Raw genomic sequence first — 72,089 nt, 5'->3', positions numbered from 1 at the left:
CAAATCAAATCTCTTCAATCAAATCTTTTTCAAAATCAATTTCTTTCCTTTTTTCAAAGATACTTGCTAACAATTAATGATTTGATTGAACATTTCAAGTTTGTTGCCTTTTCTGTTGAGAAAGGTTTAATGTTTGAATCATATCTTTTCTTGTTAGGCAAGTCATTAATTTTTAAAATCAAATCTTTTTAAAATTGTTTTCAAATCATATCTTTTTAAAACCATGACTTTTCAATCAAATCTTTTTAATCACATCTTTTTCAAATTAGTTTTCAATCATATCTTTTTTATTTCTAATTTCAAAATCTTTTTCAAAAATCACTTGATTTCTTTTCCACTTTTAGTTTTCAAAAATTATCAATCAATTTTTCAAAATGTTTTTAAAATCTTTTTAATTAATTTTCGAAAATTCTCTTCCCCTCTTCTCACATCCTTCTATTTATGGAGTACCACTCCTTCTCAATGCACAATTCGAACTCTATTTGACTAAGTTCGAATTCTTCTACCTGTTCCTTCTAATTTTCTTTTCCTCTGACACCTCAAGGAATCTCTATACTGTAACATAGAGGATTCCATATTTTCTTGTTCTCTTCTCTTTCATATGAGCAGGAGCAAAGACAAAGGCATTCTTGTTGAAGCTGACCCTGAACCTGAAAGGACCTTGAAGCGAAAGCTAAAAGAAGCTAAGGCACAACTCTCTATAGAGGACCTAACAGAAATCTTCAAAGAAGAAGAACCATGGCAGCCGAAAACAACAACAATGCCAACAATGCAAGGAAGGTGCTGGGTGACTTTACTGCACCTACTCCCGACTTCTATGGGAGAAGCATCTCTATCCCTGCCATTGGAGCAAACAACTTTGAGCTTAAGCCTCAATTAGTTTCTCTAATGCAACAGAATTGCAAGTTCCATGGACTTCCATTGGAAGATCCTCATCAGTTCTTAGCTGAATTCTTGCAAATCTGTGACACTGTCAAGACTAATGGGGTTGACCCTGAAGTCTACAGACTTATGCTATTCCCTTTTGCTGTAAGAGACAGAGCTAGGATATGGTTGGACTCACAACCTAAAGAAAGCCTGGACTCATGGGAAAAGCTAGTCAATGCCTTTTTGGCAAAGTTCTTTCCACCTCAAAAATTGAGTAAGCTTAGAGTGGAAGTCCAAACCTTCAGACAGAAGGATGGAGAATCCCTCTATGAAGCTTGGGAAAGATACAAACAATTGATCAGAAAATGTCCTTCTGACATGCTTTCTGAATGGAGCATCATAGGTATTTTCTATAATGGTCTGTCTGAACTATGCAAGATGTCTTTGGATAGCTCTGCTGGAGGATCTCTTCATCTGAAGAAGACGCCTACAGAAGCTCAAGAGCTAATTGAAATGGTTGCAAATAACCAATTCATGTACACTTCTGAAAGGAATCCTGTGAACAATGGGACAAGTCAGAAGAAAGGAGTTCTTGAGATTGATACTCTGAATGCCATTCTGGCTCAGAACAAGATATTGACTCAACAAGTCAATTTGATTTCTCAAAGTCTGTCTGGAATGCAAAACGCACCAAGCAGTACTAAGGATGCTTCATCTGAAGAAGAAGCCTATGATCCTGAGAACCCTTCAATGGAAGAGGTGAATTACCTAGGAGAACCCTATGGAAACACCTATAATTCTTCATGGAGAAATCATCCAAATTTCTCATGGAAGGATCAACAGAGACCTTAACAAGGTTTCAACAACAATAATGGTGGAAGAAACAGGTTTAGCAATGGCAAGCCTTTTCCATCATCTTCTCAGCAACAGACACAGAATTCTAAGCAGAACCCCTCTGACTTAGCAACCATGGTCTCTGATCTAATCAAGACCACTCAAAGTTTCATGACTGAAACAAGGTCCTCCATTAGGAATTTGGAGGCACAAGTGGGACAGCTGAGCAAGAAAATTACTGAACTCCCTCCTAGTACTCTTCCAAGCAATACAGAAGAAAATCCAAAAGGAGAGTGCAAGGCCATCAACATGGCCGAATTTGGAGAGGAAGGAGAGGAAGTGAACGCCACTGAGGAAGACCTCAGTGGGCGTGCACTGACCTCCACTGAGTTCCCCAATGAGGAACCATGGGAATCTGAGGCTCAAAATGAGACCATAGAGATTCCATTGGACTTACTTCTGCCCTTCATGAGCTCTGATGAGTATTCTTCCTCTGAAGAGGATGAGTATGTCACTGAAGAGCAACTTGCTAAATACCTTGGAGCAATCATGAAGCTAAATGACAAGTTATTTGGAAATGAGACTTGGGAGGATGAACCCCCTTTGCTCACCAAAGAACTGGATGACTTGTCTAGGCAGAAATTACCTCAAAAGAGACAAGATCTTGGGAAGTTTTCAATACCTTGTACCATAGGCACCATGACCTTCAAGAAGGCTCTGTGTGACTTAGGGTCAAGTGTAAACCTCATGCCTCTCTCTGTAATGGAGAAGCTAGGGATCTTTGAGGTGCAAGCTGCAAGAATCTCATTAGAGATGGCAGACAACTCAAGAAAACAAGCTCATGGACTTGTAGAGGATGTTTTGGTGAAGATTGAAGACCACTACATCCCTGCTGATTTCATAGTCCTAGAGACTGGGAAGTGTATGGATGAAACCATCATCCTTGGCAGACCCTTCCTAGCCACAGCAAAGGCTGTAATTGATGTTGATGGAGGTGAACTGATCATTCAAGTGAATGAAGAATCTTTTGTGTTTAAGGCTCAAGGATGTCCCTCTGTCACCATGGAGAGGAAGCATGAAGAGCTTCTCTCAAATCAGAGTCAAACAGAGCCCCCACAGTCAAACTCTAAGTTTGGTGTTGGGAGGCCACAACCAAACTCTAAGTTTGGTGTTGAACCCCCACATTCAAACTCTAAGTTTGGTGTTGGGAGGTTCCAACATTGCTCTGAGAAAATGTGAGGCTCCATGAGAGCCCTCTGTCAAGCTACTGACATTAAAGAAGCGCTTGTTGGGAGGCAACCCAATGTTATATTTTATCTATTTTCTTTTGTTATTTTATGTTTTTTGTAGGTTGATGATCATGAGAAGTCACAAAATCAATTGAAAAAGCAAAAATAGAATGAAAAACAGGAAAAAAAACAACACACCCTGGAGGAAGAACTTACTGGCGTTTAAACGCCAGTAGGGCTAGCAGGTGGGCGTTTAACGCCCAGTCTGGCACCATTCTGGGCGTTTAACGCCAGAAAGGGGCACCAGACTGGCATTAAACGCCAGAAAAGGGCAAGAACCTGGCGTTAAACGCCAGAAATGGGCACCAGCCCGGCGTTTAACGCCAGAATTGGCTCAAAACGTGATTTTGCATGCCATTTGGTGAAGGGATGACTTTTCCTTGACACCACAGGATCTGTGGACCCCACAGGATCCCCACCAACCCCACCACTCTCTCTTCTTCTTCACCCATTCACCAATCACCTCAACACCTCTTCCCCAAAAACCCTTCACCTATCAAATCCCATCTTTCTCTTCACCACTCACATCCATCCTTCATAAAACCCCACCTACCTCACCCTTCAAATTCAAACCACTTTCCCTCCCAAACCCACCCATACATGACCGACCCATGAGCCCCCCTCTCCTATATAAACCCTTCTTCACCCCTTCATTTTCACACAACCTAAACACCACTTCTCCTCCTCTTTGGCCGAACACAAAGCCATTCCCTTCTTCCTCATTTCTTCTTCTTCTACTCTCTTCTTTCTTCTTTTGCTCGAGGACGAGTAAACCTTTTAAGTTTGGTGTGGTAAAAGCATTGCTTTTTGTTTTTCCATAACCATTTATGGCATCCAAGGCCGGAGAAACCTCTAGAAAGAGGAAAGGGAAGGCAAACGCTTCCACCTCCGAGTCATGGGAGATGGAGAGATTCATCTCAAGGGTGCATCAATACCACTTCTATGAAGTTGTGGCCTTGAAGAAGGTGATCCCCGAGGTCCCTTTTTCACTCAAAAAGAGTGAATATCCGGAGATCCGACATGAGATCCGAAGAAGAGGTTGGGAAGTTCTCACCAACCCCATTCAACAAGTCGGAATCTTGATGGTTCAAGAGTTCTATGCCAATGCATGGATCACCAAGAACCATGATCAAAGTGTGAACCCGGATCCAAAGAATTGGCTTACTATGGTTCGGGGGAAATACTTGGATTTTAGTCCGGAAAATGTAAGGTTAGCATTCAACTTGCCCATGATGCAAGGAGATGAACATCCTTACACTAGAAGGGTCAACTTTGATCAAAGGTTGGACCAAGTCCTCACTGACATTTGTGAAGAGGGCGCCCAATGGAAGAGAGATTCAAGAGGGAAGCCGGTTCAATTGAGAAGGCATGACCTCAAACCCGTGGCTAGAGAATGGTTGGAGTTTATCCAACGCTCAATCATTCCCACTAGCAACCGGTCCGAAGTTACTCTAGACCGGGCCATCATGATCCATAGCATCATGATTGGAGAAGAAGTGGAAGTTCATGAGGATATAGCCCAAGAACTCTATAAGGTGGCGGACAAGTCCTCTACCTTGGCAAGGTTAGCCTTTCCTCATCTCATTTGTCACCTCTGTTATTCAGTAGGAGTTGACATAGAAGGAGACATCCTCATTGATGAGGATAAGCCCATCACTAAGAAAAGGATGGAGCAAACAAGAGACCCCTCTCATCATGAGATCCCTGAGATACTTCAAGGGATGCACTTTCCTCCACAAGACTATTGGGAGCAACTGAACACCTCCCTAGGAGAATTGAGTTCCAACATGGGACAACTAAGGGTGGAGCACCAAGAACATTCCATCCTCCTCCATGAAATTAGAGAAGATCAAAGAATTATGAGAGAGGAGCAACAAAGGAGCTCAAGCACTCCATAAGACCTTCAAGAGGAAGAACAAGCCGCCATCATTAAGGTGGACCCGTTCTTTAATCTCCTTGTTCTTTATTTTCTTGTTTTTCGAATTTTAGTGCTTATGTTTATCTATGTTTGTGTCTTATGATCATTAGTGTCTTAGTGTCTATGCCTTAAAGTTATGAATGTCCTATGAATCCATCACCTTTCTTAAATAAACAATGTTCTTAATTGAAAAAGATAAGAATTGCATGAATTTTGAATTTTATAACAGTTTAATTATTTTGATGTGGTGGCAACACTTTTGTTTTCTGAATGTATGCTTAAATAGTGCATATGTCTTTTGAATTTATGGTTCATGAATGTTGGCTCTTGAAAGAATGATGAAAAAGGAGACATGTTACTGAGGATCTGAAAAATCATAAAAATGATTCTTGAAGCAAGAAAAAGCAGTGAATACAAAAAAAAGAGGCGAAAAAAAACGAAAGAAAAAGAAAAAAAAAGAAAAAGAAAGAAATAAAGTTGTGATCCAAGGCAAAAAGAGTGTGCTTAAGAACCCTGGACACCTCTAATTGGGGACTCTAGCAAAGCTGAGTCACAATCTGAAAAGGTTCACCCAATTATGTGTCTGTGGCATGTATGTATCCGGTGGTAATACTGGAAGACAGAGTGCTTTGGGCCACGGCCAAGACTCATGAAGTAGCTGTGTTCAAGAATCATCATACTTAACTAGGAGAATCAATAACACTATCTGGATTCTGAGTTCCTAAAGAAGCCAATCATTCTGAATTTCAAAGGATAAAGTGAGATGCCAAAACTATTCAGAGGCAAAAAGCTAAAAGCCCCGCTCATCTAATTAATACTTATCTTCATAGATGTTTTTGGAGTTCATTGCATATTCTCTTCTTTTTATCTTATTTGATTTTCAGTTGCTTGAGGACAAGCGACAATTTAAGTTTGGTGTTGTGATGAGCGGATAATTTGTACGCTTTTTGGCATTGTTTTTAGTATGTTTTTAGTAGTTTTAGTTGAGTTCTTAGTATATTTTTATTAGTTTTTAGTTAAAATTCACTTTTCTGGACTTTACTATGAGTTTGTGTGTTTTTCTGTGATTTCAGGTATTTTCTGGCTGAAATTGAGGGACCTGAGCAAAAATCTGATTCAGAGACTGAAAAGGACTGCAGATGCTGTTGGATTCTGACCTCCCTGCACTCGAAGTGGATTTTCTGGAGCTACAGAAGCCCAATTGGCGCGCTCTCAACGGCATTGGAAAGTAGACATCCTGGGCTTTCCAGCAATATATGATAGTTCATACTTTGCTCAAGATTTGATGGCCCAAACCGGCGTTCAAAGTCACCCTTAGAAATCCCAGCGTTAAACGCCGGAACTGGCACCAAAATGGGAGTTAAACGCCCAAACTGGCACAAAAGCTGGCGTTTAACTCCAAGAGAAGTCTCTACACGAAAATGCTTCATTGCTCAGCCCAAGCACACACCAAGTGGGCCCGGAAGTGGATTTTTATGTCATTTACTCATCTTTGTAATCCTTAGGCTACTAGTTTCCTATAAGTAGGACCTTTTACTATTGTATTTTCATCTTTGGATCTTAGATCACCTTTAGGTCTTTGAATCCTTTGATCATTGGGAGGCTGGCCATTCGGCCATGCCTAGACCTTGTTCTTATGTATTTTCAACGGTGGAGTTTCTACACACCATAGATTAAGGTGTGGAGCTCTGCTGTACCTCGAGTATTAATGCAATTACTATTGTTCTTCTATTCAATTCAGCTTGTTCTTATTCCAAGATATTCATTCGCACTCAAAAACTTGATGAATGTGATGATTATGTGACACTCATCATCATTCTCACTTATGAACAAGTGACTGACAACCACTATGTTCTACAAGCAACAAGGCTCTAATGTTTATCTCTTGGATTCCTGATACACGATGCATGGTTAATCGCCTGACAACCAAGTGCTCGCCTGACAAACGAGCCAGCCATTCCGTGAGATCAGAGTCTTCGTGGTATAGGCAAGAACTGATGGCGGCATTCAAGAGAATCCGGAAGGTCTAACCTTGTCTGTGGTATTCTGAGTAGGATTCAATGATTGAATGACTATGACGTGCTTCAAACTCCTGAAGGCGGGGCGTTAGTGACAGACGCAAAAGAATCAATGGATTCTATTCCGGCCTGATCGAGAACCGACAGATGGATAGCCGTGCCGTGACAGGGTGCGTTGAACATTTCCACTGAGAGGATGGGAGGTAGCCACTGACAACGGTGAAACCCTTGCATAAGCTTGCCATGGAAAGGAGTAAGAAGGATTGGATGAAGACAGTAGGAAAGCAGAGAGACGGAAGGGAAAGTATCTTCATACGCTTATCTGAAGCTCTCACCAATGATATACATAAGTATCTCTATCTTTATCTTTATGTTTTATTCATATATCATCTATACCCATTTGAGTCTGCCTGACTAAGATTTACAAGGTGACCATAGCTTGCTTCATACCAACAATCTCCGTGGGATCGCCCTTACTCGCGTAAGGTTTATTACTTGGACGACCCAGTGCACTTGCTGGTTAGTTGTGCAAAGTTGTGTTTATGCCATGGTATTGAGCACCAAGTCTTTGGGGCCATTACTAGGGATTATTCGAGTTGTGAAAAGTAGTGATCACAATTTCGCACACCAAACACCAAACTTAAGTTTGGTTGTGGCCTCCCAACACCAAACTTAGAGTTTGACTGTGGGGGCTCTGTTTGACTCTGTATTGAGAGAAGCTCTTCATGATTCCTTTCCATGGTTACAGAGGGATGTCCTTGAGCTTTAAACACAAAGGAATCTTCATTCACTTGAATGATCAATTCTCCTCTGTCAACATCAATCACAGCTTTTGCTGTGGCTAGGAAGGGTCTTCCAAGGATGATGGATTCATCCATACACTTCCCAGTTTCTAGGATTATGAAATCAGCAGGGATGTAATGGTCTTCAACCTTTACCAAGACATCCTCTACAAGTCCATAAGCCTGTTTCTTTGAATTGTCTGCCATCTCTAGTGAGATTCTAGCAGCTTGTACCTCAATGATAACTAGCTTCTCTATTACAGAGAGAGGCATGAGGTTTATGCTTGATCCTAGGTCACACATAGCCTTCTCAAAGGTCATGGTGCCTATGTTACAAGGGATTGAGAACTTTCCAGGGTTTTGTCTCTTTTGAGGTAATCTCTGCCTAGTCAAGTCATCCAGTTCTTTGATGAGAAATGGAGGTTTATCCTCCCAAGTCTCATTACCAAATAACTTGGCATTTAGCTTCATGGTTGCTCCAAGGTACTTAGCAACTTGCTCTTTAGTAACATCTTTATCCTCTTCAGAGCAGGAATACTCATCAGAGCTCATGAATGGCCGAAGTAAATTCAATGGAATCTCTATGGTCTCAGTGTGAGCCTCAAATTCCCATGGTTCCTCATAAGGGAACTCCAAGGAGGCCAGTGGACGTCCATTGAGGTCTTCCTCAGTGGGGATCACTGCCTCTTCCTTCTCTCCAGGTTCGGCTATGTGAGACGTGTTTACGGCCTTGCACTCTCTTTTTGGATTCTCTTCTGTATTACTTGGGAGAGTGCAAGGAGGGAGTTCAGTAATTTTCTTACTCAGCTGACCCACTTGTGCCTCCAAATTTCTAATGGAGGAATGACAAACCCCATTTTGACGGTTTATCTTGTATTGATTTTAAGGGATTTTATAACCTTTTACCCTCATTTATCCATTGAAATAGCATGGTTTTGTGATTGTCTCCTTATTTGTGCTTAGATGTGAAAACATGCTTTTAGACCCTTAATTTGATGGTTTTAATCTCCCTTTGATTCCACTAGATGCCTTGATATGTTTATTAGTGATTTCAGATTGAAAAGGGTAGGAATGGATCAAAGGAGTGAGGAGGAAAGCATGCAAAGTGGAGAAATCATGAAAAGTCAAAGAAGTTGAACTCGCCCATGGACGCGCACGCGCACCTGGCGCTTGCGCGCACCTGCGAATCACCCCACGGACGCGTACGCGTGCTGTGCGCGTACGCGTCGATGCTGGTTTATGATTTTTTAATAAAAACGTGACCAACGAATTCTCAAGGGTTGTGGGGCCCAATCCCAACCAACTTTGGCGCCTAAACTGCTATTTAAAGCCAAGGATTAAAGAGTAAGGGGGATTCCAACTCATTAGTTCATTACACACACATTAGGATTAGTTTTAGAAATAGTTTCTAGAGAGAGAAGCTCTCACTTCTCTCTAGAATTAGGATTAGGATTAGGTTTAGTTCTTAGATTTAGATTTTAATCTTTGCTTTCTTCTACTTCTACATTTCAATTCTTTGTTGTTAGATTCATCTTCTTCTACTCTTTTGTTGTAATTGCCTTTATGTTGTTCTTACATTTTGTTGTAGATCTAGTATTGTTCTCTCTACATTCTTTCAATTCAATAAAAGGTAATTCATAATAATTGTTCTTCTTTGCTTTTCCATTGTTAATCTCTTACCTTTGTAGTTAGATCTCTCTTTAATTCTTGCAATTTATGTTGTTTACTTTTATTGCACTCTATGTGTTTGTTAAAATGTCTCTTTTAGTTTTAGTGTAGATTTTGTTCCTCTTGGCCTAGGTAGAGTAATTAGTGACACTTGAGTTATCTAATTCCTTTGTTGATTGATAATTGGAGAGATTGCTAATTGGTTTGGAGTGCACTAAAGCTAGTCTTTTCTTGGGAGTTGGCTAGAACTTGTGGCTCAAGTCAATTCATCCACTTGACTTTCCTTTATCTAGTAAGGGTTAACTAAGTGGTAGCAATGAACAATTCTCATCACAATTGAGAAGGATAACTAGGATAGGACTTCTAATTTTCATACCTTGCCAAGAGCCTTTTATAGTTGTTAGTTTATTTTCATTGCCATTTACTTTCATGCCTCTTGTCCAAAACCCCAAAACAACTCAAACCAATAACAAGACACTTTATTGTAATTCCTAGGAAGAACGACCCGAGGTTTGAATACTTCGGTTTATAAAATTAGGGGTTTGTTACTTGTGACAAACAATCTTTTGTATGAAAGGATTATTGATTGGTTTAGAAACTATACTTGCAACGAGAATTCATTTGTAAAATTCTATACCATCAAAATTCATTCATCAAAATGGCGCCGTTGCCGGGGATTTGCAATGGTGTTGTGTTATTGGTTATTGTACATATGTGAATATTGTGAATAGGTTTATCTTTTGTTTGTTTCTTAATTTCTTGTTAGTTTTATTTTGTTCTCTCACTATGAATTCTCACTTTGGATTTGAGTTTAGTTCTAATTGTGTTGTAGGAAATGTGAACTTTAATGGCAATATGTACCATGGATGGAACCAACAAAGATGGGAGGAGCCTCAAGGAATTGATCACTCCTATTGGCAACAACCTCCGGATACTTATAGGTATAATTTTCATCTTAATGCATGCCAATTTAACGGCTATGATGACTCTTTTTGTGACACTCAACAACCACCATCATATGCCTATGAATCCTATCCTCAATATGAACCTCAACCATTCTCACAAGCCTTTCATTACCAAACACCGCCCTATGATCCATATCCTTCATATGACCCTAATCCATATCCATCCTACCAACAACTATATGAGCCATATGAACCACACATAGAGCTACCACCACCCCAACATCAACATTTTCAAGAGCCACCTCCTCCACATTATTACCAAGATGAACCACCTCCAATATACGAAAATTTTCAACCACAAGATGAATACTACTTTCCACCACAACCTCCCATGGAAGAATACTCATATCCATTGATCCAAGAGCCACATGATCCTAATCATATTATCCAAGAGGAACAAGAGTCAAAGGATCATCTCAAGGAAGCATTGGATCAATTTCAAGCAACCATGGAGTGTGTTGTGCAACAAGTGGAAAGAATGGAAAATATTGAACCACCACAACTCTACCAAGAAGAACCACCTTCCTACTATGAACCCTTCCCCCAAAATGATGAATCCTTCCAACCACCCCAATCTCTAATGGATGAAACCATTGATGTTCTTGTTCAAGGGCAAGAAGAAATAAAAAGGGATGTGCAAAATTTCATGGCCGCCTTGGATACGGTAACAAATCAATTAGCCTCCCAATGCTTGAACACTCAAGGAACTCCCACGGCTACATGTGGAGAATCAAATGAAGAACATAGCATGAAGGAGAGATTGGAAACTCCGGTGGGAAATGAAGGAAGTTGCTTTGTATTGGAACAATTGGAGGAAGCTTTAATTGTTGAAAACAATGAAGAAGTGGTAGAAGACTTAGGAGATGCGGAGCCTTCATGGGAACATAGAGTTGAAGAAAACCCCTCGAAGATGATTGAAATTGATGCTAGGGAGGAAAGTGCACACCTTCCAAGGCATATTCCATATGAAGACTTGGATGGGATAAAGAAAGAATTGAGTTCCCTTGGTGATGAAGATCAAGCATCAAGTCTTAGTGGTGAAGAATCCTTTGAGCATGAAGAACCTTCTCTGGTTGGATTTGAAAGCGTTGAGGAGGTAAATTTTTCTCACCCTCCCTATTATGATTTGAGTAAAGGAAAAGGTTTAGATAAAATTGTTGAACAAAATGATTGAGATTAAGAGATCTTGTGAAGAGGTGGAAGTCCCTAGAAATAGAAGAACGAGGGTTGGCTATGCTTTGTCAAGATCTTTGGAAGCATCTTTGCCTAGGTTGCCATCTATACCTTCATTTGAGTGGGTGAAATTCATTTCTATTAGCTTTATTATCCCACTTGAATATGGTTTGCTTGAAACGGATGGCCAACTTAGGGAAGTTTGTGGGATGAAGCGTAAGCGGAAAAAGTTTTGTGGTGGGCGTTGCTAATCAAGGCTCATTATGGTTGATGCATCAAACATGAGATATAAAGGTTGGAGTAGTGCTCAAATAGATGGGTCTAGGAGGATTGTTGGACACTTCATAGAGAATTCATCTTGCTTACCACCCAGATGGACTAATAATGATGATCAACTTCAAGATGGGTGTGAAGACAAAATATGGGATCCGGGAACACATGAGGATCAACATTGGGAGCCCATGGTTTGTGAAGAACTCCATCAAAGCTTGGAGATATTAATCTTGAATGATGGGACACAATGGAGAACCAAGCATTGGTGGGAGTTCCAAGATGAGTACAAGCACAAGCCACCTTGATGAGGAGCTCCCCATTAGTCCAACTTAAGGACAATAAACAAAAGTGCTAGGTGGGAGACACCCCACCATGGTAAACTCTTTCCATACTCTTTTAGTTTGTTAATAAGTGAATTGAGTTGCCATTATAGGTAGATTCTCATTTTCATTTTTATCTTTTGTAAATATTGGTAGAATTAGTTTAATTTCTTGTTTTTATTGTTTTATCAAGTTTAGTTAGTAGTATAGTATGTTGAATAAGGTTCTAGGGCGTTTTGGTAGCTGTTTGGAGGATTGAAAGGCTTGGATTGGTGTAAGAACTTAGAAAAATATTTTTTGAAAAACAGAACACCATCCGCGCGTGTGCGCACTTAACGCGTACGCGCACCTAAGCATTTTCGACCACCCACGCGGACGCGCACTGTACGCGTACGCGTGGATGCAAAATTTCACCTCCGGCCAAAAACCCGAGAGTTAGGCCTGCACTGCGCGAACATTGGGCCTAGGGCACAAGTCTATGCACGCGTGCGCGCACTTGGCGCGTACGCGCACATGATCTTAAATTGGCAATGCACGCACACGCACACTGTGCGCGCGCGCGTCGATTGCACAATTTGCACCCCGGTACTTGTACCCGAGAGTTGTGCCAGACTTGGGCCGACACTATGCCTCCGGCCTAACTCGACGCACGCGTGCGCGCACCTGGCGCGTACGCGTCCTTTGACCAATATACGCATCGACGCGTAAACGTGCATGACGCGCACGCGTCGGTAAAAAAAAAAGAGTTTTTTTTCTCATCATGCATTTTCTTTTGTTCACTGCATTCGCATACTTCTACTCTTTCCATTTTCATTTTGTATCTATAGCATGTTTTCGGTTTTTTTTCTATGTGTCATTTCAATAATGGTGTTGGACTCTTACACTCAATTGTTGAGAAATTCTTGCATTATTTTGGTGCTTCTTGACTTGTTTGATATTGTTGGGTGATGAAACTTTTAAATCAATGCTTCATCTTGTATGACTCTTATGTCTTTGTGCATTGATATGACCTCGTATTATCTTTAATGACCTACTTCTTCTTATCTGATCTTGATGCTCAATACACTCTTCATGCTTCGATTTTACTCTTGCATCAAGTATTAGTTAATATGCCATTAGCTTATATTGTTTTCTCACCTACATGCGTAGCTAACATGTAGTGAGAACCTTACTCTTATTTGGCTTTAACCCCCACCTATGTTCTATTTGCTTTGATATCTTTGTCATAGGCTTAATATTCCTTTCCTTTTCTATCCTTTTAGGTTGGCCACCAAGGAGGGAGAAAGGAAAAGCTTTTAAAGGGGGCAACAAACAAGTCATCCGCACAACCTTTTGAACAATTCTCATCAATTGTAGCAACCCGTCCACCCTGCTCTTCTTTGTATGCACCGAGGACGGTGCAAACTTTTAAGTGTGGGGAGGTCGTCCGACCGATCGGCGATTTTGGGTGACAAGTTTCTAATTCCAACACTTTTGCATTTCATTCTAGGATTTTAGGATTTTTACTTGCATTCTCTTAATTTTTGCATATGTATACACAATAAGCTTAGTCAAAATAATGAAGTTTTTCAAGATTTCTATCTATAGGGCACCAATTGATTTGAGTGAAAACTTTTCATAGAACTTGCTTGAATTATATATATTGTGGACCATGTTTTTGAGCTAAGAACACAAGCAAGTGAGATTTGAGCCTAATGGTGTGGTTATATCCTATAACCACTTATTTTTCCTTCTTGTGTGTATTATTCTCTTTCTATGATTGTAATCTTTGATTTGTTTGATTCTTTATGTCCATTATTTTGTGTATTCAGGCATTTATATGACTGAGGCCATCATTTCATTAGCTCACTTACCCAAATAGCCTTACCTTTTATCTTCCATTGTTAGCCATATTTGAGCCTACGCTTAACCCACTTGTTCTTATTTTTAGCACATTACAAGCCTTAAAGCGAAAAATAATAAATGTCCTTAATTTGGATCTTTGATTAGCTTAGGCTAGTGTGTGTGAGTATCATTCAAGTGTGGGAATCTTGGGACATTGGGGGGAATAAAATGGTAGTTTTGTATTTTTATCAAAATTATTGGGAATTGGGTACATGCTCATGTATTGATAAATTGTATAGACCTTATGCATTGATGTTCTTGTATATAATTTGAAAGAAAGAAAAAAAATGAAAGAAAAAGAAAAACAATATGAAAAAAAAATAGAAAAAGAAAGAAAAAAAAAGAAAAAAGAAAGAAAGAAATAAAAAGGGACAAAATGCCCCAAATCAAAGTATAATCCAATAAAATCAATGCATAGGTGTTGTGAAATTAAAAAGGAATACATGAGTATGTGAAAGAGTGAAAAATGGGTAGTTAGGTTGGAATTTAATTGTATAGGATGTCATAGGCTAGGTGGGAAGTTTAAGCTTATCAAAGATTCAAATTTCAAGCTCACTTGACCAAATATGCATCCTACCTTGACCCTAGCCCCATTACAACCGAAGAAAAGACCTCATGATACTTGTATGCATGCATGAAATATATGTCGATTGTTAGAAGAAAAACAAATCTTAGAAAGCATGATTAGGAGAGAATTGAGTAAATCAACCCTAAACACTTGAGCGAATAGAGTGCAAACACTACCGGTGAGGGTTTGATGCACAATTACATGTTTCCACCTATGATCATCTTTTCATGCAAGTTTGTAAAAATATTTAATAACTCAATTCAATTGTGGATTAGACTTGCTAGTCCTTAGCCCTTGTTCATATATGATTCTTGAGAATTGATTTATTTTGACCAAGCAATTGCATTCATTTAGATAGTTGCATGTAAGTAGATTGCATTTAGTTAGTTCCATTGAATAAATGCCATACCCTTTACTTCATTCTTGGTTTAAGCATGAGGACATGCTTGGTTTAAGTGTGGGGAGGTTGACAAACCCCATTTTGACGGTTTATCTTGTATTGATTTTAGGGGATTTTATAACCTTTTACCCTCATTTATCCATTGAAATAGCATGGTTTTGTGATTGTCTCCTTATTTGTGCTTAGATGTGAAAACATGCTTTTAGACCCTTAATTTGATGGTTTTAATCTCCCTTTGATTCCACTAGATGCCTTGATATGTTTATTAGTGATTTCAGATTGAAAAGGGTAGGAATAGATCAAAGGAGTGAGGAGGAAAGCATGCAAAGTGGAGAAATCATGAAAAGTCAAAGAAGTTGAACTCGCCCATGGACGCGCACGCGCACCTGGCGCTTGCGCGAACCTGCGAATCACCCCACGGACGCGTACGCGTGCTGTGCGCGTACGCGTCGGTGCTGGTTTATGATTTTTTAATGAAAACGTGACCAACGAATTCTCAAGGGTTGTGGGGCCCAATCCCAACCAACTTTGGCGCCTAAACTGCTATTTAAAGCCAAGGATTGAAGAGCAAGGGGGATTCCAACTCATTAGTTCATTACACACACATTAGGATTAGTTTTAGAAATAGTTTCTAGAGAGAGAAGCTCTCACTTCTCTCTAGAATTAGGATTAGGATTAGGTTTAGTTCTTAGATCTAGATTTTAATCTTTGCTTTCTTCTACTTCTACATTTCAATTCTTTGTTGTTAGATTCATCTTCTTCTACTCTTTTGTTCTAATTGCCTTTATGTTGTTCTTACATTTTGTTGTAGATCTAGTATTATTCCCTCTACATTCTTTCAATTCAATAAGAGGTAATTCATAATAATTGTTCTTCTTTGCTTTTCCATTGTTAATCTCTTGCCTTTGTAGTTAGATCTCTCTTTAATTCTTGCAATTTATGTTGTTTACTTTTATTGCACTCTATGTGTTTGTTAAAATGTCTCTTTTAGTTTTAGTGTAGATTTTGTTCCTCTTGGCCTAGGTAGAGTAATTAGTGACACTTGAGTTATCTAATTCCTTTGTTGATTGATAATTGGAGAGATTGCTAATTGGTTTGGAGTGCACTAAAGCTAGTCTTTCCTTGGGAGTTGGCTAGAACTTGTGGCTCAAGTCAATTCATCCACTTGACTTTCCTTTATCTAGTAAGGGTTAACTAAGTGGTAGCAATGAACAATTCTCATCACAATTGAGAAGGATAACTAGGATAGGACTTCTAATTTTCATACCTTGCCAAGAGCCTTTTATAGTTGTTAGTTTATTTTCATTGCCATTTACTTTCATGCCTCTTGTCCAAAACCCCAAAACAACTCAAACCAATAACAAGACACTTTATTGTAATTCCTAGGGAGAACGACCCGAGATTTGAATACTTCGGTTTATAAAATTAGGGGTTTGTTACTTGTGACAAACAATCTTTTGTATGAAAGGATTATTGATTGGTTTAGAAACTATACTTGCAACGAGAATTCATTTGTAAAATTCTATACCATCAAAATTCATTCATCAAAGACCTTATTTTAGTCATGAAACTTTGAGTGGTTTTAATTAGATCAGAGACTATAGTTGCTAAGTCAGAGGAGTTCTGCTTAGAATTCTATGTCTGTTGCTAAGAAGATGATGGAAAAGGCTTGCCATTGCTAAACCTGTTTCTTCCACCATTGTTGTTGTTGAAGCCTTGTTGAGGCCTCTGTTGGTCCTTCCATGAGAGATTTGGATGATTTCTCCATGAAGGATTATAGGTGTTTCCATAGGGTTCTCCCATGTAATTCACCTCTTCCATTGCAGGGTTCTCAGGATCATAAGCTTCTTCTTCAGATGAAGCTTCCTTTGCACTGCCTGTTGCTGCTTGCATTCCAGACAAACTCTGAAAAATCATATTGACTTGTTGAGTCAATATTTTATTCTGAGCAAATATGGCGTTCAGAGTATCAATCTCAAGAACTCATTTCTTCTGATTTGTCCCATTATTCACAGGATTCCTTTCAGAAGTGTACATGAATTGGTTATTTGCAACCATTTCAATGAGTTCCTGAGCTTCTGCAGGTGTCTTCTTCAGATGAAGAGATCCTCCAGCAGATTTGTCCAATGACATCTTGGACAGTTCAGACAGACCATCATAGAAGATACCTATGATGCTCCATTCAGAAAGCATGTCAGAAGGACACCTTCTGATCAATTGTTTATATCTTTCCCAAGCTTCATAGAGGGATTCACCTTCCTTCTGTCTGAAGGTTTGGACTTCCACTCTAAGCTTACTCAATTTTTGAGGTGGAAAGAACTTTGCCAAGAATGCATTGACTAGCTTTTCCCAAGAGTTCAGGCTTTCTTTAGGTTGTGAGTCCAACCATTTCCTAGCTCTGTCTCTTACAGCAAAAGGGAAGAGCATAAGTCTGTAGACCTCAGGGTCAACCCCATTGGTCTTGACAGTGTCACAGATTTGCAAGAACTCAGCTAAAAACTGATGAGGATCTTCCAATGGAAGTCCATGAAACTTGCAATTCTGTTGCATTAGAGAAACTAATTGAGGCTTAAGCTCAAAGTTGTTTGCTCTAATGGCAGGGATTGAGATGCTTCTCCCATAGAAGTCGGGAGTAGGTGCAGTAAAGTCACCAAGCACCTTCCTTCCATTGTTGGCATTATTGTTGTTTTCGGCTGCCATGGTTTCTTCTTCTTTGAAGAGCTCTGTTAGGCCCTCTAGAGAGAGTTGTGCTTTAGTTTCTCTTAGCTTTCTCTTCAAGGTCCTTTCAGGTTCAGGATTAGCTTCGATAAGAATGCTTTTATCTTTGCTCCTGCTCATATGAAAGAGAAGAGAACAAGAAAGTATGGAATCCTCTATGTCACAGTATAGAGATTTCTTGAAGTGTCAGAGGAAAAGAAGAATAGAAGGAGGAGGTAGAGATAGAAGAATTCGAACACATAAAGAAGAAGAGAGTTCAAATTGCACCTTGATGAGGAGTCTTAGTCCTTTAAATAGAAGGATGTGAGAAGAGGGGAAGAATTTTCCAAATTAAAGTAAAAGATTTTAAAAGAATTTTGAAAATTGATTGATGATTTTCGAAAACTAAGAGTGGGAAAGAAATTAAATGATTTTTGAAAAAGATTTTGAAATTAGAAATCAAAAAGATATGATTGAAAATTAATTTTGAAAAAGATGTGATTGAAAAGATATGATTGAGAAGATATGATTTGAAAAAGATTTGATTTTGAAAAATTATGAAAACTTGAAAAAAATTTGAATTAAAAACAAAATCTTCCCTCTAGTGTCATCCTGGTGTTAAACGCCCAAAATGGCATCCATTCTGGCATTTAACGCCCAAACCTCTACCTTTTTGGGCGTTAAACGCCCATCCAGGCACCCTGGCTGGCGTTTAAATGCCGGTTTTCCTTCTTCACTGGGCATTTTTTGACGCCCAGCTTTTTCTGTTTGATTCCTCTGCTGAATGTTCTGAATCTTCAATTCTCTATATTATTGACTTGAAAAGACATAGTTTTAAAAATATTTTTGAATTTTTGATGATGAGAAACAATAAGAATGCAACTAAGATCAAATAAACAATGCATGCAAGACACCAAGTTTGTATACTAAGGACTATAACAATTTGAAAATGCGTGTAAGAAACAACAAAACACACAAAACAAGAGAATTTAAAGATCAGAGCAAGTAAATCATCAAGAACAACTTGAAGATTAATGAAGACACATGAATGAATTCGAAAAATGCAAGAAGAACAGAAACATGCAATTGACACCAAACTTAAAATTAGACTGTAAACTCAAACAAGAAACATAAAATATTTTTGATTTTTATGATTTTATAAAAAAAACTTTTGTGATTTTTCGAAAATTATATGGAAAAGAAAATAAAGAGATTCAAAATTTTTAATAAGAATTCCAGGAATCATGCAATGTTAGTCTAAAGCTTTAGTCTAAAGAAATTAGACATGGCTAGCCAAGCTTCAGCAGGACATTACATTCAACAGCTAAATTGATGAGAATCAATCAGCTTTTGTGATGATAAGAACATCACCTTGAAACTCTAGAATTCATTCTTAAAAATTCTGAAGAAAAATACCTAATCTAAGCAACAAGATGAACCGTCAGTTGTCCAAACTTGAACAATCCCCGGCAACGGTGTCAAAAACTTGGTGCACGAAATTGTGATCATCAATGGCGCCATCAACATGGTACGCTCAATTGCAATCTCAACTCTTTATCACAACTTCGCACAACTAACCAGCAAGTGCACTGGGTCGTCCAAGTAATAAACCTTACGCGAGTAAGGGTCGATCCCACGAAGATTGTTGGTATGAAGCAAGCTATGGTCATCTTGTAAATCTCAGTCAGGCGGATTCAAATGGTTATGGAGGATTAATGATTAAAAGATAAATAAAATATAAAATAAAGATAGAGATACTTATGTAATTCATTGGTGAGAATTTCAGATAAGCGTATAGAGATGCTTTGTCCCTTCCGTCTCTCTGCTTTCCTACTGTCTTCATCCAATCCTTCTTACTCCTTTGCATGGCAAGCTGTATGTTGGGCATCACCGTTGTCAATGGCTACAGTCCCGTCCTCTTAGTGAAAATGTTCAACGTGCTCTGTCACAGCACGACTATTCATCTGTCGGTTCTCGATCATGTCGGAATACAATCCAATGATTCTTTTGCGTCTGTCGCTAATGCCCCACAATCGCGAGTTTGAAGCTCGTCACAGTCATTCAATCCCTGAATCCTACTCAGAATACCACAGACAAGGTTTAGACCTTCCAGATTCTCAATAATGGCCGCCAATGGATTGTAGCTTATACCACAAAGATTCTGACTAAGGAATCCAAGAGATATCCACTCAATCTAAGGTAGAACGGAGGTGATTGTCAGGCACACGTTCATAGGAGAGAATGATAATGAGTGTCACGGATCATCACATTCATCAAGTTGAGGAACAAGTGATATCTTAGAACAAGAATAAGCTGAATTGAATAGAAGAACAATAGTAATTGCATTAATACTCGAGGTATAGCAGAGCTCCACACCTTAATCTATAGTGTGTAGAAACTCTACCGTTGAAAATACATAAGAACAAGGTCTAGACATGGCCGAGAGGCCAGCCCTCATGATCTAAGAACTAGACGTCTAAAGATGAAAATACAATAGCAAAAGGTCCTATTTATAGAGAACTAGTAGCTTAGGGTTTACAAAAATGAGTAAATGACGTAAAAATCCACTTCTGGGCCCACTTGGTGTGTGCTTGGGCTGAGCATTGAAGCTTTCATGTGTAGAGACTTTTCTTGGAGTTAAACGCCAGCTTTTGTGCCAGTTTGGGCGTTTAACTCCAGCTTTTGTGCCAGTTCCGACGTTAAACGCTAGAATTCTTGAGATGACTTGGAACGCCTATTTGGGCCATCAAATCTCGGGAAAAGTATGAACTATTATATATTGCTGGAAAGCCCAGGATGTCTACTTTCCAACGCAATTGAGAGCGCGCCAATTGGCTCTCTGTAGCTCCAGAAAATCTACTTTGAGTGAAGAGAGGTCAGAATCCAACATCATCTGCAGTCCTTTTTCAGCCTCTGGATCAGATTTTTGCTCAGGTCCCTCAATTTCAGCCAGAAAATACCTGAAATCACAGAAAAACACACAAACTCATAGTAAAGTCTAGAAAAGTAAATTTTAAATAAAAACTAGTAAAAATATAATAAAACTAACTAAAACATACTAAAAACAATGCCAAAAAGCATATAAATTATCCGCTCATCAGAGGTCGATTCCCCATTGGGCGAAAGGTCAGAACGCCATCATCAAACTGAGTTCCTCAGGTGGGGCTTTGTGGATGTTGGCGTTTTCCTGGCACTTTTTGCATTTTCTGACGAACTCCTGAGCGTCCGACATCATCGTGGGCCAGTAATACCCTGCTCGGATGATCTTCCTTGCCAACGACCTTCCTCCAACATGGTGGCCACAACACCCCTCATGGACTTCGCTCAAGACGTAGTCCGTTTGATCAGGGCGTAGGCATTTGAGCAAAGGTTGGTGGAGTCCTTGTTTGTACAACTACGCTTGTATAATTACATACTTGGGGGCTTCCCTCCTGGTGGCTTGTGCTTCTTTCTCGTCTGAGGGCGTTTCGCCGTGCTCCAGGTATCGGAAGATAGGGTCTATCCATGAGGGGGGAGCTTGGGGTTTGGGTTGCACATAGGATGACTGCTGGTTCTGTTGCCAGCCCCTAGATCAGAGATATGTTTCCTGTTCTAGGTTTGGTGCTCGCTAGCTTAGAGAGAAGGTCTGCTCGGGCATTCCTTTCCTTGGGGACGTGCTGGATTACGACTTCCTCGAAGTTCTTGCATAATTCTCTTACCCTTTCTAGGTACTTTTATAGTAGTGTGTCCCTGGCCTGGTAGCTGCCGTTTATCTGGGATGTGACAATATGGGAGTTACTACTAACTTCTAATCTTGATGCTCTGACTTCTTTAGCTAGGATCAGCCCTCCTATTAGTGTCTCGTATTTTACCTGGTTGTTGGAGACTGGGATATCAAACCTGATCGATTGCTCGTAAGCTACCCCTGCCGAGTTCTCGAGGATAATTCCGACCACTCCGAACGTTTGGTTGGATGCTCCGTCGACGTGGAGTTTTCACCGTGTGTTCGGTAACTCGGACGCTTCTCCTGTGACCTCTACTAAGAAATCTGCCATTGCCTGGGCTTTGATTGCCTGCCTGGGCTCTTACTGCAAGTCATATTGGGACAACTCTACTGCCCATGCCATCATTCTCCTCGCGAGGTCGGGTTTCTGGAGGACTTGCCGAATCGCCTGGTCTATTCATAGGATGATTACGTGCCCTTGAAAGTATTGTTTGAGCCTTCTCGACGAGGTTAGTAAGGCATAAGCCAATTTTTCCAGCTTGGTGTATTTCAACTCTGCTCTTTGGAGTACTTTACTGATGAAGTATATTAGGCGCTAGGTCTTGTCTTCTTCTCGGATGAGGACTGCCACCATGGCCTGTGTGGTCACTGCTAGGTACAGATATAGAGGTTCTCCCTCTCTGTGTTTGCTAAGTATAAGTGGTTCTGAGAGTACCCTTTTAAAATGGCTGAATACTTCCTCGCATGCTGGAGTCCATTCGAAGGCGATTCCTTTCTTCATTAGGTTAAAAAATGGGAGGGCCTTCTCAGCCGAGGCTCCGAGAAACCGGGATAGAGCCGTGAGCTTCCCGGTTAGCCGCTGCACATCTTTGACGCACCCTGGGCTTGTCATTTTGAGGACGGCTTCGCACTTGTCTGGGTTAGCCTCTATCCCCCTTTGCGTTATCATGAAGCCTAGGAATTTCCCGGCCTCCATGGCAAACTTACACTTGAGCGGGTTGAGCCTCCTGTTGAATTTCCTTAGTGCTTTGAAGACAGCTTGGAGGTCGTCCATAAGGCTGCTTGGTTCTGCCATTTTTACTAGGACGTCGTCGACGTAGACCTCTACCATCATGCTGATGAGGTCATGGAAAACCTTGCTCATCAATCTTTGGTAGGTGGCCCCTGCGTTCTTTAATCCAAATGGCATTACTTTATAGCAATAAGTCCCTCCTGGTGTTATGAACGCTGTCTTTTCCTGATCAGGTCGGTGCATCGGGATCTTATTATAGCCGGAGTTTGCATCCATGAAGCTGAGGAAACGATATCCTACTGCCGAGTCTACCAAGACGTCGATGTTGGGGAGGGGAAAAGAGTCTTTGGGGCATGCCTTGTTCAAGTCAGAGTAGTCGACACACATTCTCCATTTTCTACTAGCTTTTTGACTAGGACGATGTTGGATAGCCATGTCGAGTATTTGAGCTCTTTGATGAACTCTACTTCAAGTAGCCCGACTGTTTGTTTGGCGACCTCATTGGCTCTTTCTTGGGACATTTTCCTTCGCCGTTGTGCTACTGGTTTTGCGTCTGGTTTGATGGCTAGTCGGTAGGATATGACCTCGGGATCCAAACCCAGCATGTCTGATGGCGTCTATGTGAAGAGGTCGTCGTTTGCCCTTACGACCTCCATAAGGGGGCCTTTGAGTTCATGAGGCAAATTTTTGTTCACAAAGATAAACTGTTCTGCCGACTTTCCTATCTAGAATTTCTCCATGTCCCCTTCTGGTTTCGGCCTTGGCTTGTCTTCCATCCTTACATCCAGGTCACCCAAGAACACGCCGGCCGCCTTCTTGGATTCCTTCCTTAGGGAGAGACTGGCATTGTTGCATGCGACCGCCGCTTCCAAGTCTCCCCTAATGGAGCCAACAGTTTCGTTATCCGTCACGAACTTCATTGTTAGGAATTTGGTACATATCACAGCTGAAAATTCGTTGATAGTTTTTCTTTCTAAAATGATGTTGTAGGCCATGGAGTCTCTGAGGACTACAAAGTCTGCCATAACCGACCTCCTAGCATCACCAGCTCTAAGGCAGATTTGGAGTGAGATCGTCCCGTCGGTATCGACGAGGATTTGCCTGACCAATCCGGTCCCAACCATTGCCGTGATCACCATGGGGGGTTCTCAGGGAGGTCGTGAAAACCACTGATCTTCTGGGCTGAAGGATATCATGAGAGGTCCTCCGTTTGGGGTGGCGGGACCTCCCGTCAAAATAGAGAGGATCTGGGTATCCATCCTTGCTACTGACTTAGATTTGGGGGGGGGGTATCGCGTCCAACCATGATGTTAACCACAAAAGTTGGGGGGTTGTCAGTGGCCCCTGTGGGTTCTTGTCTCGCCTTGACAGTCCGGCTTCGATCTTCTTCTAAGCGCTCCCTTTCTTATCTTCTTGCTCTCGGATACGTCGGGAGAACTCATTCAACTTTCCTTCCCAGATGGCCTGTTCTAAGGCATCTTTGTGGTCGAATCAGTCTTAGGTCTTGTGCCCGAAACCCTTGTGATAATCGTAGTAGAGGCTTTTGTTGCCTCGCGTTCTCTCTTTGAGTGGTCTAGGTCTAGATAGGATTCCCTAGTTCGCGATTTGCTGGTAGACTTCCATTATGGGCATCGTGAGTGGCGTGTATTTTGTGAACATTCCTACCCGTGGGGGTTGCTTGGGTTGTTTCCCAAGGGTGCCGTCCTGAGGGGTTTCCTTATATCTGTCGACCTGGGGGCCTGTCGAGCTGGGGGTTTGGGAGCTGCCGTTTGTTGGCTGTTACGACCTGACTCACTTCCTCATCATTAATGTATTCCTTGGACATTCTTTGAATTTCTTGCATAGACCAGACAAGCTTGGTAGTAAGGTGCTTCATAATGTCCTCGATTAGCAGGCCATTCGTTAGGCAGAGACTAGCGACTGAGTCCGTAAAGCCGTCAATCTCTAGACACTCATCGTTGAATCTGTCTAGGAACTTCCTGGTCGGCTCCCTAGATTTTTGGGTAACGCCTAGCAAGTTGATTGGGTGTTTTGCCTTGGCTATGCGTGTCATGAACTGAACCATCGAATCGCTGGGCCAGCTAGCGTTACAAGGCCAACTAGCGTCGCCTACCCCCTCCAAGTTCATCTTTGCTTCAAAGGCTGTGATATGCTCTTGGGGATCCTTAGTCCCATCGTACCTCATGTCCGTTGGCTTGTCAAAATTCTTCGGAAGCCGGACCTTGAGGATCGAGGGGTGGAAAGGGGTGGCTCCATGATGATGGGTTCCTATTGTTTCTTAGTTTTCCCCCTTTGGGACTCTCCATGGCTCTCAGTCTTGTCTTGGTGAGGTTGAGAAGTCGCCTGCATATGTGTCTCGTCGAGCTTTGTTGGGTTTCTTTCTTGGCTCTTGGGTCTTCGGGAGGGAGAGCGGGTGCGAGTGTGAGATTAGCTAGCGTCGCCGCGAGAGTGGCTGATGTCTCCGTGGGATCGGCTCCTCGCAGCCAGCTCCTGTTCGAGGTTTTGTACTCTGTGTCTAAGTTCCTGCATGATCTTGGTGCTATCGGCTCCCGTCCCCCCGAAAGGGCATCTTTCGGGGGTCTTGGTGTAGATATGGTTAGGCAGAACGGAGGACCGCGATTCGACAGCTCGGGCGGTTGAACTTGCCTTACTCATGCGGGCCCCTCCTCCTTCGCGAAGCTCCTCCGACGTGGGGAGTCGCTCCATGTCTACTCTAGGGTCTCCACAGACGGCGCCAATTTTCATTACCTGACGATGTCGGGTACTTGAGAGGTTGGGTGTTGATTTGTGAGAGTGGTCGAGACCCTGAGTCGACCCGGAACTGAAGGAGATGCGGATGGCAAGATGGGGACGCCGGAGTTGATGTGATAAGGGGGTGGCCACCTACAAGGACATTCCGATAGACAAGTTAGTGTCCGAACAAAATGGTAGCCGAATTAGGTAAGAATATGACGTACCTCGAGGGGAGAGCTGACCTCTCCCCTTATATACTGTGCTGGGCGGGCCCATGGATGACCTAGCCCACTAGCCAAGAAGCTTGTGAGTTGTCCCATCCTACGTGGGAGGGGCAGGTCGTTCCGAACTTCGAGTCAGGGCTTCGGGTGCTGCCCGAGGGTACCGACCCGAATGGTGATATGGGCCGCATGGGGGGTAAGTTTGGCGTGCCCCCGGGTCGGGTGTTAGGAGCCGACCCGGCGTGTCCTTCCTATTGCGGAGGATGGTTTGGGCCTGGGTCAGGGGCGGTGCCCCGACCCGTCGGCTGGCGGGGCTGGACTCGGCGGTCCGTAACAGTTCCCTAGTATTATTGTTTGGCAACAGATGTGATTTATGCTGTGTGTTGTTAAGGGTCAATTTAAATGATAAAAATAATTTTGTTAATATTCTAAAAAACTTTCGTTGTCAAAATATTCACAAATATGTAAGGGATTTTTTATTTAAATAAATAAAATAAATATTTTACTTTTTAAAATAAATAATTTGTAACATTGTTACGAAAATCCATCACAACATTTATTTTGTTTATATTTTACGGTGTAAACAAAATAATAATGCACGTATTTCGTTTACACTCTAAACAAAATAAGATTACAAATAGATGATGTATATATTTTCTTTACAGCGTAAACGAAATACGTGTATTATTATAAAAAAAATTACGATTAAAATAATATCAATTTAATTTTTATTTTTAAATTAATCTAATTTTTAAAAATTATATCTTATCCAACGTATTTAGAACTAGTGATTTAAAATTGTTCATTTGAAATGAATATATTATTTTCTTAAAAATCAATCTATTTAAATTAGTACTAAAAAAAAGTACATACAAAATAGATCGAATTGGATTAATTTAAATTTAAATTTGAAAAATTACGTGTAAAAATTGAAACGTTGAGTATGTGACGTAAAGTTGATAACTGAGAGCTGTTAGATGATTTGATTAATTTGACTAAATTTTCATCTAATGACTCTCAACTATCAACTTCACGTGAAATCGACTGCACTTAAATTTTCACCTATAAAAGAATATTAGGGATGAGAAGTTATGGGATCAGGATGAAAAGTTAAGTGTGATCTGATTTCATGATGGGAACAAGGGAACAAACGAGGTCTCCTTTATTTATTCCATTTAACTTCACGTTTCTTTTAATATAATAACGATTTATACTTGACATTCGTACTAAAGATTTTTTCTCATCATGTAACTTTAGCAGCACGTATAACTATTTTTTAAATATAAATCCATCTAAATCGATCTTTTTTATGGACTCTTATGGAGTATTAATTCAAATGGGTTGATTTAAAAAAAATGTACTAAATAATTTCAAATTACTAGTTTTAAACAGGGATAAGTATTGTTTTAGTTCTTAATGTTGAGGGTCAGAATTGAAATCGTCCTTAACATAATTTTTAATTTAGAATCATTCTTAACGTTTTTTTTTACTAAAATTGTCATTTTTAATAAAATTTTTTATTTTATTACTAAATTACCCCTATTAATAAAAAAATTATAAAATTAAAAGAAAAAGAAAACACACAACGGGACAGGGGAGAAGGAAAAAGGAGAAGGGCGCGAGGGAGTGAGAGAAGAAAAGGGAAAGGGGAGGGGGAAGGGGAAGGAAAAGGGGGGAGGGGCGTCGGCGCCAGTAAAGGGAGAGCTTTCTGCTTTTGCTTGAGCTTCAGCTTTTGCTTTTGTGACTGCTGCGTCACCGGAAAGGGGAGCCCACTGCGAGGAGGGCGGCATGCGAAGGAGAGAGAGGAATCTAAGGCTGAGCTGGATTTCTACCACCGCCGATCTGCTCAGCCGCCGTCGCTCCATCTCCCACGAGCTGCCGGTAGTTCTGCTTCGGCTTCTGCATCTGCTTCTTCTTCTTGCTTCGGCTTCTGCTCCTTACTTTAGCCTCTACTTTCTGCTTCTACTTGAGCTTCTGCTTGAATTTCTACTTCTGTTTCTTGTGCTTCTATGACTACTTCTGTTTCTACTTTTAATTCTGATTTTGATTTGTTATTTTCTTATTTTATTGTTGTTGTGTGTTGATTTGGTTGTTGAATTTGTTGAATTTGTGTTGATTTGTTGAATTTCTAATTCCTTGATTTATTGAATTTGTGTTGATTTCATTGATGTTGTTATTCTTGGTGGTGGAGGTGCTGGTGCTGATGGTGGTGGAGGTAAAGTGCTGATGGTGGTGGAGGGTGTTTTTGTACAGAAAAAGTTAAAAGGTAGATTTTAATACGAAAAAAACGTTAAGGATAATTTTAAATAAAAAATTACGTTTGGAATGGTTTTGATTCTGACCCTCAACGTTAGGGACCAAACAATACTTATCTCTTTTAAATATGTAGGGTAAGAATAAAGATATAACTTTTAAAAATTGGATTAATTTAAAAATAAAAATTAAATCGATATTTTTTAATCGTAAATTTTTTATAATAATACATATATTTTGTTTATAGTATAAACAAAATAATAATGCTCGTATTTTATTTACGCTATAAACAAAATATATACGTTATCTATTTACTGTCTTATTTTGTATTGTAAACAAAATACTTGTATTATTATTTTGTTTACATTGTAAACAAAATAAAAAAATGTGATGAACTTTCGTAAAAATGCTACAAATTATTTATTTTGATAAATAAAAAATTAATTTTATTTATTAAAAAAAAATCCCTCACGTAAGCGACCTTTGATTTACATTTTTTTATATTAAAAAATTATATTTACAGTATAATTATCGAGAAAAATGGAATAAATTAATAGTAAAGTATTAACTATCTATTAAAAGTCAGATTTATCTTTAAATATTTTAAATGAAGTAAAAAGGTAATATTTAATTAACTGACAAAATATTAATTTTTTATTTATAATATTCTATATTAATAATTTAAATTTTAAAAATAACTTACTAATTAAATTAATGATTTTTTTAAAAACACTACACTTTTTATTTTTTAATTTTTAAAATTTATTAACATTCATCTAAAAAATACAATATTATTAAATATTTTATAAAAATAAAATCTTTTCCCACAAACTGTCTGCCACACCACTCTCATCAATCATCTCACCTCTCCCGCATTAGAAGCTTTCTCATCGGCCATCATGTCCACCCCTGTAGCCCCCTCTTCCATCACTATTATGGAATCATCATCAAACAACCATCCACGTAGTTATTAAAATAACCATTCAGCTACCTAGTGAAATGACCATCCAACATTTGTTAATTGTATATACTTAAACTGAATCGAACAAAATAACCATTTACATACCTAGTGAATTGAAGTTCCAACATATTTGCGGGGTAGAGAGAGTCGACGGGGACGCATGGAGATAGGAGAGGAGATATGACAACGAGCAGCCACGACAATTTTGACTAGGTGAGGTTGCGAATTTGCTCCGTAGTATTAATAAAAATTAAAAACTAAAATACCTTGATAATGTAAAGTGGAAATGGCGGTTATGTTATCAACGGGGATGGGGTGTCCATAAAAGGAGAGACTGCAAGTAAGAATTTGTCGGTCTTGAGGTTGGCTTTTAGAAGAATATTTGTGGTCTGACTAGGTGCTATGACAATGGTGTTTGTGTTGAATGGTTTTATGTATGTGGCATCAACCTCAACCATCATGAGTTTTGTGCCCTGCTACTTTGAAGAAAAGCTTTTCATTCTCCGCACCATTTATTAGTAGCGTTGGCTGGGCGGTATCGGACCAACTTTGGGGGAGGGGTTGCACGACTGGTGCGTTTCAAGGCTGCGCAAATGACGCTAACTACGCGACGGTGCTGCTCGATGTTCGCGGTGCACACGGCGGCGTCAGCCGGAGCTATGGATGACGGCGGCTGCTGTCGGTGGTGGTGCGGCACCGGTGAGACAGGAGGAGACTAGGAAAGAAAGAAGTCACATCACATGGAAGAAAGGGAGGTCGTTTTTGCGGTGTACGTAACTGTTACAAATCCTTATTTATTTTGAATTTCTAATTGAAAATTGTTAAAAATTAATTAACTTAATTATCATTTGATATTAATTTCAATTTACCTTTATTGTACACTAAATTCATTGACTTCCTATACTTTCTCATATATATACATATATATATATATATATATATATATATATATATATATATATATATTAACCTACTTTTTTTCGACATGCAAGATACAAGTAAGATTTTATATATATATATATATTAACCTACAAGTAAGATTAGGTCTATCTAGACTGGCCTAATAGTATAAATCCACTATAAAATTTTGTTCTACTCAAATTGGATCATTCAAAAACTAAGTTGGGTTGATCTAGTAGTTAGTTTACTAATTCGGTTAAATAAGTATTGAGAATTTAAATTTCGCCTTGTGCATGCAGCAACTCATTAGTCAATAACAAACCTTTAAATAGAGCTCAGTATCACAATAGATTAATTTTTAGCCTGTTAAACTAAAAAATACCGTGAGAAACTAAAAAAAAAATCGTATCCAAGCTGATTTAGGGAGCAAGCCAAGGACTCTCTCCACTGCTTGGTTAACTCCTTGCCAAAAAATAACCACCCATGATTTTCATAAATCATCTACAAAAAATGGTTAAGTCCTATTTTCCTACTTTATAAAATATCCCATTAGAAAAGTATTTTTTTTCAATTCAATCTGACGTAAAATCTATTAAAACTCTTGCTAATTTAAACATTGAAATTTCTTACGAGTACTCTATTATTATCTAGGTGAGGTCCAAATCTAAAAAATTATAAATTTATTTATAAATAATTAAAACTAATTTTGTATCTACAAAAAATAAATGAACTACTGTTACGATAAGAAAGCCTAGGTGGATGACCATTTCCCCACAAGGTTCAAAGTTTTGGAGAAGAATCTTATTTAATGTAGTTTGACAAACTACCATCACAAAAGCTTATAAATAGAGGCTTTTGCCTCAGAGAAACATACACAGCAATAAAAGAAAGCTTATATACTCTCTCTCTCTCTTCTTACGAATACTTCTCTCTTTTATGTTGCAATCAAATACCCTTCTTCTTATATTACTATTACAATTCTTTCTCTTCTTTTATTTTATAAGTATTTTAAATTCTATTTTCTATTACTCTTTACATATAATATTAATAGCAATATTAACCATCTTTATTATATTGAGATAGTATCAAATGCAAATCTCTCTCTCTTTATTTTTAATACTTTTTCTTATCTTTGTATATATATACACAATACAACATATAATATTATTATATATATATAATAATTATTGAGCTAATTATATTAATAATAAAGTCTTCTATTTATACATCTCTATTTTATATCTCTTATTTATTTTACAACACGTTATCAGCACGAGACTCTGATCAAATTTTTAGGAAGACTCAGGTAATATTTTCATTATGTCGAAGCTCTCTCATCTTGAATTCAATGCTCTTGATATATCTGGAAACAATTATTTATCATGGATATTAGATGCTGAAATCCATCTTGATTCAATGGATCTTGGAGATACCATTAAAGCTGAGAATAATGCATCCCAGAAGGATAAAGCTAAAGCCATGATTTTTCTCCGTCGTCATCTTGACGAAGGATTGAAAAATGAATATCTCACATTAAAAGATCCTGCAGATCTTTGGAAAGACCTTGAAGAAAGGTACAATCATCAGAAAACGGTGATACTTCCTCAAGCCCAGTATGAATGGACGCATTTGCGTTTACAAGATTTTAAATCTATAAATGAATATAATTCTGCAATGTTTCGAATCACCTCACGAATGAAATTGTGTGGGGAAAAAATAACTGATCATGATATGTTGGAGAAAACTTTCTCAACCTTCCATGCCTCGAATGTGCTCCTGCAGCAGCAGTATCGAGAAAAAGGGTTTAAAAAATATTCTGAGTTAATTTCTTGCCTTCTTGTTGCCGAACGCAACAATGAGTTGTTATTAAAAAATCATAAAGCGCGCCCAGCTGGCGCCGCCCCATTTCCTGAAGTAAATGCGGCAAATCATTACCCCAGAAGAGGTAAATGGCAAGCTTTTAATAACAAGAAAAATTATGGAAGGAAAAAGAATTATGTTCAAAAGAGAGGATCTCACCAGAAGTGGGACAAAGAAAGGAATATCGGGCAGAATAAATCAACCGAGGAGAAGTGTTTCCGCTGTGGTGGAAAGGGCCATTGGTCACGTACCTGTCGTACCCCAAGGCACCTAGTCGATCTTTACCAGGCATCTTTGAAAAAGAACGACAAAGGAAAGGAAACAAATTTTGTTTCAAATGATGCTGAGAACTCCACCACTCATTATGATGTATCTGATTTCTTTGAGGACCCTGAAGGAAATATTGGTCATTTGATCAATGATGGAATAGTTTAATATGTGAGATTGTGAAGTATATATGTAAATAAATAATGTAAAGAACTTATTGTTAAGTTTTATTTTCTATGTATTTAAGTTTCAAATGTGATGTACATAAATAATGAAATATTAATATGAATTTTGAAATTATTAAATGTGTCAAATTTTAAAATAAAATTTTAGTATATGACATTATTTTATGTACAGTGTTTCTTAGAAAAATAATTCTGATCAAATACTCAATTTAACTGTGCATACTACTCATTTTATTATTATTTGTTTTTGAAGAATGGCAAGGATATGTAATGAAGATGTATGCCTTGCGGATAGTGCAAGTTCGCACACTATTCTCAAAAGTGATATATATTTTACCCATCTTGTGCCAAAAGAGGAATATGTTAATACTATTATTGGCTCAGGCAATGTGATAGAAGGCTCCGGAAGAGCTGTAATTTTGTTTCCTGGAGGAACAAAATTTATAATAAATAATGCACTATTATCTACCAAGTCTCTGAGGAACTTGTTGAGTTTCAAAAATATTCGCCGAAATGGATATCATGTTGAGACAATGAATGAGGAAAATCATGAGTATTTATGTATCACAACTCATGATTCAAATAAGAAAGTTATATTAGAAAAATTACCCTCTCTTTCATCTGGGTTGTATTATACCAAGATTAGTGCAATTGAATCACATGCCACTGTAAACCAGAAGTTTACTAGACCAAATGAATTCATAACTTGGCACGACCGTTTGGGTCATCCGGGAACAACCATGATGAGGAGAATTATTGAAAACTCTCATGGACATTCACTAAAGAACCAGAAGATTCTTAAAACTAGTGAATTTTGTTGTGCTGCATGTTCTCAGGGAAAGCTAATTTTAAAGCCATCACTAGTAAAGATTGGATTTGAGTCCCCTGAATTCCTAGAAAGGATTCAAGGTGATATATGTGGACCTATTCATCCACCATGTGGATCTTTTAGATATTTTATGGTCCTCATAGACGCATCTTCGAGATGGTCACATGTGTGCTTATTATCTTCTCGCAACCTGGCGTTTGCGAGATTACTGGCTCAAATTATTCGATTAAAAGCACAATTTCCAGAAAATCCAATTAAAGCAATTCGTCTTGATAATGCTGGTGAATTTACTTCCCAAGCTTTTGATGCTTATTGTATGGCTAATGGAATAAGTGTTGAACATCCAGTAGCTTATGTTCACACACAAAATGGGTTAGCAGAATCACTTATTAAGCGCCTCCAATTAATCGCTAGACCCTTGCTTATGAGAACAAATCTCCCAACCTCGGTTTGGGGCATGCTATTTTACATGCCGCAGCACTTATTCGTTTGAGGCCAACAAGTTATCATCAATTCTCTCCTATGCAATTAGCTTTTGGCCAGCAGCCAAATGTTTCCCATTTAAGAATATTTGGGTGTGCAATATATGTTCCCATTGCACCACCTAATCGCACAAAAATGGGACCCCAAAGAAAATTGGGGATATATGTTGGATATGATTCTCCCTCTATAGTGAGGTATCTTGAGATACAAACTGGTGATGTATTTAAAGCCCGGTTTGCGGATTGTCATTTTGATGAATCAAAATTTCCAACATTAGGGGGAGAGAATAAGCTTCCTGAAAAGGAACTTAATTGGAATGCATCATCGTTGATGCATTTAGATCCTCGATCAGGGCAATGTGAACTAGAAGTTCAAAAGATTATACATTTACAAAGAATAGCAAATGAATTGCCTGATGCATTTTCCGATACAAAGAGGATAACCAAATCTTATATACCAGCGGAAAATGTCTCAATTCGAATTGACGTCCCAGTAGGACAAGTAGCCACTGAAGCAAATTCACGTCAGAAGCGTGACAGGGCGGAAAATGCCCCAATTCGAATTGATGTCCCAGTAGGACAAATAGCCACGGAAGCAAATACACGCCAGAAGCGTGGCAGGCCTGTCGGTTCCAAAGATAAAAATCCTAGAAAGAGAAAAGAGGTAAATACGATTCCTGTTGAAAAAGACATAGTAAAGACACCGGCAGTTGTCCAAAATTCTGATATAACGCCAGAAGACGTTCAGGTACCTGAAAATTGTGAAAATGACGAGATCTCGATAAATTATGTCTTTACAGGAGAGAAATGGGACCGAAATAAGACAATTGTCAATGAAATATTTGCATATAATATGGCATTAGATATCATGCATGAAAGTAAGGATCTTGAGCCAAGATCAGTTGAAGAATGTCGACAAAGAAATGATTGGCCAAAATGGGAAGCAGCCATGAAGGCTGAATTAGACTTACTTGCAAAACGTGAAGTCTTCGGACCTGTAGTCCGTACACCTGAAGATGTAAAAGCTGTTGGATATAAGTGGGTATTTGTGAGAAAACGAAATGAGAAAAATGAAGTTGTGCGCTATAAAGCCCGACTTGTGGCACAAGGTTTTTCACAAAGGCCCGGTATAGATTATGAAGAAACGTATTCCCCTGTAGTGGATGCGATAACATTGCGTTATTTGGTCAGTTTATCTGCATATCATAAACTGCATATGCATTTAATGGATGTGGTAACAGCCTATTTATACGGCTCATTAGATCGGGATATCTATATGAAAGTCCCTGAAGGACTAAAGATATCTAAACCATCCAATGAATATTCGTAAGGGTCATACTCAGTCAAATTGCAAAGATCTTTATATGGTCTAAAGCAATCTGGACGAATGTGGTATAATCGTCTTACTGAGTACCTGGCCAAAAACGGATTCAAGAATGATGATATCTGCCCATGTGTTTTCATAAAGAAATCTGCATCTGGATTCGTTATAATTGCTGTGTACGTTGATGATTTAAATATCATTGGGACTCCTGAAGAGATTCCAACAATTATAAAAACTCTAAAAGAAGAGTTTGAGATGAAAGATCTTGGAAAGACTAAATTTTGTCTCGGCCTGCAGATCGAGCATATAAAAGACGGGATCTTTATTCATCAAACAACATACACAGAAAAGATCTTGAAAAGATTTTATATGGATAAGTCACATCCATTAAGTACACCAATGATCGTAAGATCTTTGGATGTGAAAAAGGATCAATTCCGTCCTAAAGAAGAAAATGAAGATATCCTTGGTCCTGAAGTACCATATCTTAGTGCCATTGGAGCGCTAATGTATCTTGCTAATAATACGCGACCTGACATATCATTCGCGGTGAATTTACTAGCAAGGTATAGTTCCTTTCCAACCAGAAGACATTGGAGTGGAATTAAACAAATTTTTCGATATCTTCATGGAACGGTTGATATGGGATTGTTTTATCCCTATGGATCTAAGTCACAACTAGTTGGCTATGCAGATGCCGGATACTTGTCTGATCCACATAAAGGGAGATCTCAAACAGGATACCTGTTCACATATGGTGGTACAGCTATATCTTGGAGGTCCACGAAACAGACGATTGCTGCAACATCCTCTAATCATGCTGAAATACTGGCGATTCATGAAGCTAGTCGCGAGTGTTTTTGGCTGAGGAGTCTGATTCAATATATTCTGTCATCATGTGGACTGATTGATCATAAGATAGCTCCAACCGTCCTGTTTGAAGATAATACAGCATGCATTGCTCAACTTAAAGGCGGATACATTAAAGGCGATAGAACAAAGCACATTTCTCCCAAATTCTTCTTCACTCATGATCTTCAAAATCAAGGGACAATTAATGTCCAACAGATCCGTTCAAGTGACAATCTGGCAGATTTATTCACAAAGTCACTCCCAAAATCCTCCTTTGAAAGATTGGTACATAAGATTGGGATGCGCCGATTTCGAGACATTAAATGATGTCGGCAAGAGGGGGAGACTGTACTCTTTTTCCCTTGGTCAAGTTTTTTTTCCCATTGGGTTTTTCTTGACAAGGTTTTTAATGAGGCAGTCCCCATTACAAAGGATATTGTACTCTTTTTCCTTCACTAAGGTTTTTCCCACAGGGTTTTCCTTTAGTAAGGTTTTAATGAGGCAATAATCCTAAATGGTCATCCAAGGGGGAGTGTTACGATAAGAAAGCCTAGGTGGATGACCATTTCCCCACAAGGCTCAAAGTTTTGGAGAAGAATCTTATTTAATGTAGTTTGACAAACTACCATCACAAAAGCTTATAAATAGAGGCTTTTGCCTCAGAGAAACATACACAGCAATAAAAGAAAGCTTATATACTCTCTCTCTCTCTCTCTTCTTACGAATACTTCTCTCTTTTATGTTGCAATCAAATACCCTTCTTCTTATATTACTATTACAATTCTTTCTCTTCTTTTATTTTATAAGTATTTTAAATTCTATTTTCTATTACTCTTTACATATAATATTAATAGCAATATTAACCATCTTTATTATATTGAGATAGTATCAAATGCAAATCTCTTTCTCTTTATTTTTAATACTTTTTCTTATCTTTGTATATATATACACAATACAACATATAGGGCTTGTTTGGGTGAGCTTCTAAGAAAAGATCTTTTTTCGAGTTATCTTTTTTTAAAAGATCTTATAGAGAAGTAAAAGTAATTTTATGTTTGGATATCTCATGTAAAAAGGTCTTTTTATCTATCAATTATGTTTGGGTATAACAATATAAAAGTACTTTTTTGTTTATTTATTACATGAAAAATATCTTTTTTTTAAGGAAAAAAGATCTTTTAAAAAAAGATGTAAATTACAGCTTCTCAAAAAAGATCTTTTTTTTATTTTACTAGTGCTTTTACTTTTACTACTAGAAATTTGCCAAACACGTTAAAAAATAAAAAAAGATCTTTTTTCATTGAAAAAATATCTTTTTTTAACAAAATAATGGCGCCCAAACATGCACATAATATTATTATATATATATAATAATTATTGAGCTAATTATATTAATAATAAAGTCTTCTATTTATACATCTCTATTTTATATCTCTTATTTATTTTACAACAACTACAATTTTATATAAAAATTTAATTTCAATAAATCTATCTTCTATCTATAAATAATGTTAAAAGTTTGATTATTTTTGTCACACACAATATTTTTGTGAACAGAAAATGTTAAAACTTCGGTGGAAGGCTAATACCAGTTTACTCACTTTGCTGGTTTATAATTGGCGTTTAAGCTGAGACAGGGAACGAAAGCAGTGCAACCCGCAACATAACGCGGATCAGAATCCAAAAGAAAACAAGAATAAAATAGAAGAGAGTAACAATTAATGGCAGAGATAGATTCGTCGTTGCCTTCAGCTTCTCCACCCGCAGATGCTTCCCCTCAGCCCCTGCCACCGCCGTCATCGGAATTCGCACAATCATCTTTGGCCTCCCTCGCTGAGAATCTCCAGCGTTCCGCCATTGAATCTGCTCGTACCGTCCACCACAACTCTTCCAACCATATCCGCACCTTCCAGGTTCGCTCACTTCTCTCCTTATCTCTCCACATGATTTTCTTACTTCAGATGTGCAGCTACGTTCATTTTTCCGATTTTGTTTATGAATTTCATTTCTAGTTCAGTAGAATTTGGAATTGGAAGGCAAATGCACAGTATTACACAATGTTAATAGGGTTTCACTTCTCACACTACTGTACTAACTTTAGCAATTTTTTCCCTTACCATATGATAAGATATGATTGTCGAGTATGTTTCACAAAATCGATGCAGAAGTGGAATTAATTTTCTTAACCAAGTTTATGGTAACAGAGTAGAATGGGTCCATGATATGACTGGTTTTGATCTTGATGTATCATTGTTCATGAGCCGGGTTGAAACCTATTTATTACTCTGTGTCAATCTCGACTTGGTTCTTTGTAGAGCCTTAGTTCTTCCGTTAAAATGGCTCATAAGGTCATAATACTGTGTCCTCTTATTTGAGAGGTCTAAAAGATGGGTGACTTGGATCATTTCTGCTTATACAAGCTCACATGTCAATGGGACCATGGATTCCTAGCTGTTCCCACGTTGGCATGCGATAGGCCTCAATACCGGCAAATTATGCTCGACTATCGATCGGTATCACCACCTTCATGGCTACACCACTACCACCACTGGCTTTTGCCAGCATTACTAGTGGTATCTTCACTACCGTTACCACCCACTTCAAATAATGCCACCTCTAGCAGTTCAGGCACCAAGCCACCAACAGCACAAGTACTTCAGTTATCTCTACCATTCTTGCGTTACAGCAAATTATACTACTTTCACCATTAATATAAAAATTCAGAGACACTGCCACCTTTGCCACTGCTATATGATCAAACCTGGTTTGGTGCTGCCCTTTTGCTAGAACTATTCTATCATTTTTCCTATCATCACATTTGCTGTGGGAAGTGGGAACCACTCTCACTGCATACTACTACCACCTATCACTGTTATGTTATCATAACGAAATACTAGTTTAGTTATATTATATATCTTTTGAATTTTCAAATTATAGCAATGCTATTATAAACATAATTAAAATTGTTAATCCAAACAAAATAAGTAGAATTAAAACAATGCTATCCACTATGTCATATGAGATCAGGTTCAGTCCAGAAAAGCTCTAATAATAATATGATGCCATGTTGTTGAACACTTGAACCTGCTAATTAATTATGATTTTTTACTCAGACAATATGAATAATGCATCAAGAATTAGTGATATATAAGATCAGGACAACCAAATCTGATTCATTTAAACGATGAAAGTGAAGGCTATTTTCCTTTCATTTTGAGATGTACTTGTATATAATTGAAGTATGTTTCTCTATTTTGTAAGTGATTTGTGACGTCCTTACTTTTACTTTCCTACTTTTGTCAATAACGAATATCTATTATTGTCATGGCATAGCTGATTTATGTTTCTTTTTTCTTTTTTCATAATGATTATCTACTGTTGCAGTGCCATTACTTCTTTAATGTTTATTTTTTCCTTTCTCATGTCACATTTTGTATGAATTTCGGAATAACTGATTATGCGGGGATCCTTTTTTATCCTGCAAAAAAAATATGGGTGGCTCCGAAACTCATTAAGGTTTTATATGATTTTCTTTTTTGCAGGATTTTTTACCAGATGCAGTATCACAGTACAGAGATTATGAAAACGCTTTTTTCAACAAAGTTAAAGGTGATTATTAATGGATAGAAAAATGAATATTGCCAATCTTTTGTTGAAACCTATTTCTCGGGTGAGTTATGAGAACAAATGTATCAATCCTCAAACAAGTTGTTAACCATAGAATTAGCTGGGTTATTTCAGTAGTCTTTTATAATATATAGAGCATTGATTTATGATCTTAACTGTTTTGAAGATGGAGTGGTGGTTGCAAGAGAGAATCCAGCCTTAGGTGCCGGTTTTGCAATTTCTGCTGCCCTTCTTCTTATGCGAGGTATTTTTTCCCCATAATTTGCAGAGACACATACAAATTTCCTTTTATGACAATATCAAACATTTTCTTATTGTTTTCTCGTGAAGATTTATGCTTTGATTAACCTTAGGAACTCTTTACGATAAGCAATTGAATTTTAGATTAATTGTGGATGTTACGTTGGATGAATACTAGTGAAAATAGAATTGGCAACAAATGCATTAGAGAGGAAGTTGTAGCATCTGTGGGAAGATGGTATGTCTTGCCTAGAGTGGTTTGAGCATATGTAGAGAAGGACTGTTGAAGTCCTGGTTAAGAGAGTAAATCAAATGGAGAGTAGTGCAACAAAAAAGAGCTTTAAATTTTGATGGCTTGATTTTAAACATGATTCCCAACTACGAGTCTCCAATATCGTATGAATTCTATAGCCAGCCTTGTTGGTGGTACAAGATTACAAGTTTTATAATTGTATTTTGAAACAGATGGAGCGTTGTTATGGTTGTTGCGTCATTAGGTAACTATTTCAGGAACATTGCTGCTTCTATTTTTATTTTGTTTTGAGAATAATGGTTTCCCTTCAATCTTTGTTAATCATTCTTGTGATTCATGCATGAAGATGCTTGACAATTTGTTTCGTGTCATATGCTTTAAAGTACAAGCATCATTTGGGAGCCTAATACATTGAAAATATGAAAGGCCACCATGATCTTGTAGGCATGGAAGGTAATCTAGAGTAAGACCTTCTCGCAGGTTAGATTTCATCAATCTTTGATATCTATCCTGATGGATATAGATCCTTGAAAGGCTTAAGATTTGCCTAACTAGGTGAAGTTAAGAAATCTATGTTTATTCTATCCTATAAATGCCATCACTCAACAAATGGAAATGATTGCCTAATCAAATAATGAAGATTAGAACAATACATAAAAAGGTGGCCCATTGCAATATGCATGAGCTTCCCACATTAAAGAAGACTCGCACAAATTATTTGGCTCAAAATTTTGTTTATGTTAGTTTCCAGGGGCATTAATAATCAGAGTAGCCGACCCCATTTATTCAGTTATATTTTGGTGGTTGTCTTAGTGCATATCTTTATTGGAGTTGTGATCATTCCGACTCTTTCAGTATTTAGTATTACCATATTTCTTCTGTTTCAAGTCAGTTACATCTAATGTTTTTCTGTGTATCTAAACTGATCTTGTAACTATTAAGCTTGAATGTTAAATTTTCTTTTGCAGGCCCAAGAAGGTTTTTGTACCGTAATACACTGGGTCGATTTCAGAGTGAGGAGGTACTTTCAGATGAACATTCTACTTGCCTCCTTGATCTACTTGCATTTTTTTTATCTTTGATATCTGCGAATTTCTATTCAATCTTACATGGTTGGGTAAAAAGTTTCAATTATCTCTCCAGCGGTAATTAGTTTTCTTTTCCCACCTTGTTACATGAATGCCTGTGAAGGCGCAGTATGCTACTGTTGAAAAGGGTGTGAGGGACTTGAACATTTCAGTAGATTTTATGAAGAAGGAGAGCAAAAAATTGCTTGAAAGGGCAGCTCTCGCTGAGAGGGATATGAAATATGGGCGTACTGAGCTAATGTATGTATTAACCCTAAAGGTAAAGAATGTCTAGTTATTTAGTTATCTGAAGTATGCCTGATTAGTTTGATTCCAATGTTGTATAGGAGTGCTGGAACCCAATATCAACAGCTGGCAAAATCATTATACAAAGTTGAAGCACGAGCTAATGGTAAGCTAGCTTTTTATTAACTACTGATAAAATATTTACTGCCAAAGGAAAATTGCATTTTCTATCATTTTGGAAATAGTTTTTGTACACTATCAATATAAAATTATTTCATACTGTCAACTAATGAAATTCATGGAAATTGTTAATATAGCGTATTTTCATATAACTAACCCATAATGACAGACATTACATGATTTCTATCTGATGACAATGTCTGGTTAACTATCCTGATACAAAAGAGATAGATACTTTTTCACTATCTCCATCTCGTATGTCTTAGACGAGTACCAAAAGCTTAGTGCATAATTAATTCCTTTTGTTCTTCGCAATGTTAGAGTAGTCATAATTTATCAACATTTTTACAAAGGTAACACATTTGTTCCTTCGTTCTTCCCCCCTTTGGTTTGGTTATCTGTGATTGACTGATTGGAATTAATCGTCTTGTATGATTGTATCATACTGTAGATTTGATGGACAGGCTACGGGAGATACCCACCCGTGAAGCTCTTGCGCTTCGAGCTGAGGCAAGACACTTGAACTTGTCTTTTCCTGCTTTCCCAGAACGATGCGTAGTCAAGTTTTTTACCTAATTACTGTTCTTTTTGCTCTCTCACAAACCGGTGTTTAGGTTGCCTCTCTAGCTTCAAGTTTGAAGAAGCAGAAATTTGCTGTGGATAAACGGATCATGAAAATCTCCGAGTTAGGGGTAGCTATATGAATTCAATAAGCGTGTTTAGGACCTTACTTCGGTGCACAGCCATCCCTGTTTGTCCCAATTTTCTTGAACCAAAGCTGCTGTTGATGGGGGCAGATTGCTCTACGAATAATGCAGATACTTCTATTGGACACTGGTTTTTCTTAAAATAATTTACAAGTTCTGTGGGAATCAAAGACGTGGCAAAAGTTGTGTCCGATCGTTATTTGATAGCAAGAATGAGGTTAAAACTTTTTAACATGGTTGGTTAATGGTGGTGAAATCCCCAAAAATGAGGATCATGTGGCATTTTGAGAATATGGGGTTAAAACAGAAATGATGTTTTCTAAATGAACAAGTATAGGGAGACAACTAGTTTTGAAGCCAACTTAAGCTAACTACGCCAATTAAATTTAAAAAACAAATATTAAAAAACTACTATGGTTATTAAGCCTTTTTTCCACACTTACACCTTCAAAACACGAATTGGAAAAAATAAAGGTTAAGTACGATTTGGGTCTCTAACGTAGAGGCCAAAAATAAAGGTTAATTTCGTTTTTGGCCTTTTTTTTTTGTTACAAAATGATTTCAAAGATTTTAATTTGTTTTAAAATCGTCATTTTTATCAAATTTTTTTTATTTTTATTACCATTTTGCTCTTAACTAAAAAAAATAAAAAAAGGAAAGAAAAAGCGTAAAGCGGAAAGGGGGAAGGGAACGTGAAGGGGGAAGGGGGGTGTTTCGGGAAGAAGAGGGGGAAGGGGAAGGGTCCTTGCTGCCGCCACCGTTCTTCGCTGCTGCCGCCGCTCTTCGCCGCCGCCATCGTTGCTCCTCCTCGTCTTCGCTGGATCTCACTGCCAGATCTCGCCGCTGCTCCTTTTCCTGGCTCGACGTCGACGCCAGCAGATCCACGAGGGTGGATGTGTCGCGCCGCTCACCGTTTCTACTCCTCCTCCTCGCTCGGCCGCCGGTCGTCGCTGTTTCTCGCCGGTTTCTGGTTTCTTCTGGTTCTGCTGCTTCTGCTTTTGATTATCAATCTGGTTTCTGTTCTATTGTTGTTGTTGTTCTTCTTCTGATTCCATTATCGATTGATTTTTCTAAGTTCTGAGTTATGGGTTTTTGTTTTTCTGAGTTTTAGGTTCTGAGTTTTGATGATGATGATGATTTTCTGAGTTTTGGGTTCTTGTTGTTCTTTTGTTATTGTTGTTCTTCTGCTTCTAGCTGCTTTTGTTGTTGTTCTTTTGAGTTCAGATGATGATTTTCTGAGTTTTGATGATGATAATGATTTTTTGAGTTTTGAGTTCATTGGTGTTGTTTCTGCTTCTGCTTCTATTCTACTTCTGCGAAGTTCTGCTTCAGCTTCTGGGTTCAGCTTCGCTTTTGGTTGATTTGGGGAAGAATGAGGAAGGGTATTTTCGTCCGAAGGACGATTTTAAAATAAATAAAAACTTTTGGGACCATTTTGTAGCAAAAAAAGGCCAGGAACAAAATAAATTTTCGACCTCTACGTTAGGGACCAAAATTGTACTTAACCAAAAAAGTAACTACTACGTACACCTTTTTCATCTCTTTTGACATCTCCCTCTGTAGCATCACTCGTCGCACAGTTCATCCTACCAATCGTTGCCGGCCGAATATCACCCAGCCACTCCGTTCATTGCGATCCCAAAGGTGCCATCGATCGCACGACCATCCTTCCCGGAACCCAGCCCGCAAGGAACGCATCTCCGTTGCTACGTCATACCTTTGCTTTTCGCGGCAAAATTTACGAGCAACACCACCGTCCTCTCCTCAAGTCGATTGCGAAATGGATTCATTTGAAATGGAGGACATATTGAGTGATGGAAGCGTTTAACTTGTCAATCACAAAAATCATGAACCTAATGTTAACGTATGTTTAGGATCTTTTATTTTTGCATGTTCATTTTTTTTTATAGATTTGTTATATTTGTTTTCATGGGTGTTTGCAAGATTCTTCTTGTTATTTTTTATATCTTTCATGTTGGTTCTGCTCGATTATTTTAGTGAAGGATGAATGTTCAGAAAATTCCATTTGGGACGTTCTCATGATTTGAGTTTTGGTTATTTTATTCATAAAAGTAGTTTTTTTCGAATGTATATTATATGTTTTTACTAATATTAGGATGTAAATATTTAATAGGTATCTATTGATTTTTTGTGTTTAATTTAAATTAAGATATCTATGTGTAATAAAATGCCTTTGATATATGAACAAAACATTTGAAACATTATTAAAAAAATAACTACATTGCACAAGAAGAAACAATACTATACTTTTGATCATTGTCTCTAGAAATATACAAGAGTATACAAAACTACAAAGAAATAAACCATATTTAAAAATAACTTGAAATGTTTGTACTTTCACATTAATTTTTTTAAGAATATTTATTATTGAAAACTCATGGAAAAAATAAAAATGAAATTTCAAATTATTATTTGTTGTTGTGTATGACACATGCATAAAAATTGGATTCCAGGATATAAAATTAGATATCTATGTGTAATAAAATATCTTTCTTTATTTGTTGTATTTTGGATTTTTTAGGGTAATTAGTTGTTCTATTTATTAATTTTAATTTTTTTTAATTTATATTTTGGATAGTTTATATTTTTGAATTTTTGATTTATTTTTTTATCACTCTATGTTATTTTTTTAATTAGTCTTATAATGTTGAAATTAATATACGATGGAGTTTTGCGTGATTTCTGGAAATTAAGACGTGCAAAACATTTTTATAAGATTATTTTTGGTTGTATATTTTGAGTGTTTTTTTTTATATTGGAATTCGATTTTTTTTAATTTGATATATTTAAAAAAAAAAGAGATTTATATGATTCTTTTGTTATTAGGATATGGATTATTATCATGTAAGCATTCATGGATTATTGGAATTATTCAAATTCACATATCTATTAAGTTTGATTTAATTATTTTTAATGTCTAGAATTCAGAATTTAGAGTTTAGAAATAGTTGAGGGTTCAGAATTTTAGGTTAAGAATCAAGAATTATGATTTAGTATTTAGAGTTCAAAGTTTAGTGTTTACAGTGCAAATATTTAGAGTTCATAGTTTAAGGTTTAGTATTTAGAGTATAAGGTTTAGACTACGGTTGTAGGGTTCTGTTCCGGGGTTTACCTAGAACTGGATGATTGGGCTTGAATGAAAGGCCCAAACATTGAAGCAGGGTGGCCTCCGCGCTGTTATTGCTTAAGAGCCTCCGTCCGAGTTTTATGCTTTGAGGAATGGGGGGTGGTACCTGCAAAGGCACTCCGATACCTCAGTCAGTAAAGGATTAAGCATGTTTAGAATATTGGAACTTAAATTTACCTGAGTATGTTAGGGTATTTATAGAAGACGAGCCAATAACCACCGCTGAAGTAGTTCCACTTCTAATGGTGGATAACCATCCTTTATCTTAGGGTTGTTAAGATCTCCCTTCTGGAAGTGGGAGCGAAATTTACGGAGGCAGTTATTCACTTGGATAAGTGTTAAGTGCTTGCTTACGTTGACTCCGAGCTCTTTAAGGAGGTCGGATAGGTAGTGAAGGCCAATTTTTTGGATTAAGCCTCTTAGCTAGATATGGGCCTAGCTTATGTATTGGGCCAAGGTATGAACAGTGCCTCTACTTGAGTCCGATCTCTTTACTATGAGTTGGATTCGAGTAATACTTGAACTCGGGGATGCTTACGTTGATATTTATTTTTAAGTCGGAAAATCGACGTGATTTTAGTTTTGGAGCCGACGTGATTTTGAATCTTCAATCGTCGCGTCTAATCAACTGGTTCTACCGTTTGGCTTTTGCATTTACACGTGGAGGGCGGTTACGTTGGTAACGGCGCACCCTTTTAATGAGTGGGCTAATTTACGATTGTACCCTTAAGGTCTTATAAATACCTTCCCTCTCTTTCCTTTACCCCTCTTTCGTCTTCTCTTTGAGTATACTTCTTTTTTCTTCTTCAACTCAGCGCTCTGCTTTCTGTTCTCTTGGTGCTTGGTGCCTTTCTTGTCCTATTCTCCGTCGACAGCTTTCTTCTCTAAAAAAAGATTGGTTTCTCACTACCTCCTTCCTTTCTTGTTTTTACAACACTTTCTTTATTTCTGTTAAGGGGATTTTGGGTAGGCTTTATTGCCATTATTGTAGTTTTTGCCATTGTACTAGTTAGGAAACTTTAGAGACTTTGCGTATTTTCCCGAAAGGTTGTTTCTTTTGTGATTTTGTCAACAGTTCCTGCTTTGCTAAAGAAAATTTTTCACATGCGACTCTGTTTTGATGATTTTTCTTTTTCTTTGCGGAATGTAGGTATATCATCCCTTATGTCTCGCCCTTTTGTTCAAAAAATGTCCTCGAGGGTTCCCGAGGATCTATTAAGATGGGTAGATGCCTCTGTCCTTTGTGAGGTTCCCTTGGTAGATAGTGTTTTTGTTGATGAATTTTAGAAACACCACAGGCGCTGTGACACTGGGGAGGATGAGGTCAAATATGAATTAGTTGCCCCTGATTTAGAGGACAGAGTCTGTTTTGGCAAAGTGGTCGATTCAGATCCCCCCTTTTATTTTTATGTATGATTGCCTTTTTACTAGGCTGGGGTTGACTTTTCCTTTCTCTGATTTTGAAACTGAGGTTCTTTTTTACTTCCAAGTTGCTCCTTCTCAACTTCACCTTGACTCTTGGGGTTTTATGAAGCTATATCAACTTGTCAGTCGGGAGCTTGATTTTTCGATTTCCCTGAAGATATTCTTATTTATTTTTCATCTTACCAAGCATTTTAGTGCTTCGTCTAAAAACAAGCAACAGTAGGTCTCTTTCCATGCCATCCAGGGTCGGAAAGTATTTTCGATTTTTGATGAATTATTCCATGATTTCAAAAATTTCTTTTTTAAAGTCCGAGCTGTAGAGGGTCACCATCCTTTCTTTCTTACTAAAAATGATGAGCCTCGTTTTCCCTTATACTGGGTAGAGGCAGCTTCTGTCCAAAAGTACCATCTGGTAGATTTGGATGAGGTCGAAGAGGTTGTAATTGAGTTTTTCCAAGAAGCTTGGGGGCGGGCTACAAATCTCGATACAAAAAAGTTCCTCCTCGGAACTCGGAGTTATGTTCGTACTGAATTAGGTAGTTATTTACTATTTTGTTTCGTGGATGACTTTTTGTCATTTCTGACTTATTCACTGACGTTCCCTATTTTCTTTTGTAGAAAAAATGAAAAGCGGATCTAAAGTGTACCAAAAAGTTCAGGAGGCAAAGAGAAACGCCCGGGCCCAAGCTACTCAATTGCAAGAAGGTGGAACATCGACTACTTTTTCTCCTCTAAAGCCAGATTCAGGTGTGACCTCCTTCGGCTTGGCCAAGTCGGTAGATCTTTCTACCCCTCCCCCTCCTCTTCTTCCCTTTTGTACCTACCCCTCTAGTTCTTCCCTCCTCGGAACCCATTTCAAAGAAGAGAAAAACCTCAGAGTCTAGTGTCACCAACATTGGTGACTCTGTTTTTAACGGGGTGAAGTTCTGTGAGAGGCATATCCTTTCGCATTGCACTATTGCTATGGATGATGCCTCCATTAAAAACCATCTCCAAATTTTAATCTGGAGAGGGATTCGTACTGCTGGGGTATGTACTTCTCTACTCAATGAACTGGAAAAGACTCCTCTGAATGCAACCCAACATTCTCTAGAGGCTTTTGAGGGTCAACTAGCCATGTTCCATGAGGATGAGAAGAGGTTGACGGAGGAGAGGGAACAAATTAAGGAGGCGCTTTCGAAGTCTCGCGAGAGGGAGAAGCAGTTGATGGGCTCTTTGGTTATGGCTGATGGTCTGAAGGAGAAGAATGAGCAGAATTATGTGCGCTTGTTTACTGAGAAAATAGAGCTTAGGGAGCAGCAAGATCGGCTTAGGAAGGGTTACCAAGACTTGGAAGAGTCTGTGGCTGAAGGCACCGAGGTGGTGTTTGAGGTGTTCAAAGAACAGGTTCAAGTTTTGGCTCCCGACTTGGATCTTTCACCTCTTCACCCTGATAAGGTTGTTGTTGATGGTAAAATTGTGTGCCTCATCCTCCTACCGATTCTAAGTTGAAAACGGATGGGCAGCTTTTAGTGGAGTCCCCTCCTCTTGAGGCTGATTTATCCGAGGGGTTCCTGTCAAGTTCGTCCGCTCAACCTGGGGCTGCTCCGACCTTTACTGCCGAAGAGATCCCTCCTGTTCCTCCGACTTCTGTGACCGACCCAACCTCCCCTCCTGATGGTGACTCCAATCCTTTTATTGGTTCTATTTGAATTTGCTCTTAAGGCCCGGTTTGTGGGACTATTTTTGAACACTTTATTTTTTTATTTGGTATATTTTGTGGACGGCTGCTAACTTTTTGTCCTTAATAGGTTCTTTAACAAAAAGTTTTATTTCTGGTCCTTTTTGGATAGGACCTTTAACAAAGTAGTTATTTTATCATTCTTGGGATGATGTTTGCTTTTTCCTTGAGGGAATTTTGATTCATAAAATTGATGAGCGGATAATTTATACGATTTTTGGCATTATTTTTAGGTAGTTTTTAGTAGGATCTAGCTACTTTTACGGATGTTTTCATTAGTTTTTATGCTAAATTCACATTTCTGGACTTTACTATGAGTTTTTGTATTTTTCTATGATTTCAGATAATTTCTGGCTGAAATTGAGGGACCTGAGCAAAACTCTGATAAAAGGCTTACAAAGGACTGCTGATGTTGTTGGATTCTGACCTCTCTGTACTCGAAATGGATTTTCTGGAGCTACAGAAGTCTAAATGGCACGCTCTCATTGGCGTTAGAAAGTAGACATTTGGAGCTTTCCATCAATATATAATAGTCCATACTTTATTCGTGATTAGATGACGTAAACTGGCGCTTAACGCCAGTTCCATGCTGCATTCTGGAGTCAAACGCCAGAAACACGTCACGAACCAGAGTTGAACGCCAAAAACACGTTACAACTTGGCGTTCAACTCCAAAAGAAGCCTTTGCACGTGTAAAGCTCAAGGTCAGCCCAAGCACACACCAAGTGGGCCCCGGAAGTGGATTTCTGCATCAATTACTTACTTCTATAAACCCTAGTAGCTAGTCTAGTATAAATAGGACTTTTTACTATTGTATTCAGTGTCTTTGATTGACTAGTCTTTTGACCATTCGGTCTTTTGATTACGTTTGGGGGGCTGGCCATTCGGCCATGCCTGAACCTCCATCACTTATGTATTTTCAACGGTGGAGTTTCTACACACCATAGATTAAGGGTGTGGAGCTCTGCTGTACCCCAAGTTTTAATGCAATTACTATTATTTTCTATTCAATTCAGCTATTCCTGTTCTAAGATATTCGTTGCACTTCAACATGATGAATGTGATGATCCGTGACACTCATCATCATTCTCACCTATGAGCGCGTGACTGACAACCACTTCCATTCTACTTTAGACCGGGCGCATATCTCTTGGATTCCTTAATCAGAATCTTCGTGGTATAAGCTAGATTGATGGCGGTATTCATGAGAATCCGGAAAGTCTAAACCTTGTCTGTGGTATTCCGAGTAGGATTCAGGGATTGAATGACTGTGACGAGCTTCAAACTCGCGATTGTTGGGCGTGATGACAAACGCAAAAGAATCAAGGGATTCTATTCCAACATGATTGAGAATCGACAGATGATTAGCCATGCCGTGACAGAGCATTTGGAACTTTTTCACTGAGAGGATGGGATGTAGCCATTGACAACGGTGATGCCCTACATACAGCTTGCCATGGAAAGGAACAAGAAGGATTGAAGGAAGGTAGTAGGAAAGCAGAGATCCAATAAGGACAAGCATCTCCATACACTTATCTGAAATTTCCACCATTGAATTACATGAGTAACTCTATCTTTATTTTCTGCTTTATTTATTATTCGAAAACTCCATAACAATTACTATATGCCTAATACAAGATGACCATAGCTTGCTTCATACCAACAATCTCCGTGGGATCGACCCTTACTCACGTAAGGTATTACTTGGACGACCCAGTACACTTGCTGGTTAGTTGTGCGTAGTTGTGACTAAGTGTGATTCACGTTTGAGAGCGCTACCAAGTTTTTGGCGCCGTTGCCATGGATTGTTCGAGTTTGAACAACTGACGGTTCATCTTGTTGCTCAAATTAGGTAATTTTCTTTTTGTTTTATTTTCAAAAATTTTTCAAAAAAAAAATTTATCCCTATTTTCAAAAGAACTTTGAAAAAAATTATTCTATGGCTTCAAAACTTTTAAGAATGGATTCTAGAGTTTCATCAAGCATGTTGAATCCTAGCTGGCTGTAAAGCCATATCCAAATTCTTTTGGACTGAGGCTTCAACTAATCACCTCAATGCATGTAATGCCATCCTAAAGCTGGCTGGCTATTAAGCCATGTCCAACCCTTGGGTTGGAGCTTTAGGCTAACATTGAAAGATTCCTGGAATTCTTCTTAAAAATTTTAAATTTCTTATTTTCTTTTTCCTATATGTTTTTCAAAAAAAATATAAAATAAAATCCAAAAAAATAATAAAATAAAAAAAAATTTGTGTTTCTTGTTTGAGTTTTGAGTCAATTTTTAAGTTTGGTGTCAATTGCATATTCATATTGTTCTTGCATTTTTCAAAAATTTTTGCATTCATAGTGTTCTTCATGATCTTCAAGTTGTTCTTGGTAAGTCTTCTTGTTTGATCTTGATATTTTCTTGTTTTGTGTTGTATGATTTTTCTCATGTGCATTTTGCATTCTTTGCATCAAAAATTTTTCAAAAATATGTTCTTGATGTTCATCATGATCTTCAAAGTGTTCTTGGTGTTCATCATGACATTCATAGTGTTCTTGCATGCATCATTGGTTTTGATCCAAAATTTTCATGTTTTGGGTCATATTTGTGTTTTTCTCTCTCATCATTAAAAATTCAAAAATAAAAAATATCTTTTCCTTAATTCTCTCAAAATTTCAAAAATTTGAGTTGACTTAGTCAAAATTTTTTAAAATTAGTTATTTCTTGTAAAGTCAAGTCAAATTTTCAATTTTAAAAATCTTATCTTTTCAAAACTTTTTCAAAAATCAAAATTTTTTTTCATTTTTCTTATTAATTTTCGAAATTTATTTTTTTTAATATATTTTTCAAAAATATTTTTCTTAATTTTATCTTTATTTTCGAAAATTATACTAACAAGTAATATGATTGATTCAAAAATTTGAAGTTTGTTACTTTCTTGTTAAGAAAGGTTCAATCTTTGAATTCTAGAATCATATCTTTTAGTTTCTTGTTAGTCAAGCAATCAATTTTAATTTTAAAAATTAAATTTTTTTAATCATATCTTTTTATCATATCTCTTTCAAAAATTTGATTTCAAAATATCTTTTTAACTTCTTATCTTCTTATCTTTTCAAAATTGATTTTCAAATCTTTTTCAACTAACTATTTGACTTTTTGTTTATTTGTTATCTTTTTCAAAACCACCTAACAATTTTTCTCTCTCCAATTTTCGAAAATACCTTCCTCTTTTTCAAAAATTCTTTTTAATTAATTAATTGTTTTAAATTTTAATTTTAATTTTATTTCTTATCTTAATTTTCGAAAATCATTAACTCCTTTTCAAAAATTATTTTCGAAAACTTCTCTCTCTCACCTTATTCTATTTATTCATTCATTTACTAACACTTCTCTTCATCTCAAATCTCTGCCCCTATCTTCACCCTTGTGTTTGGATTCTCCTTTCTTTATTCCCTTCTTCTTCTACTAACAATAAGGAACCTCTTTACTGTGACATAGAGGATTCCTCTTCTTTTTCTATTCTCTTCTCTTTCATATGAGCAGGAACAAGGAAAAAGACATTCTTGTTGAAGCTGATCCAGAACCTGAAAGGACTCTGAAGAGGAAATGAAGAGAAGCTAAATTACAACAATCCAGAGACAACCTTGCTGAAATTTTCGAACAAGAAAAGGAGATGGCAGCCGAACCCAACAACAATAATGCAAGAAGGATGCTTGGTGATTATACTGTACCTACGTCCAAGTTTGATGGAAGAAACATCTCAATTCCTGCCATTGGAGCAAACAATTTTGGGCTGAAACCTCTATTAGTTGCTCTAATGCAACAGAACTGCAAGTGTCATGGACTTCCATCAGAAGATCCCTACCAGTTCTTAACTGAGTTCTTGCAGATCTGTGAGATTGTTAAGACTAATGGAGTAGATCCTGAAGTCTACAGGCTCATGCTTTTCCCTTTTGCTGTAAGAGATAGAGCTAGCGCATGGTTGGACTCTCAACCTAAAGATAGCCTGGACTCCTGGGATAAGCTGGTCACGGCCTTCTTGGCTAAGTTCTTTCCTCCTCAAAAGCTGAGCAAGCTTAGAGTGGATGTTCAGACCTTCAAACAAAAAGATGGTGAATCCCTCTATGAAGCTTGGGAAAGATACAAGCAGATGACCAAAAGATGTCCTTCTGACATGTTTTCAGAATGGACCATGATAGATATATTCTATTATGGTCTATCTGAGTTCTCTAAGATGTCACTGGACCATTCTGTAGGTGGATCCATTCACCTAAAGAAAACGCCTACAGAAGCTCAAGAACTTATTGACATGGTTACAAATAACCAGTTCATGTATACTTCTGAAAGGAATTCCGTGAATAATGGGACGCCTCAAAGGAAGGGAGTTCTTGAAATTGATGCTCAGAATGCCATATTGGCTCAGAACAAAATGTTGACTCAGCAAGTCAACATGATTTCTCAAAGTCTGAATGGATGGCAAAATACATCCAACAGTACTAAAGAGGCATCTTCTGAAGAAAAAGCTTATGATCCTAAGAACGCTGCAATGGCAGAGGTAAATTACATGGGTGAACCTTATAGAAACACCTATAATTCATCATGGAGAAATCATCCAAATTTCTCATGGAAGGATCAACAAAAGCCTTAACAAGGCTTTAATAATGGTGGAAGAAATAGGCTCAGCAATATCAAGCCTTATCCATCATCTTCTCAGCAACAGACTGAGAATTCTAAGCAGAGTACCTCTAACTTAGCAAATTTAGTCTCTGATATGTCTAAGGCCACTTTAAGTTTCATGAGTGAGGCAAGGTCCTCCATCAGAAATTTGGAGGCACAAGTGGGCCAGTTAAGTAAGAAAATCACTGAAACTCCTCCTAGTACTCTCCCAAGCAATACTGAAGAGAATCCAAAAAGAGAGTGCAAGGCCATTGATATAATCAACATGGCCAAACCTAGAGAGGAAGGAGAGGACGTGAATCCCAATGAGGAATACCTCATAGGACGTCTCTCAAGCAAGAAGGAGTTCCCTATTGAGGACCCAAAGGAATCTGAGGCTCATATAGAGACCATAGAGATTCCATTAAACCTCCTTCTGCCATTCATGAGCTCTGAAGACTATTCTTCCTCTGAAGAGGATGAAGATGTAACTGGAGAGCAAGTTGCTCAATATTTAGGAGCTATCATGAAGCTGAATGCCAAGTTATTTGGTAATGAGACTTGGGAAGGTGAACCTCCCTTGCTTATTAGTGAACTAGATACATGGGTTCAGCAAACTTTACCTCAAAAGATACAAGATCCTGGCAAATTCGTAATACCCTGTACCATAGGCACCAGGATCTTTGAAAAAGCTCTGTGTGACCTGGGGTCAGATATAAATCTTATGCCACTCTCTGTAATGGAGAAGCTGGGGATCATTGAGGTACAACCTACCATATTCTCATTACAAATGGCAGACAAGTCAGTAAGACAGGCGTATGGATTGGTAGAGGACGTGTTAGTAAAGGTTGAAGGCCTTTACATCCTTGCTGATTTCATAATCTTAGACACTAGGAAGGAGGAGGATGAATACATCATCCTTGGAAGACCTTTTCTAGCCACAGCAGAAGCTGTGATAGATGTTAACAGAGGAGAATTAGTCCGTCAATTGAATGGGGACTACCTTGTGTTTAAGGCTCAAGGATCTTTTTCTTTAACAATGGAGAGGAAGCATGAAAAGCTTCTCTCAGTACAGAGTCAAACAAAGCCCCTACAATCAAACTCTAAGTTTGGTGTTGAGAGGCCACATCCAAACTCTAAGTTTGGTGTTGGGAGTCTACAACATTGACCTGATCACCTGTGAGGCTCCATGAGAGCCCACTGTCAAGCTATTGACATTAAAGAAGCGCTTATTGGGAGGCAACCTAATTTTTATTTATCTAATTTTATTTTATTTTCATTGTTCTTTTATGTTTTATTATGTTCATGATCATGTGGAGTCACGAAAAAAATATTAAAATTAAAAATAGAATAAAAAACAACAGAAGAAAAATCACACCCTGGAGGAAGGACTTAGTGGCGTTTAAACGCCAGTAAGGAGCATCTGGCTGGCGATCAATGCCAGAACAGAGCATGGATCTGGCGTTGAACGCCAGAAACAAGCAGCATCCTGGCATTTAAATGCCAGGAATATACCCTGAGGAGAGCTGGCGCTGAACGCCAGAAACAAGCATGGAACTGGCGTTCAACGCCAGAAACATGCTGCAGTTGGGCGTTGAACGCCCAGAACATGCATCACCTCGGCATTTAAACGCCAGAATTGCATGCAAAGGCATTGTACATGCCTAATTGGTGCAGGGATGTAAATCTTGACACCTCAAGATTTGTGGACCCCACAGGATCATCTCAGGATCTATGGACCCCACAGGATCCCCACCTACCATATTCTCCCCTCTTCTCAACATTCATCCTCTCTTTCCAATAAACACTCTTCCCCAAACCCTTCACCAATTACCTCAATCTCTCTTCCCAATTACCCCCTTCACCTCTCACATCCATCCACTCTTCCCCATAAACCCCACCTACCTTCAAAATTCAAAATTTCTTTCCCACCCAAACCTACCGTACATGGCCGAACCTACTCCCTCTCCCCTCACTATATAAACCCCTCTATTCTCCTTAATTTTCACACAACACAACTCCCTCTCCTATACCTTGGCCGAATACACCTTTCTCCACTCTCCTCCATATTTTCTCTTCTTCTTCTTCTTTTCTTTCTTCTCTTGCTCGAGGGCGAGCAATATTCTAAGTTTGATGTGGTAAAAGCATAAGCTTTTTGTTTTTCCATTACCATTGATGGCACCTAAGGCTGGAGAAACCTCTAGAAAAGGGAAAGGGAAGACAAAAGCTTCCACCTCCGAGTCATGGGAGATGGAGAGATTCATCTCCAAAGCCCATCAAGACCACTTCTATGATGTTGTGGCTAAGAAGAAGGTGATCCCTGATGTCCCTTTCAAGCTCAAGAAAAATGAGTTTTGATGAGCGGATAATTTATACGCTTTTTGGCACTGTTTTTAGTATGTTTTTAGTACATTTTAGTTAGTTTTTATTATATTTTTAGTAGTTTTTAATTAAAATTCACTTTTCTGGATTTTACTATGAGTTTGTGTGTTTTTCTGTGATTTTAGGTATTTTCTGGCTGAAATTGAGGGACCTGAGCAAAAATCTGATTCAGAGGCTGAAAAAGGACTACAGATGCTGTTGGATTCTGACCTCCCTGCACTCGAAGTGGATTTTCTCGAGCTACAGAAGCCCAATTGGCGCGCTCTCTATTGCGTTGGAAAGTAGACATCCTGGGCTTTCCAGAAATGTGTAATATTCCATACTTTGCCCGAGATTTGATGGCCCAAACTGGCGTTGCAAATCAGCTTCAGAATTCCCGGCGTTTAACGCCGGAATTGGCACAAAAATTGGAGTTAAACGCCCAAACTGGCACAAAAGCTGGCGTTTAACTCCAGGAAAAGTGTCTACACATGAAAGCTTCAATGCTCAGCCCAAGCACACACCAAGTGGACCCCGGAAGTGGATTTTTACGTCATTTACTCATTTCTGTATATCCTAGGTTACTAGTTCACTATTAATAGGACCTTTTGACATTGTATCTTTACCTCATGACACTTTACACGTTTCATATTGTACCTTCTACGGCATGAGTCTCTAAACCCCATGGTTGGGGGTGAGGAGCTCTGCTGTGTCTTGATGGATTAATGCAATTACTACTGTTTTTCATTCAAACACGCTTGTTTCCATTCTAAGATATCACTTGCTCCTCAACTTGATGAATGTGATGATCCGTGACACTCATCATCATTCTCACCTATGAATGTGTGCCTAACAACCACCTCCGTTCTACTTTAGATTGAGTGGATATCTCTTGGATTCTTTAGCCAGAGTCTTCGTGGTATAAGCTAGAATATATTGGCGGTCATTCTTGAGAATCCGGAAGGTCTAAACCTTGTCTGTGGTATTCTGAGTAGGATTCAGGGATTGAATGACTGTGACGAGCTTTAAACTCGCGTTTGTGGGGCGTTAGTGACAGACGCAAAAGAATCACTGGATTCTATTCCGACATGATCGAGAACCGACAGATGAATAGCCGTGTTGTGACAGAGCGCGTTGAACATTTTCACTGAGAGGATGGGAGGTAGCCATTGACAACGGTGAAACCCTACATACAGCTTGCCATGGAAGGAGCCTTGCGTGTATGAAGAAGAAGACAGTAGGAAAGCAGAGATTCAGAAGATAGAGCATCTCCAAAACCTCAACCTGTTCTCCATTACTGCAAAACAAGTATTTATTTCATGTTCTTCTACTTTTCACAATTAATCCTGAGAATTATTGATATCCTGACTAAGAGTTACAAGATAACCATAGCTTGCTTCAAGCCGACAATCTCCGTGGGATCGACCCTTACTCACGTAAGGTATTACTTGGACGACCCAGTGCACTTGCTGGTTAGTTGTGCGGGATTGCAAAAGTGTGATTGTAATTTCGTGCACCAAGTTTTTGGCACCGTTGCCGGAGATTGTTCGAGTTTGGACAACTGACAGTTTATCTTGTTGCTTAGATTAGGACTGCTTTATTTTTTTGGTTTAGAGTCTTTTATTTGAGTTTAGTTTCATATTTTAAGTTTGGTGTCAATTGCATGCTTTTACTTTCTTTTAATTTTTCGAATTTGCATAGTCTTAGTTGTTTCTTGATCATTAAAAAATTCTAAGTTTGGTGTCTTCTTTGTGTTTTCCTTTAAATTTTCGAAAATTTGTGTTTGATTTTCTAAAAATTTGTTCTTGGTGTTCATCTTGATCTTCAAAGTGTTCTTGGTGTTCATCTTGACATTCAAAGTTTTCTTGTTTGTTCTCTTTGTTTTAATCTAAAATTTCTAAGTTTAGTGTCATTTTGTTATTTTTCTCTTTCCTCATTAAAATTTAAAAATAAAAAAATATCCTTTCCTTATTTTACTCATAATTTTCGAAATTTTGCATTAAATTAGTCAGATTTTCAAAATCATATCTTTTTTTTAGTCAAGTCAAAATTCTAATTTCAAAAATTGATCTTTTCAAATCTTTTTCAAAAATCAAATCTTTTTAATTTCTTCAATCATATCTTCTCAATCATACCTTTTTCAAAATAATTTTCAATCATATCTTTTTAATTGCTAATTCCAAAATCTTTTTAATTAATTAATTTAGTTTTCAATTTGCTTTGATTTTATTTTCTTTTAGTTTTCGAAATTTTATTTTATTTTCCATTTATTTTATTTTATTATTTTCGGTCACTTTTAATTGAAAAAAATAAAAATAAAAATAAAATAATATCAGCATCATCTCCCTTTCTCCATCATGGACCTAAGTGGAATTGAGCAGTCCAGAAGGACTCTGGGGTCATATGCTAACCCCATTACAGCTGCATATGGGAGTAGCATCTGTATACCTCCCATTAAAGCAAGCAGCTTGGAGCTAAATTCTCAACTCACACTACAAGAAAAACACCCATTCAGGTACACTTGAAAAGTGTAGCCAAAAGTGAAAAAAAATGATGCCTTAGGCTACGGCTACGCTTTTTGGGCTATGGCTACGCTTTTTGAGGTGATTCCTATTCAGCCGTTGCCTATTCTCAAAGGCTACGCTTTTCTGCACCAAGGGCTACGCTTTTGGTGTTTGGGAATAGGCTACGCTTTTCAAGTGATGCTGTCCAGGACCAAAGGCTACGCTTTTCAGCTTTCATTTTTTCAGAATAGGCTACGCTTTTCAACACTACTGCATCACTTGTAAAGCGTAGCCACATTGTATACCATAGCTACTTTTTATAAGCGTAGCCTTAGATCCCTTTTTTTTTGTATACTATAGCTACTGTATATAAGTGTAGCCTTAGGTCCCTCATTGTTTTTTTTATTTTCTATATATATATATATTCTAATAATTTTTTTTTCTAAAACCTAATATTTAGTAATATGATTATGTATATAATCCTATTTTTTTAATTAAATTAGTTAAAAATTATAAAATAAAAATAAATACATAAAAATACCATACAATATTCTTTAAATAATAAAAATTATCCTTTAACAAAATATATTTATAATGAACTAAAAATATTAGGATGATCATAAATGAGTATTCATACATCTCACACTGAATTAAACATACCCATATCAAAATATACATTAGACCACTTAGGATTTACTACTAATAAACTATAAAAAAACCAAAATATTGTATCCTACATAAGTATCTTCTAATAAAAGTTATTAACCTTCTGATAGAAGAGAAAAAAATCTTGTTCTTTAAATATCTTGTTCGACTGAAGATCGTATTTGGGAGATTTCTGGTTCTTCATCTGCCTCAAATCTTATTCTGTAGGTTTTGTCAACTACAAAAAAAAATCAAAATTATATAACACTTACTAAACCCCTTAAGGCTTAAATTTGAAAGCATACATAGCACAAAAATGGAAAAAAATGAAATTCACAAACAAAATCAGAAACTGGTAAAGAAGTGTATATCATACCAATTCAATGTGACCTTGAGGGAAATAGAGAACTCTGTCTTGAACACGAGGGGCATCCATTAATGGCCCTGCACAGCCTCCATAGCTCTTTAAACAAATCATCACCAGCCCCATCTGCCAAAAAACAAAACACAAACATGTTGAAAACTTTGCATGGTTTTTTTCAGACCAAAAGTTGGAAACTTTTTTCTTTCATTTTTTGCATTAAACTCTTCTTTAGTAACCTCCATGTTCACAAGGCAAAAAGGGTCATTCACTTCATATTGAAAAATTAAAGAAAAACATTAAAAATGAAGGGTCCCAACAACATTAGTCAATTACTGAAAGAACACAGACATTACTCTTTTTCAACTTAACACTCACATTAACCAAACATGGTAACAACAAAACCTAATGAAAATAAATAAACAAGTGGGAGATATTTAGCAGAGGAAGAGATATTATTAGATCCATTAAGACTTAAAAGAGTCAACTATCTAAGGTAAAGAGTCAAGCATAGTCTCTTGAAACTCAGCTCCAAGATAGCCACTAGAAACATGGAACCAGTTATCCAATAACAAGTAGTTTGCCACAGTACCAGAAATATATAGATAATAATAAGAGACAATCAAGAAGACATGAAAGGAGAGAATGAAGGGCACATACCTCATTTTGGATCCTATTGCATAAAGATTCAACCAATTGATTTCTGTCAAATCCCATATTAACCACTTCCTGAAGAAGCTCTTCGTCAATCTGCAAAACCATGATATTGGTGGATTTTGTAAGTGAATAAGTGTGAGTATCAAAATTGTTTAAGGTGGAGTTAATGTCAAAAATAAAAACCAGGCAAATTGATAAACATAAGGACACTATTCTATTCTTTATCAGAAGGTAAGATAAAGAACAAATATGTTCCTTTTGCTTCACTCAAATTTTAACTCCAGTTGGCACAGTCTCAGAGAAAGAACAAACTTTAAAATGCTTAATTCAATGATAGGAATATTTAGGAACATGAAGCTCAATAGTTGACAATAGTTGATAAATTGCCATGAGCCACGAAAATACTGCACCATATATAATCCACATGCAACAAAAATAATAAACATGAAATCAGTAAACTACTCTAGACAAATGAATAATAGTCCCCATTAGTACTTGATTTTTGTTTATTAGAACATTACCATTTACCACTACAAAGTAAACTGCTGATTAAGAAAGCAACAATCATTCACATACAGATCCAAGAATCAAGCAGCTGACTGGTCAATAAATATATTATGTAGCCTAACTTATTTGAGAATAAGCATACTCAATGAAAAGGTTTCTGCCATTTAATCACCAAATACAGCTAAAATCAATATCTAACTATTCTAACCCTTACCTCTTTGTTGATCAAATACACAAGACTTGTCCCTGTTTTTCTCTTGAGCCCAAACCTTAACCGTTCCAAGAACCAGAATTTTGGTTACATTTCACAAGGCCATTCGACCAGATTAAACACAGAGGAAAGAAAATCACTCACCTCTCTTTGCTCTTGGTGGTAGTTGTGTTAAAAGAAATTGAATAAACTGGAAAAAATGGAGCAAGAGAATTATCAAAATTTTGAATTAAAGGAGAAAAGAAAGAAGATGAAGTCGCTGTGCTCACCTAGCAGAGAAACTCGAAGAACAGTTGGGTGAGTGGAACGCAGCTCCCTCTTAAGCTTCAATCAGCTCCCTCCTCGGCCATCATTCTCTTTCTCTTGGTGCTATGATTGATGAAGAGCCAAAAACTTGAAGAACGCTCCTGTTTTTGCTCCCTGGTGCTTTGGCTATTCCTCTGTTCCTTGCCCTCTCTCTACTGTCTGTGAATTCATGAGGGAGACAGACGGAGACACAATGTTATGTTATGATTATGGGTATTTTTCTTGTAGTGAGTTCTCCTATGTTATGTTAGATAGATTGAAGAGGAGGTACTTGTCACAAATTTGAACATATTCCATCAAGGGTGATTTGTTTAATATGCCACTAAACAAGTCAATCGGTATCTAAATAGACATGTTACTTGTGCAACTTGGAAGGAGGAGCAAATTACAAGCAGAATACAAACATTCAACTGAGATTAAAGTGCTTGAATAAACTCCAGAAGTAGTTACTTGAGAGGATCCTCAGTGCTTTCCCCAACATATGCAACAGCAGCAAAGTGCATCACAGCATCAAACTTATTCTCCAAAAATATTTTATTAACCTGGTAACCAGTTAAGTAGAAAATCTTTCTTGGGTATTCTCCACATACATTTCAATCAAAGTCAAAAATATGACAACAAAATATTTCTAGTGATGAGGAAAGTGGGTAAGGATACAGATGTCTGATCTCCCAAGTCAGCATATATAAATTGAAGCCTTCCTGGTTCTGGAAATAAATTTTGAAGAACTCTGACGGCACCCATATTTCCTCGTGACAGATTGTCCTGCCAAAAAGGAAAAAACAATGGTATGCCTGTCGCAACCACACTGATAAGTGCATTTGATTTTGTCAGAGAAATATTTCATTTTTATTAATAGACATACTACTATAGTGACACGATAATTTTCCTTCAGAAGCCGAAGCGTAGCATGTGAACCAATGTAGCCTGCACAGCCTGTTACTAAAACATGAGTTACCCCAGGTTCGCGAATGGCAAACTGGAAAAGGGGGAAAACAGAAACGAAAATGATAAATTAGCTTAAATAAATAAAGAAAATTAGCTTTAGAGAAGGCAAACTCCTATATCAGGATAGTTCAAAGAAAGAAGAAAACTATAACTGAAAAATATATATATCTTGTCTTTATAATTTTTCCCTTAAAAACTATCCCCTTTTCTCCTTTTTCAACTATCTGGCTGACAAAAGTTGTGAACGGTAATTAAACATAATCAAGCTTCACTCTTTATGGACAAAAAATTAAAATAGTTCATATCATTCATCAATTCATCTCTATCAACAATCTACCACTTTTAAGATATCTTTCAAAGGGTAATAATCAAACAGCTATGAAACTATAATGAATATGCACATCTCTGGTGTGGAGGGGACAAAAAAAGGGGAAAGAAGCAAAGACATAAAAAGCTCTCAAAGAAAACATGTGTAAGATGACTAGCGATTACCGGACTAGTGGAACTCAAAGATGGAGATTGCTTGATCATGATAATGCATAATGCTGTTAATCCAGCAGCAAGAAAAACTTTTCCAAGAAAATTGCCTTTCCTTTTTGGGTCAGCATAATCCAAGCCTAAAAGATAGAAAAACATAAACAGGAGAAATTAAATTGAAGAGGCCACATCTATGATAAGCTTAACAAATCCAATGGCATGAAATAAACTACAGAACTAGACAATGATTCGTCGTAAGCAAAAAGTGAAATTTAAACAAGAAAAAATCAACAAGAACAATAATAAAAATAAGAATAATAATTCAGTTGACACATGGTGAAATTTACATTGGTGATTTTAGTTTTGATCTGGCAGTCCACAGATAAATAACGCAGAATACAGAAGCTAAAACCCCAATTAAAACCCTAAAACCAAAACCCAAAACCTCCCAAATTTCACAGAACCATCATCATCATCGGGCGCTTACCTCGCTTGTTAGGGATCGATGCTTTGCCTCATTGGAAACCTTGATGCTTCACAGTAGAGCAGAGAAGAGGTCGCTAGAGAGCATACAGTTTCTTTGACACTGCACAGAGAGGGCGAGTGAGAGAGAGAGCGAGTAAGAGAATGAGCGAGAAGAAAAGAACGAGGCACAGAATGCTTACTTGGTGAGCGCGGTGATGAATGGCAACGGTGAACAAGAGATGAGCCACGACAAATCGAACGTGAAAACCCTTGAAGAGATGAGCAGCGGCGACGAATCGAAGGAGAAGGCGCGCGAGTTTGTACAGGTAGCGTGAATTGGTGACGAATCAAAGAAAAAATATTCATTAAGCTCAGTATATAGCGCAGAGATGAAGGTTACTCGATCGAATTGAACGGGGAAGGACGATGAGAAGCGCAGAGATGACGCTGGTGAGGGCGGTGCAGCGACGAGGAGGAGGACGAAGAGGAGTGACGATGAGTGGTGAGTGAGAGGGTTTCTGTAGCGAGAAGGTTTCTTCGCGATGGTAAGCTTTGAAGGGTTTCTTCGATGGTGACAGGGTTTCTGAAAGGGGATTGAGATGAAGGCTGAGATGAAGGCTAAGTGTGAGTTTTGGAGGGACAAAAATTTCACTAAGTGTGTGAGTTTTGCTTTTGAGAAATTAAGGAATAAAATTTATCAATTGTCAAGTTTTTTGCTTTAGATACATTAGACATCACTTTTGAAGTGCACCCAAAACTTAACAAATAGGCTACACTCTAAAAGCGCTTCCTTAGATATAAAAAGTGGATCCATATATATCAACATTCGGCTACGCTTTATAAGTGATTTCTATAATACCTAAGGCTACACTTTTTAAATGATGCCAAAATTGTGTTTCTTTTTCTCTTATAAAAAGGCATCACTGAGAAAAGCGTAGCCTATTCATAGAATAGGCTACGCTTTTCAAATGTAGCTTAAAAAAAGTGTGGCTGAATGGGTATTTTTCTTGTAGTGTCATTATCATGGTACAGCAAAATTGCCAGTATTCCGGTCTTCCACAAGAAGAACCTATTGAGTTTCTGGCACAGTTCTTACAAATTGCTGACACAATACATGATAAAGAGGTGGATCAGAATGTCTATAGATTATTACTATTTCCATTTGCTGTAAAAAATCAAGCTAAGAGGTGGTTGAATAACCAACCCACAGCAAGCATAAAAACATGGAGACAGTTATCAGACAAATTTCTGAATCAATTTTACCCTCCAAAAAGGATGACACAGCTAAGGCTGGACATCCAAGGCTTTAAACAAGAGGATAATGAATCCCTTTATAATGCCTGGGAGAGGTACAGAGGTATGCTAAGAAAATGCCCCTCTGAAATGTTTTCAGAGTGGGTACAGTTAGACATCTTCTACTATGGGCTTACAGAAAAAGCTCAGATGTCTCTAGACCACTCAACTGGTGGATCTATACATATGAGGAAGACGATTGAAGAGGATCAAGAGCTCATAGATACTGTTGCTAGAAATCAACATCTATACTCAAGCAGTGAGTCCTCTACAAAAGAAGAAGCTATGGCAGTAACTACTGATCCTAATCCTCAAGAACAGATTGTTGAGCTTAATCAGCAATTACTCCTGATGACAACACAGTTAGCAGAATTTAAAGAGATGCTCCAAGAAACCAAAATTGCTAACAAGAATATAGAATCACAGTTGAATCAGACAAAACAGTAGCTTTCTAAACAGATAATAGAAGAATGTCAAGCAATTCAACTAAGGAGTGGGAAGACATTGAATACTTCAGCTCAAAGTGGCAAAAAGCCAAGAAAGGAACAACTGACAGAGGATAACCAAACCACTACCCAAAATCCCTCTGAGGACAGTAAGAGCCCAGAAAGGAATGATTCTGACGTTCAAACGCCAGAAAAGGGTAAGAAAGTGGCGTTAAACGCCCAATGGGTAGCCAAGTCTGGCGTTCAAACGCCACAAAGGGGTCAGACACTTGCAAGTGCTGATAACAACCCCCTTAAGCAGGCTTCTCCAACCACTTCTGTAGGAAATAAACCTGCAGCAACTAAGGTTGAAGAGTATAAAGCCAAGATGCCTTATCCTCAGAAACTCTGCCAAGCGGAACAAGACAAATAATTTGCCCGCTTTGCAGACTATCTCAGGACTCTTGAAATAAAGATTCCGTTTGCAGAGGCACTTGAGCAAATACCCTCTTATGCTAAGTTCATGAAAGAGATCTTAAGTCATAAGAAGGATTAGAGAGAAACTGAAAAAGTTTTCTCACTAAAGAATGCAGTGCAGTCATTTTAAAGAGCTTACCAGAGAAGCTTAAAGATCCTGGAAGCTTTATGATACCATGCACATTAGAGGGTACTTGTACCAAGAAAGCTCTATGTGATCTTGGGGCAAGTATCAACCTAATACCTGCATCCACTATCAGAAAGCTTGGCTTGGCTGAAGAAGTCAAACCAACCCGAATATGCCTCCAACTTGCTGATGGCTCTATTAAATATCCATCAGGCGTAATTGAGGACATGATTGTCAAGGTTGGGCCATTTGCCTTTCCCACTGACTTTGTAGTGCTGGAAATGGAGGAGCACAAGAGTGCAACTTTCATTCTAGGAAGACCTTTCCTGGCAACTGGACGAAACCTCATTGACGTCCAGAAAGGGGAATTGACCCTGAGAGTCAATGAGGATGAGTTTAAGTTGAATGTTGTCAAAGCTATGTAGCATCCAGACACATCAAATGACTGCATGAGCGTTGATATTATTGACTCTTTGGTGGAAGAGATCAATATGACTGAGAGTCTTAAATAAGAGCTAGAGGACATCTTTAAAGATGTTCAGCCTGATCTGGAGGAACCAGAGGAAATAAAAGAACCTCTGAAAATTTCTCAGGAAGAGGATAAGCCTCCCAAACCTGAGCTCAAACCACTACTACCATCCCTGAAGTATGTATTTCTGGGAGAAGGTGACACTTTTCCAGTGATCATAAGCTCTGCCTTAAATCCACAGGAAGAGAAAGCACTAATTGAAGTGCTAAGGACACACAAGACAACTCTTGGGTGGTCCATAGGTGATCTTAAGGGCATTAGCCCAGCAAGATGAATGCACAAGATCCTATTGGAGGAAGATGGTAAGCCAGTGGTTCAACCACAGAGGCGGCTAAATCCAGCCATGAAGGAGGTGGTGCAGAAAGAGGTCACTAAGTTACTAGAGGCTGGGATTATTTATCCTATTTCTGATAGCCCCTGGGTGAGCCCTGTCCACGTTGTCCCCAAGAAGGGAGGCATGACAGTGGTTCATAATGAAAAGAATGAACTGGTTCCTACAAGAACAGTTACAGGGTGGCGTATGTGTATTGACTACAGAAGGCTCAATACAGCCACCAGGAAGGATCGTTTTCCTTTACCATTCATAGACCAGATGCTAGAGAGACTAGCAGGTCATGAATATTACTGCTTTTTGGATGGCTATTCAGGCTATAATCAAATTGCAGTGGACCCTCAAGATCAAGAGAAAACAGCATTCACCTGTCCTTCTGGCGTATTTGCTTACAAAAGAATGCCTTTTGGTCTATGCAATGCACCTGCAACTTTTCAGAGGTGTATGCTATCCATCTTCTCTGATATGGTAGAGAAATTCCTGGAAGTCTTCATGGATGACTTCTCAGTATTTGGAGACTCATTCAGCTCCTGTCTTGATCATCTAGCACTTGTCCTGAAAAGGTACCAAGAGACTAACCTGGTCTTAAACTGGGAGAAATGTCACTTTATGGTGACTGAAGGAATTGTCCTTGGGCACAAAATTTCAAGCAAGGGAATAGAGGTGGATCAAGCAAAGGTAGAGATAATTGAAAAATTACCACCACCTGCCAATGTTAAGGCAATCAGAAGATTTCTAGGGCATGCAGGATTCTACAAAAGGTTTATAAAGGATTTTTCAAAAATTGCAAAATCTCTAAGCAACCTGCTAGCTGTTGACACACTATTTATGTTTGACACAGAGTGTCTACAGGCGTTTGAGACCTTGAAAGCCAAGCTGGTCACAACACCAGTCATCTCTGCACCAAACTGGACATTACCATTCGAACTAATGTGTGATGCCAGTGACCATGCCATTGGTGCAGTGTTGGGACAGAGGCACAACAAGCTTTTGCACGTCATTTATTATGATAGCCGTGTTCTAAATGACGCACAGAAGAATTACACAACCACAGAAAAAGAGTTACTTGCAGTGGTTTCTGCCATTGACAAGTTTAGATCCTATTTAGTAGGGTCAAAAGTGATTGTGTACACTGACCATGCTGCTCTTAAATACTTACTCACAAAGCAGGATTCAAAACCCAGGCTCATAAGATGGGTGTTGCTTCCGTAAGAGTTTGATATAGAAATAAGAGACAGAAAAGGGACAGAGAACCAGGTAGCTGATCACTTGTCCCGGATTGAACCAGTAGCTGGGGCGTCCCTCCCCTCCACTGAGATCTCTGAGACCTTTCCAGATGAGCAATTTTTTGTTATTCAGGAAGCTCCGCGGATTGCAGACATTGCAAACTATAGGACTCAAGGTTCTCCTTCTACCACCATGGAGAGGAAGCATGAGAAGCTTCTCTCAATACAGAGTCAAACAAAACCCCCACATTCAAACTCTAAGTTTGGTGTTGGGAGGCCACAACCAAAATCCAAGTTTGGTGTTGAGAGGCCACAACCAAACTTTAAGTTTGGTGTTGAAAGGCCCCAATCATGCTCTGAGTGTCTGTGAGGCTCAATGAGAGCCCACTGTCAAGCTACTGACATTAAAGAAGCACTTGTTGGGAGGCAACCCAATTTTATCTATTTATTTTCCATTGTTATTTCATGTTTTCTGTAGGTTGATGATCATGTGAAGTCACAAAAATAATTGAAAAAGCAAAAATAAAATAAAAAACAGAAAGAGAAACAGCACACCCTGGAGGAAAACCTGCTGGCGTTTAAACGCCAGTAAGGGCAGCAAATGGGCGTTTAACGCCCAGTCTATCACCATTCTGGGCGTTTAACGCCAGAAAGGGGCACCAAACTGGCGTTTAACGCCAGGAATGGGCAAGAAGATGGCGTTAAATGCCAGAAAGGGGCAACAGCCCGGTGTTTAACACCAGGATTGGCAGCAAGGGGCGTTTTGCACGCCAAATGGTGCAGGGATGAGAAATCCTTGACACCTCATGATTTGTGGACCCCACAGGATCCCACCTACCTCACCTCTTCTTCTCTCCTCTACACACCTCTCCATCTCATCTGTTTTCTTCTTCTTCTGCTCCCTCTTCTCTTCTTTTGCTCGAGGACGAGCAAACCTTCTAAGTTTGGTGTGGTAAATGCGTTGCTTTTTGTTTTTCTATAACCATGTATGACACTTAAGGCCAGAGAAACCTCTATAAAGAGGAAAGGGAAGGCAAAAGCTTCCACCTCTGAGTCTGGGAGATGGAGAGATTCATCTCAAAAGCTCATCACTAAGAAAAGGATGGAGCAAACAAGAGCTTGAGCAAATTCCTCATCATGAAATCCCTGAGATGCCTCAAGGGATGCACTTCCCTCCACAAAACTATTGGGAGCAAATCAATACCTCCCTAGGAAAATTAAGCTCTAACATGGGACAACTAAGGATGGAGCACCAAGAGCATTCTATCATCCACCATGAGATTAGAAAAGATAAAAAAGCTATGAGGGAAGAGCAACAAAGATAAGGAAGAGACCTAGACGAGCTCAAAAGCACTCCATATGATCTTCAAGAGGAAGAACAAGCCGCCATCACTAAGGTGGACCCGTTCTTTAATTTCCTTGTTCTTTATTTTCTGTTTTTCAAATTTTTATGCTTTATGTTTATCTATGTTTGTGTCTTTATTACATGATCATTAGTGTCTTAGTGTCTATGCCTTAAAGCTATGAATGTCCTATGAATCCATCACCTCTCTTAAATGAAAAATTCTTTAATCACAAAAGAACAAGAAGTACAGGATTTCGAATTCATCTCTGAAACTAGTTGAATTAGTTTGATATGGTGACAATACTTTTTGTTTTCTGAATGAATGTTTGAACAGTGCATATGTCTTTTGAATTTGTTGATTAAAGAATGTTAAACTTGTTGGCTCTTGAAAGAATGATGGAAAAGGAGAAATGTTATTGAGGATCTGAAAAATCATCAGATTAATTCTTGAAGTAAGAAAAGCAGTAAATTCAAAAAAAAAAGAGAGCAAGCAGAAAAAGCCAATAGCCCTTTAAACAAAAAGGTAAGGGTAAAAATAAAAAGTGATCCAAGGCAAAAAGAGCGTGCTTAAGAACCCTGGACACCTCTAATTGGGGACTCTAGCAAAGCTGAGTCACAATCTGAAAAGGTTTACCCAGTTATGTGTCTGTGGCATGTATGTATCCGGTGGTAATACTGGAAGACAGAGTGCTTTGGGCCACAGCCAAGACTCATAAAGTAGCTGTGTTCAAGAATTATCATACTTAACTAGGAGAATCAATAACACTATCTGAATTCTGAGTTCCTATAGATGCCAATCATTCTAAACTGCAAAGGATAAAGTGAGATGCCAAAACTGTTCGGAGGCAAAAAGTTACTAGTCCCGCTCATCTGATTGGAGCTAAGTTTCATTGATATTTTGGAGTCTATAGTATGTTCTCTTCTTTTTTATCCTATTTGATTTTCAGTTGCTTGAGGACAAGCAACAATTTAAGTTTAGTGTTGTGACGAGCGGATAATTTATACGCTTTTTGGCACTGTTTTTAGTATGTTTTTAGTACATTTTAGTTAGTTTTATTATATTTTTAGTAGTTTTTAATTAAAATTCACTTTTCTGGACTTTACTATGAGTTTGTGTATTTTTCTGTGATTTCAGGTATTTTCTGGCTGAAATTGAGGGACCTGAGCAAAAATCTGATTCAGAGGCTGAAAAGGACTGCAGATGCTGTTGGATTCTGACCTCCCTGCACTCGAAGTGGGTTTTCTGGAGCTACAAAAGCCCAATTGGCGAGCTATCAATTCCGTTGGAAAGTAGACATCCTGGGCCAGAAATGTATAATAGTTCATACTTTGCTCAAGATTTGATGGCCCAAACCGGCGTTCCAAATCAGCTCAAAACTGCCCGGCGTTAAACGCCGGAACTGGCACAAGAATGGGAGTTAAACGCCCAAACTGGCACAAAAGCTGGCGTTTAACTCGAAGAAAAGTCTCTACACATGAAAGCTTCAATGCTCAGCCCAAGCACACACCAAGTGGGCCCGAAAGTAGATTTTTATGTCATTTACTCATTTCTGTAAACCCTAGGCTACTAGTTCTCTACAAATAGGACCTTTTGCTATTGTATTTTCATCTTTCAATCTTAGAATCTTTTGATCATGTTTTTATGATTGAACCCTCTTTGGGAGGCTGGCCATTCGGCCATGCCTAGACCTTGTACTTATGTATTTTCAACAGTGGAGTTTCTACACACCATAGATTAAGGTGTGGACCTCTGCTGTACCTCGAGTATTAATGCAATTACTATTGTTCTTCTATTCAATTCATCCTATTCTTGTTCTAAGATATTCATTTGCACCCAAGAACATGATGAATGTGATGATTATGTGACGCTCATCATCATTCTCACTTATGAACGAGTGCCTGACAACTACCTCCGTTCTACAATCAAACAAGGCTTGAATGTATATCTCTTGGATCCCTTAATCGGAATCTTCGTGGTATAAGCTAGAATTGATGGCGGCATTCAAGAGAATCCGGAAGGTCTAAACCTTGTCTGTGGTATTCTGAGTAGGATTCAAGGATTGAATGACTGTGATGAGCTTCAAACTTCTGAAGGCTGGGCGTTAGTGACAGACGCAAAAGAATCACTGGATTCTATTCCAACCTGATTGAGAACCGACAGATGTTAGCCGTGCTATGACAGAGCGCGTTGAACATTTTCACTGAGAGGACGGGACTGTAGCCACTGACAACGGTGATGCCCAACATACAGCTTGCCATGGAAAGGAGTAAGAAGGATTGGATGAAGACAGTAGGAAAGCAGAGAGACGGAAGGGACAAAGCATCTCCATACGCTTATCTGAAATTCTCACCAATGGATTACATAAGTATCTCTATCTTTATTTTATGCTTTATTCATATATCATCCATAACCATTTGAATCCGCCTGGCTGAGATTTACAAGGTGACCATAGCTTGCTTCATACCAACAATCTCGGTGGGATCGACCCTTACTCGCGTAAGGTTTATTACTTGGACGACCCAGTGCACTTGCTGGTTAGTTGTGCGAAGTTGTGAAATTATGTTTAGACCATGGTATTGAGCACCAAGTTTTTGGAGCCATTACCGGGGATTGTTTGAGTTGTGAAAAGTAGAGATCGCAATTTCGTGCACCAATCCTCTCTCTCTTGTTCCATATTAATAGCATCATTTGGATCATCTTGCTCTTGGATTGATGGATGTGGGTGCTCTTCCATGGATGGTGGTGATGGGATGGGTGGAACATTATGTGGTTGAAAAGGAAGTGCACTAGAGCTTGAGGGTTGATTGTTGAAGGTATTTGGTGGTCCGATTCAAGCGGCGAGAGGTTGTATAGTAGAGTTTAGATCGATAAATGCTTTCTCCATGGAGGTTTGGGGTGGATAGGAGGGTTTATTTGTTGGGAGAAGGAGTTCATGGTAAGAAGGTGGTTCATCTTGATAATGATAAGGAGATGTTGTATATTAAGGTGGTGGTTCTGTGTATGGTTCATTTGGCTCGTAAGGTGGTTGGTATGGTGGATACGGGTTAGGGTCATATGCAAGTGAATGGTGGAAAGGGGCTTGTGAGTGTGGTGGTTCAAAGCCATGTTGAGGAGGTGGTTCATTGGCAGATGATGGAACTTGTTGGTAACTACAATTGGTATGCATTGTAGAATGGTCTCTATCCATGATATCTAGGAGGGTGTTGTTGCCTAAAGGGGTGATCAGATCCTCTTGGCTCCATCCATCTTTGATTGCTTAGACCGTGATGCATAATCCTGTTATGGCTTCCATTCCTTTCAACAAAATTAGAACCAAACTCAAAGCGAGAGGGGTGAGAATTCATAGTAGCTATCAGAAATAAGAAGGGAAAACAAAAATAAATAAATAAACAAGTAACAGAAAAATATTTACAATAACCAATAATAAGGCACACGTTTGCAATTCCCCGGCAACGACGCCATTTTGAAGAGAGAACTTTTGTGTGGTCTAGAATTCAGAATAAATTCTCGTTGCAAGTATAGCTTCTAAACCAACAAAAGTCCTTTCTTACAAACGTTTTGGTTGTCACAATTAACAAACCTCTTTGGAGTTGATAACCGAAGAATTTAAACCTCGGGTCGTCTTCTCAAGGAATTGCAGGGAGGTGTGTTTTATTATTGGTTATGGAAAACAGTGTTTTTGGGGTTGAAAAGGTTTTGAATAAGAGAAAGGGATTGCAGGGAATTAATAAATTAATAACTAATAAAACTCTTAGCAAGGTATGAAAACTGGAAGTCCTATCCCAGTTATCCTTATCAATTGTGATGAGAATTAGATTTTTCTCCCACTAAGTTAACCTCTAACTATGAAGGCAAGTCAAGTGGATGGAATAAGTTTGATTCCTCAGGTCCTAATCTTTCCTTGGAAAAGGCTAGAGTTATTGGAACTCGAGTTAATTCTTGAAGAATTCCAATTTTCAGTCAACAATGAGTTTGACAACTCAAGAGTTACCAATTAATCAACCAAAGCCAATAGTAAATAATCTAAATTAAAAATAAGGAAAAGCAATCATGAGTCTAAAATATCTCAAATTATATTAAATAAAGAAAATCCTAACATGAATGGTTCATAAGCCAAATAGGCAACATAAGTAATACAAGCATTAAATTATTTGAGAGTAAAAGAGAAAATAAATAAGAAAGGAACATTGAACCTGAGATTTGAAGAAGATGAAAATATTCCTAAGTTCTAAAAATCCTAATCCTAATCCTAAGAGAGAGGAAAGAACCTCTCTCTCTAAAAACTACATCTAAAACCTAAAATTGTGAGTAATGATTGAATGATTTGATTCTGCTCCACTTCCAGCCTCTAATCTGTGTTTTCTGGGCTGAGAACTGGGTCAAAAACAGCCCAAAAGTCAC

The 72,089-nt window shown here is 38.2% G+C and overlaps 1 protein-coding gene, 1 long non-coding RNA gene and 2 other non-coding genes across 5 annotated transcripts; 1 reads left to right on the top strand and 3 right to left on the bottom strand.

The window, feature by feature from the left end:
• Positions 1–1,143: 1,143 nt before the first annotated feature.
• LOC130978734 (small nucleolar RNA R71) lies at positions 1,144–1,251 on the bottom strand. Its single transcript, XR_009086351.1, has one exon. It is a non-coding gene; the product is annotated as a small nucleolar RNA R71 (small nucleolar RNA).
• Positions 1,252–36,824: 35,573 nt separating this feature from the next.
• Positions 36,825–41,829, top strand: LOC130973187 (RGS1-HXK1-interacting protein 1). 2 transcript variants are annotated; one of them, XM_057897627.1, is made up of 8 exons: positions 36,825–37,151; positions 38,781–38,847; positions 39,032–39,109; positions 40,327–40,379; positions 40,556–40,686; positions 40,773–40,837; positions 41,303–41,361; positions 41,466–41,829. In XM_057897627.1, exons 1-8 carry the CDS (start codon positions 36,960–36,962, stop codon positions 41,553–41,555), a joined length of 735 nt encoding a protein of 244 aa, XP_057753610.1. In that variant the 5' UTR covers positions 36,825–36,959; the 3' UTR covers positions 41,556–41,829. The 2 variants fall into 2 exon arrangements, with proteins under 2 accessions (XP_057753610.1, XP_057753609.1); XM_057897626.1 differs by having other exon boundaries at positions 36,829–37,151; positions 40,550–40,686; positions 41,466–41,817.
• Positions 41,830–51,908: 10,079 nt separating this feature from the next.
• On the bottom strand, positions 51,909–52,012 carry LOC130977316 (small nucleolar RNA R71). The gene has a single exon (XR_009085014.1). It is a non-coding gene; the product is annotated as a small nucleolar RNA R71 (small nucleolar RNA).
• An 8,495-nt stretch (positions 52,013–60,507) lies between these two features.
• Positions 60,508–60,973, bottom strand: LOC130973461 (uncharacterized). Its single transcript, XR_009084143.1, has 3 exons — positions 60,910–60,973; positions 60,702–60,809; positions 60,508–60,586 (listed from the first exon to the last, which is right to left on the bottom strand). It is a non-coding gene; the product is annotated as an uncharacterized LOC130973461 (long non-coding RNA).
• Positions 60,974–72,089: the final 11,116 nt, after the last annotated feature.

This window comes from Arachis stenosperma, chromosome 4, assembly GCF_014773155.1.
Source record: "Arachis stenosperma cultivar V10309 chromosome 4, arast.V10309.gnm1.PFL2, whole genome shotgun sequence".
In the NCBI taxonomy this organism is placed as follows: domain Eukaryota; kingdom Viridiplantae; phylum Streptophyta; class Magnoliopsida; order Fabales; family Fabaceae; genus Arachis; species Arachis stenosperma.
The sequence above is the reverse complement of the archived record's forward strand: the minus strand, read 5'-3'. Positions and strand labels throughout refer to the sequence as shown.

Bases quoted from the DNA above. Each gene is read 5' to 3' on its own strand.
- LOC130973187 (XM_057897626.1), top strand. From the start codon at position 36,960: ATGGCAGAGATAGATTCGTCGTTGCCTTCAGCTTCTCCACCCGCAGAT. The intron at 37,152-38,780 runs GTTCGCTCACTT...TCTTTTTTGCAG, and splicing joins ACCATATCCGCACCTTCCAG to GATTTTTTACCAGATGCAGT. The intron at 40,838-41,302 runs GTAAGCTAGCTT...ATCATACTGTAG, and splicing joins AGTTGAAGCACGAGCTAATG to ATTTGATGGACAGGCTACGG.